This window comes from Oncorhynchus kisutch, linkage group LG15 (genome assembly GCF_002021735.2).
Source record: "Oncorhynchus kisutch isolate 150728-3 linkage group LG15, Okis_V2, whole genome shotgun sequence".
Lineage (NCBI taxonomy): Eukaryota > Metazoa > Chordata > Actinopteri > Salmoniformes > Salmonidae > Oncorhynchus > Oncorhynchus kisutch.
Window position 1 is genome coordinate 9,905,424 of NC_034188.2, and position 71,926 is coordinate 9,977,349.

The 71,926-nt window shown below is 42.3% G+C and overlaps 5 protein-coding genes across 6 annotated transcripts in view; all 5 read right to left on the reverse strand.

Moving 5' to 3' along the window:
* Positions 1–6,795: 6,795 nt before the first annotated feature.
* On the reverse strand, positions 6,796–24,700 carry LOC109880540 (homeobox protein EMX1). The gene is made up of 3 exons (XM_020472738.2): positions 23,972–24,700; positions 9,464–9,648; positions 6,796–8,289 (listed from the first exon to the last, which is right to left on the reverse strand). Exons 1-3 carry the CDS (start codon positions 24,312–24,314, stop codon positions 8,119–8,121), a joined length of 699 nt encoding a protein of 232 aa, XP_020328327.1. The 5' UTR covers positions 24,315–24,700; the 3' UTR covers positions 6,796–8,118.
* Positions 24,701–33,504: 8,804 nt separating this feature from the next.
* On the reverse strand, positions 33,505–39,283 carry LOC109880542 (beta-1,4-galactosyltransferase 7). Its single transcript, XM_020472740.1, has 6 exons — positions 38,405–39,283; positions 37,088–37,420; positions 36,615–36,840; positions 34,789–34,872; positions 34,445–34,549; positions 33,505–34,300 (listed from the first exon to the last, which is right to left on the reverse strand). The coding sequence occupies exons 1-6, from the start codon at positions 38,542–38,544 to the stop codon at positions 34,145–34,147; spliced, it is 1,044 nt and encodes a 347-aa protein (XP_020328329.1). The 5' UTR covers positions 38,545–39,283; the 3' UTR covers positions 33,505–34,144.
* Positions 39,284–39,358: 75 nt separating this feature from the next.
* On the reverse strand, positions 39,359–43,496 carry LOC109880545 (transmembrane emp24 domain-containing protein 9-like). The gene is made up of 5 exons (XM_020472744.2): positions 43,258–43,496; positions 42,513–42,613; positions 42,232–42,357; positions 41,912–42,058; positions 39,359–41,380 (listed from the first exon to the last, which is right to left on the reverse strand). The coding sequence occupies exons 1-5, from the start codon at positions 43,403–43,405 to the stop codon at positions 41,231–41,233; spliced, it is 672 nt and encodes a 223-aa protein (XP_020328333.1). The 5' UTR covers positions 43,406–43,496; the 3' UTR covers positions 39,359–41,230.
* Positions 43,497–43,740: 244 nt separating this feature from the next.
* LOC109880544 (vesicular integral-membrane protein VIP36) lies at positions 43,741–56,591 on the reverse strand. Of its 2 annotated transcripts, none has more exons than XM_020472742.2 (8): positions 56,127–56,591; positions 47,429–47,547; positions 47,127–47,244; positions 46,862–46,944; positions 46,307–46,468; positions 45,902–46,016; positions 45,116–45,235; positions 43,741–44,937 (listed from the first exon to the last, which is right to left on the reverse strand). In XM_020472742.2, exons 1-8 carry the CDS (start codon positions 56,290–56,292, stop codon positions 44,777–44,779), a joined length of 1,044 nt encoding a protein of 347 aa, XP_020328331.2. In that variant the 5' UTR covers positions 56,293–56,591; the 3' UTR covers positions 43,741–44,776. The 2 variants fall into 2 exon arrangements, with proteins under 2 accessions (XP_020328331.2, XP_020328332.2); XM_020472743.2 differs by lacking the exon at positions 46,862–46,944 and adding an exon at positions 46,731–46,810 and having other exon boundaries at positions 56,127–56,325.
* A 6,088-nt stretch (positions 56,592–62,679) lies between these two features.
* The window catches only part of LOC109880549 (cyclin-J), a 32,954-nt gene continuing 23,707 nt past the window's right edge, over positions 62,680–71,926 (reverse strand). Inside the window, exons 4-6 of the mRNA XM_031789602.1 lie at positions 68,973–69,272; positions 66,861–67,020; positions 62,680–66,594 (exon numbers count right to left, since the gene is read on the reverse strand). Coding sequence (XP_031645462.1) covers positions 65,988–66,594; positions 66,861–67,020; positions 68,973–69,272 — 1,067 coding nt within the window. The 3' untranslated portion in view covers positions 62,680–65,987. The remainder of the gene's footprint in view (positions 66,595–66,860; positions 67,021–68,972; positions 69,273–71,926) is intronic.

Here is a 71,926-nt window from a genome sequence, read left to right on the forward strand (position 1 = left end):
TAAATGTCCAATTTCCATGGCAACGCCAAGGAGGCAGGTAGCAGGAAGTGTCTAAATGTTTTCCCCTGAATATAATAGGACCACTCACAGGGTTCATAAGTGTCTAAATGTTTTCCCCTGAATATGCATTGACCACCGGGGTCAGAATGACATTACGGTTAAGAATCATTACTCCCTATCATTCCTCTACTCTGCTTTTGAACCTCTCCAGGGGGCCACCATTTTTTTCCAAGCTGGACCTTCGGGACTGTTTACCACCTGGTTCGGATACGCGAAGGAGTTGAGTGGAATGGAGCTTTCAACACAGCGAGGGGACATTATGAGAACCAGGTCTTGCCTTGTCTGCATCTGAGTCTCGCCTTGTCTGCATCTGGGTCACGCCTTGTCTGCATCTGGGTCTCGCCTTGTCTGCATCTGGGTCACGCCTTGTCTGCATCTGGGTCTCGCCTTGTCTGCATCTGGGTCTTGCCTTGTCTGCATCTGGGTCTCGCCTTGTCTGCATCTGGGTCTCGCCTTGCCTGCATCTGGGTCTTGCATTGTCTGCATCTGGGTCTTGCCTTGTCTGCATCTGGGTATCGCCTTGTCTGCATCTGGGTCTCGCCTTGTCTGCATCTGGGTCACGCCTTGAGCCCTTGTATTGACAGAGCTTGAAGAATGTTGAAAAGAATAATGGGCAAATACTGTACCATCCAGGTGTGGAAAACTCTCAGACTTACCCAGAAAGACTCTGCAAAATGTATAGACTCAGGGTTGTGAATATTTATGTAAAAGAGATATTTATGGATATTTATTATTTCTAACAACATGTTTTCACTTTGTCGTTATGGGGCGAGAAAAAATAAATATTTAATCCATTTTGAATTCAGGCTGTAACACAAGAAAATGTGGACTAAGTCAAAGGGGGTATGAAGACTTTGTGAAGGTGCTGTACTTTGAGTTGGGTTACCCATATGGTTCGAGGTAGCGGGTTTCCACAAAAAAAAAAAAATGTTAGTGGAACTAATGTGTGACGCACACACACACACACACACACACACATACACTAACTCATACACACACAGAGGTACTGAAGGTTGTGTAGTTGTCTGATTAATGCTATCGCTCACAGTCATTATAACGACTGCTACTAATAGCCTACACTTCCACCAGGTTTCAAAACACTATTACACTGTAATGTAAGGCATATTCATCTTCACACAACCCTTGAAAACTCTTGTCTGGCTTTCAACAAAGGAAGCACACTTTTTCTCACTTTATGGTGTTTACTCTAAGCCTAATGTTTGAGAACTATTGAATAAGAAAGAACAGTTGGGGTTTTGTTTTAACTTGAGAAAAGGGAAAGGGAGCGTTTCCATCTATGTCCTGTCAATGTGAGCGGTCTTTGTCTTTGACATCCAGATAAACAGGGGCCTCATAATGGAGCCTCGTGGGACTGTCAGTCACTAATTAGTAATAGAGATTAATTACATCTTTCAATCAGCAGAGAGTAGAAGAACACTCATAGCTCAGATACCACGCAACTGACTCATATGCCACTTACTGGAAATGCTACGGATTTCACTGTTACAATGCATGACGTCTGTTAGCTTGACAGTAAACATCCCCTTTTATGTCTTCTATTAGGGTCTCTGATTATCCGACTTATGCCGTTCTCTGGTTCTATCACTATAGTTTTAGTCTCTAGTTCTAGAGTTTTAATGTCATTCTATAGTTCCATACTCTAGTAATAGAGTTCTAATATTTAATTAAAATATTTAGGTCTAAACTCTAGTTGTAGAGTTCTAATATTTAATTACATAGGTCTGAACTATAGTCCTAGAGTAATAATATTTAACTATATAGGTCTCAACTCTAGTTCTAGAGTTATTTTATTTAATTCTATAGGTCTGAACTCTAGTTCTAATATTTAATTAGATAGGTCTGAACTCTAGTTCTAATATTTAATTAGATAGGTCTCAACTCTAGTTCTAATATTTAATTCTATAGGTCTCAACACTAGTTCTAGAGTTCTAATATTTAATTACATAGGTCTGAACTATAGTTCTAGAGTTCTAATATTTAATTATATAAGTCTGAACTCTAGTTCTAGAGTTCTAATATTTAATTATATAGGTCTGAACTCTAGTTCTAGAGTTCTAATATTTAATTATATAGGTCTGAACTATAGTTCTAGAGTTCTAATATTTAATTATATAAGTCTGAACTCTAGTTCTAGAGTTCTAATATTTAATTATATAGGTCTGAACTCTAGTTCTAGAGTTCTAATATTTAATTATATAAGTCTGAACTCTAGTTCTAGAGTTCTAATATTTAATTATATAGGTCTGAACTCTAGTTCTAGAGTTCTAATATTTAATTAGATAGGTATCAACTCTAGTTCTAGAGTTCTAATATTTAATTATATAGGTCTGAACTCTAGTTCTAACATTCTAATATTTAATTAGATAGGTATCAACTCTAGTTCTAGAGTTCTAATATTTAATTATATGTCTGAACTATAGTTCTAGAGTTCTAATATTTAATTATATAAGTCTGAACTCTAGTTCTAGAGTTCTAATATTTAATTAGATAGGTATCAACTCTAGTTCTAGAGTTCTAATATTTAATTATATAAGTCTGAACTCTAGTTCTAGAGTTCTAATATTTAATTAGATAGGTATCAACTCTAGTTCTAGAGTTCTAATATTTAATTATATAAGTCTGAACTCTAGTTCTAGAGTTCTAATATTTAATTAGATAGGTTGAACTCTAGTTCTAGAGTTCTAATATTTAATTATATAGGTCTGAACTCTAGTTCTAGAGTTCTAATATTTAATTATATAGGTCTGAACTCTAGTTCTAGAGCTCTAATATTTAATTAGATAGGTATCAACTCTAGTTCTAGAGTTCTAATATTTAATTATATACAGTAGTTAAAGACCTCTTGATCAGCCAGCCGGGTGGCCTAACCTTGAGTGCGTAATTTAAACCTACATAAAATTACATGTAAAATGAGATATGAACAAAAGGAATCCAGAGATATGAAATACTTTAGTAGTCTAAATTATCATTTGAAATATCAACAGCATAACATAATCATAATAAATATTATTTCTTTATTTCTCTTTATTTCTCTTGAGGTATGGTGGCTGCTGAACAAAGCTGATCATTTTGTGGACCTACACCATCTGGTATTTTATTTGTGCCTCTATATGTCCAATTTCCATGGCAACGCCAAGGAGGCAGGTAGCAGGAAGTGTCTAAATGTTTTCCCCTGAATAGAATAGGACCACTCACAGGGTTCATAAGTGTCTAAATGTTTTCCTCTGAATATAATAGGACCACTCACAGGGTTCATAAGGCTACAACTGAACTGAGGGCATTTGGTACAGGACAGACGAGAGCTGTGTATTTAGAGAGTTGGGTTTTTGCATTATGATGCATTTACATGACACTACAACATTGTATGGCAGCCATGTTAGTTCCCCATTAACATAACATGTGGAATATTTAACCTCTATTGGTGGGTCCCCCTTGGGACGGTTGAGCTAATGTAACAGTATAGCTTCCGTCCCTCTCCTCGCCCCTACCTGGGCTCGAACCAGGGACCCTCTGCACACGTTGACTATATCCAACCTCGAAGCATTGTTACCCATCGCGCCAAAAAACGCTGCCCTTGCAGAGCAAGGGGAACAACTACTTCAAGGCCTCAGAGCGAATGACATCACCGATTGAAATTCTATTAGCGTGCACCACCGCTAACTAGCTAGTAATTTCACATCGGTTACACTAACGTAGGCTAATATGATTAGCATGAGGTTGTAAGTAACAAGAACAATTCCCAGGACATAGACATATCTGATATTGGCAGAAAGCTTAAATTCTTGTTAATCTAACTGCACTGTCCAATTTACAGTAGCTATTACAGTGAAATAATACCATGCTATTGTTTGAGAAGAGTGCACAGTTATGAACTTAAAGTTATTAATAAACCAATTAGGCACATTTGGGCAGTCTTGATACAAAATATTGAACAGAAATGCAATGGTTCATTGGATCAGTATAAACTTTACACATGCACTGCTGCCATCTAGTGGCCAAAATATACATTGCGCTTGGGCTGGAATAATACATTATGGCCTTTCTCTTGCATTTCAAAGAAGATGGCACACCACATTTTTGAAAGATCACATGTTTTTTTCTTTGTATTATCTTCTACCAGATCTAATGTGTTATATTCTCCTACATTCATTTCACATTTCCACAAATGTCAAATTGTTTCCTTTCAAATGGTATCAAGAATATGCATATCCTTCCTTCAGGTCCTGAGCTACGGGCAGTTAGATTTGGGTATGTCATTTTAGGCAAAAATTGAAAGAAAGGGTCTGATCCATAAGAATTTTTAAACAATGCTAAGTAACTGAATGTCTAGAATTAGAAAAAATGTCTAAAAGTTGTCCCAAATCTCTAAATATATGGCTCACATATGGCTCTGGAAAATACTATAAAAAATCTACTATTAAATCATCTACAATCTTCAAATCTATAATCTATTGTAGATTATGCCTACTATACCATAAACCTTTGCAATACTATAATATAATATACTAATATACTACTATACAATGCAATACTATACTATAATACACTATAATACAGTATACTGTACTATACAATATAATGCCATACCATACTGTACTGCACTGTACTATAATATACTATAATATAATATACTGTAGTATACTATACTGTACTGTAACATACTCTACTATATTGTACTGTACTGTACTACTATACAATACAATATTATACTTTACTGTACTATACTGTACTACACTATACTATAATATAATAAACTATACTATACAGGCAACTATTCTAAATATACTATAGATGAATCCCCATTCCAACAGTACCAATAAGATTATTTATGATTACTAAAAGAGAACTCGTTTGCATTCGATTTATACATCAAGCAGAACAGAAACAGCGGTGTCAATTTAACAACAAAATCATAGCATCCATGAAGTATGTAATTGAGTACGTAATTGAACCCTAAAAAAAATATTCAGCCCCAATTACCGAGAATATGAGTAGTTTGGTCCTACATTTTGTTCACAGTTTATGTGCCTATCTGCCGATAATGAGGCGGTCTATTTTTTTATTTTTTTTAAGGTGATGGAAATGACGGAAATCTAACACCTCTCAATTGCTCGGGGCTTGAAGAATTAGTAGGTGTAAATCACAATGCATAAAGGTGATATGAATTAATTTTCCAGCTGGTAAAACACAGAACCGAAGGCCCAGCAGAGGCCCCACAAGCAATGTTTCATCGATCTACATTAATACAAGCTGAATATCAAACACTACAATGGTGACATAGAATGGAATAAAACGTAGAATGAAATTAGGGGCAATTTGAGTATTAAGAACAATGGCCCTAAATGATTGACCACTCAGAGGTCCATGCTCCATTTATCACTGATTATACTCTATTGATATACATGTTTACAGAATAAGTACGGAATAAGCTAACTATATAGTACTCCATATTATTTATATTCTGTTCTGTTCCAGGGTAGACTAATGGTCAACTATTGTCCAAATAAAACACATACTTTAGGCTTTTACGCTGTTTGATCAGGCTACAGTAATCGACTCGAAATAAACTAATAACTATTAATGGCTCACGTAAGACTGGTCTCTATTGCTCAAAGAAAGCCGTTTTAGTAAGGTGGTCATGTCGTATTAGTAATAATAGCAGGGACGGGTTTTGACCTGTTGTTGGTTGATCGTGTCTCTCTCTATCCGAGCTGAATGGACGGTGACTTGACGTAATTCCAAAACAAGGTTCCTCACGTTTGTGTCGGCATATCGGAGAAGTGAGGTTGTTTTCACATAGCAGCATATCCTCATATCGTGTATGTCAGTAGTCGGAATTTAAACATGCTTTTGTTTCTGACATACCTTTTCTGAAACTCTGCTGAAAGTATGGCTTTAAATATTTTCCGAACGATTAGCCTAGGCTTATCAATTATATTTGTCAAGAAAAGCATCTCTGGCACAATAATATTTCTGGTGAAAAGTGTATTTTGAAGAGCACGAAACGGAACAGAGTGCGTTGTTTCATGTGGCTTTGAACTTGTCCTAGTATTTGACCATGCACCAATCGCAACCTATCTATTTTAGGCCTATATGCACAAGTCCAGACGGAGAATACATTGAAAAAGGATTGGCCCAAACGTAATAGGCCTACTGCCGTCTAAAGAACCTCCTTATGTTTTACGCTTTCGTCAAAATGTAATCTAGCCTAATTGTTAATAACCCTATTATAGCGAATGTATAATTTAGGATAGGCCTAGTAATGATGCTATCCGCAAACTAAATAAATATCAGTAAAACACAGGCAACAGACCATTGGGGTTTCTTATGGATAATATATATATATATATATATATATATTTAAATAACACAAGATAAAGATTTCTGAACTATAACCACGGCTCTGTATATATGCTATGCTAGGACTTCTGTACTTTATTTAAAATATATATTTAATTCATTTAACAAATATACGCTGATGCCTTGACGTGTAGCTAAGATTATTCAACTGCAGCTCGCAACAAAAATATATTACTATCTGTTCTACAAAGGTGTAGACCCAAGAACAAATCGTCGTGTATCAAATCACTTTTCAACTTTCTGTGTCATTTAACCGACATGTGTTTGTAGTTTGAAGTGATGACATGTCGACAATTATAGGATGTTGAAAATAGGTTAGAAAATGAACGCTTAGACATACTCGCACATAATAAATATGGTTGATGTTTTTATTTTCCAAAGTCATCTGGTCACACACAGAAAGTACAAAAAAACGTTCACTCTCCGGAGAAATAGGTTCAAAGAAAGATTCCTACTTACAGTGCATTATTCCTAATCTATTTAAAACAAATGCAAATGTATATTCCACTACGAAGTGCTACATAACATTATATCTCAGGAATGGTAATGTTGCTGAAATAAATGTAGTATTGAGGAACATTTGTTTTTCTTGTCATTCTTGTGGACAAGTTGTAATGTGCCTGCACTGTACATTCTACATGGTCTCAATATAATTTATCAAATATTTTGTCAAAGGCAAAAGCAAACGTGGAATGAATTTAAAGTAAGTAACAAACTCGACACAAACAGCCTTTTTAAATCCCGAGGAAACAAAACAAGGACAAACGATGCATAGAATACCGTTTTTTAGATTTGCATAAATACTTACAATTTAAATTGTCCAAAACTATTCCAATGTGAGAATCGAAAAACATATCTCAGGGTAATGTGGCATCGGTATGACTTATTGTCTGTAGTGTTGGTTACCTACTTTTCAGTGGGACTGGTCTAAAGACTATAATTAAGAAAAAAGAAAAAAAATCCTAAACAGAATCAGCAGGTTCTGAGGTGGTTCCTCTATAGCTATCATACCAATGGCTTATTTTATTTTTACCACAAACAAAATCTGTCGTTCTGCCCCTGAACAGGCAGTTAACCAACTGTTCCTAGGCCGTCATTGAAAATAAGAATCTGTTCTTAACTGACTTGCCTAGTAAAATAAAGGTAAATTTAAATTGTGCAGATTGAGCATTGTACAAATACACATCAACAAACTGAAAACGTTAAAACAATAATGATGTTTTGTTAAATGTGAGTAAGGATAGTTAGACAATAGAGTAACCAACTGTACTGAACAATTCCTCCAAGTCAAACGGTCTCTCTTCAGTAGTTTGTGCTACTACGGCAAGCAACATAGACCAAATGCAGATGTCCACCACGTTGACAGCAGCTGCAGCTGTGTAATAACATGATACACTTGGGTCAAAAACCCCTTCAGCTACAAAATGTCAGATTTGTCTCTTTAACGATCAAACAAGAGTTCTTCTGTCCAACATGAAGAAGTCATTCTGATTGTTTTCATTAAAGTTGTTCATCTGTTTGATTTAACAACAGGTGGTATCAAAGGTCAAATCAAATCAGGTGTTCAGAGGAGCACACAGACTGCTCATATTCAGACACAAGTCAGTCAGCAGTCGGTCAGTGTGCGTTCATGTTGAATGATTTATGACGGTTCAATCAAGGTGACAACGACGTACGTCAGTCCTCCGAGATGACATCGATGTCCTCGAGGCTACTGCCTTGGTGCGTAGCCACCCTCCAGCGGCTGACGTGCTGGCTTCCTTTCCTCTTCTGCTGCGACTCAGGTGACTCTTCCTCCAGTTTCTGTCTCTTGTGCTTCGTCCTCCTGTTCTGGAACCAAACCTTTACCTGGGAGAGAAAGGAGAGACGTCAAGTTTAGCACTGGAAGAAACAAATGGTAAAATATAGAAGTGCGCTTGCTGTAAAAACTACTACAACTCGTTCGTCCGCCTCCATGAAATACTCTGAGACAGCTGAATCGAACACACACATTTTCTTCAGTAAATTTACCTTTGCCCTATGATTTTTAAGCAAATCTTTTTTTTTCAAAGTGTCATAGCAACAATGATTTTTCCGAGACAATATTTCACAGGGTGTAAAACTGTTACTGCTTCCATGTTCTTTCTATAACACTGCCAAACATTGCCTGCCGAAGGCTTCACATACTGTCGTTCTTTACAGCTTCTTGCCGTGCAAAGAGCATCATATTTTTATATTATTATTCAGACATTGTCTGGTTATTTTTATATCCTATTTACAAGCTTGATTCAATTATTGGCCTAATACTTTTGAAATTAAAAGTTCAGCACATCGCAATACTGTATTCCCAATGCATGATATATTGCATGAGATGATTGCGAAAAAGCCTGAATTGCTGTTGGTTAGCAGCGTGTTTCTGATGTGATTAGAGAAATCAGGTCATAAATAATAATTGTGAAATGAACTACATGATTTATTGGCATCACCATGCCCATCTCCATAACTACTGTAGGACAAACAACTTGAAACCTGGTTTTGCTATACGTTGGTTGAGGGGGTGTTGTGGGGTTCTGACTAAGAGCCTACTCATATCCGTTTCAGTGCTCTGGAATGCAGCCATGCCTGAAACGGCTCCGCATGGTAAAATCCGACATCTGCAGTGTCCGTACAGCATTTACTGTGAAACGGCCTCTGAAGTCAGGGCACAGCTGTTGTGAAGGATGTTGTCAAGGAATTTAGTTTTTGTGTTTATACAGGACCTGCCGCCCTCACCTACAGTCAAGCAATCATGTCAATGCGGAGCTATACAGAGCCCTTCCCATTGTAAAAAAAAATTGGGAGGCGCACAGTGATGCGGTACGGAGCTCAATCTGGCCTCCGCAAGCCTCGTGGCTCCGTAAGTACGTCACACCCTCCATACAGAGCCTTCAACCACATTTTCAGATCAAGCATAAATTGGCTTTTAACCCCTAGGGGTTTAGAGTGCGTTAAAAACCATGTTACGGGTGCGTTCAAGATCGCTGTGCCCCCCCATCACACTCACCTGTGTCTCGGTGAGGCAGAGGCCGCTGGCGAGCTGCTTCCGCTCTGCTCCCACCACATAGTGGTTCTTCTCAAAGGCCCTCTCCAGTCTGAGGAGCTGCGAGGGGGAGAAGGCTGTCCGGATGCGCTTTGGCTTGCGGGAGAAAGGCCCATGAAGGAGCAGGTTCTCTGGGCTGCTGTCCTCACCTGGAGAGAGGAGAGGAGGGAGAGGAAGTGGAGGGTTAGACTTAGGGTTGACAGACAGGAATGACACCATAGCAGCTCTTGTTGGATATGTACAGAGATAAGCTAGAGTATACTAACTGTTGTACAACTCAGCAAACTGATACTAATGATTTTTACTACGTGTTTTTATTTGTAGGCTATGGTGTTGTTTTGTGATTAATAGCTGGTCCAATTACACCTCAAAAAGAGGGCAAAGCACTGACTAAGGAGGGCATCAGTGTTGATATGTAGTATATGCTGCTAAGGAGGGCATCAGTGTTGATATGTAGTGTATGTTGCTAAGGAGGGCATCAGTGTTGATATGTAGTGTATGTTGCTAAGGAGGGCATCAGTGTTGATATGTAGTGTATGTTGCTAAGGAGGGCATCAGTGTTGATACGTAGTGTATGTTGCTAAGGAGGGCATCAGTGTTGATACGTAGTGTATGTTGCTAAGGAGGACATCAGTGTTGATACGTAGTGTATGTTGCTAAGGAGGGCATCAGTGTTGAAACACATTGTATGCTGCTAAGGAGGGCATCAGTGTTGATATGTAGTGTATGTTGCTAAGGAGGGCATCAGTGTTGAAACACATTGTATGCTGCTAAGGAGGGCATCAGTGTTGATATGTAGTGTATGTTGCTAAGGAGGACATCAGTGTTGATATGTAGTGTATGTTGCTAAGGAGGGCATCAGTGTTGAAACACATTGTATGCTGCTAAGGAGGGCATCAGTGTTGATATGTAGTGTATGTTGCTAAGGAGGGCATCAGTGTTGATATGTAGTGTATGTTGCTAAGGAGGGCATCAGTGTTGATATGTAGTGTATGTTGCTAAGGAGGGCATCAGTGTTGATATGTAGTGTATGTTGATAAGGAGGGCCTCAGTGTTGATATGTAGTGTATGTTGCTAAGGAGGGCATCAGTGTTGATATGTAGTGTATGTTGCTAAGGAGGGCATCAGTGTTGATACGTAGTGTATGTTGCTAAGGAGGGCATCAGTGTTGATATGTAGTGTATGTTGCTAAGGAGGGCATCAGTGTTGATATGTAGTGTATGTTGCTAAGGAGGGCATCAGTGTTGAAACATTGCATGTTGCTAAGGAGGGCATCAGTGTTGATATGTAGTGTATGTTGCTAAGGAGGGCATCAGTGTTGATATGTAGTCTATGCTGCTAAGGAGGGCATCAGTGTTGATATGTAGTGTATGTTGCTAAGGAGGGCATCAGTGTTGATATGTAGTGTATGTTGCTAAGGAGGGCATCAGTGTTGATATGTAGTGTATGTTGCTAAGGAGGGCATCAGTGTTGATACGTAGTGTATGTTGCTAAGGAGGGCATCAGTGTTGATACGTAGTGCATGTTGCTAAGGAGGGCATCAGTGTTGATACGTAGTGTATGTTGCTAAGGAGGGCATCAGTGTTGATATGTAGTGTATGCTGCTAAGGAGGACATCAGTGTTGATATGTAGTGCATGTTGCTAAGGAGGGCATCAGTGTTGATATGTAGTGCATGTTGCTAAGGAGGGCATCATTGTTGATATGTAGTGTATGTTGCTAAGGAGGGCATCAGTGTTGATATGTAGTGTATGTTGCTAAGTAGGGCATCAGTGTTGATATGTAGTGTATGTTGCTAAGGAGGGCATCAGTGTTGAAACATTGCATGTTGCTAAGGAGGGCATCTGTGTTGATATGTAGTGCATGTTGCTAAGGAGGGCATCAGTGTTGATATGTAGTGCATGTTGCTAAGGAGGGCATCATTGTTGATATGTAGTGTATGTTGCTAAGGAGGGCATCAGTGTTGATATGTAGTGTATGTTGCTAAGGAGGGCATCAGTGTTGATATGTAGTGCATGTTGCTAAGGAGGGCATCAGTGTTGATATTTAGTGTATGCTGCTCTCTAGGCCAGTATCAGCCACATCAATGTGCCCCGATGGGCATCTTCACTTGACTCATCATTCATGACACTTTCCCATAACGTGAGTAATTGATTCATGTACATGTAAAAGTTACTAATGTTAGGTTGTGATATCATCCTCCATTTCACAATGCCACCACACCTCATTCCACATGCTTGTTCTATTATGTAGACAGATGTATCATGAAGGAGATGATATACTGTATGCATTACACATCACGTTTGAATGTCATCACATTTAGGAAACAACAGATAAAGGGACTGGGACTTTCAAAAACGAGCTTATTGGTTCCACACACACACACACACACACACACACACACACACACACACACACACACACACACACACACACACACACACACACACACACACACACACACAGAGAGATACATTTGAAAAAAGAAACACCTCCCTGATTTATCATGGTCATGACCAATATTCCCTCTAATAGCTCCCCCTGGGACTACAGGCAGAATAAATATCAGCCTACAGAGAGAAGCACGAGATTGAACTTCATTCAACTTTCTAGAGTTTTCTGCCTTAACACTATCAACGTTTCCCTTTACTGTGGCAATTCTGATCAAAATCAATGCAATATACTGAAACAAAAACGAACTATGCAAGAGATTTTGTTGTGGGCAGAACGCATCGGAGAAGGATTTTATTGCAGTGACACACATGACTCAGCCTGTACTGTACACAGATAGGTACGGCATAACCAATCAGAGCTATAGTAGGCCTATATGCAAATAGCCCATTGCCATATATGGATCTGTGCCATTTACTTTTGAACTGGACTGTGTTAACAGCATGAGCGGTTCTGAGTAGATGTGCTTGTTTTGAGATCAAAGGGAGAGCTGCATGAAGCCATGTGTGCACATTCTGTTCATATCCTTTGCTGGTTAGTGAGTTACTAGCCCAGTTACAGATCATTTGTAGTCAGCAATGGAGGAGTGGTTGCTTCCTACAAAACATGTACATTTCTAGACATCTTTGAAAAGCCAGTAAAGAGCTTTTTGTCTTAAAGGGGCAGTGTTGTATTTTGAGACGGGTTTGAATAAGCTAAGTAGCCAATAGGCAGAGGGTAGCATAATGTGTCTAATTCTCTGTAATAATGGTATGGGAATAATGATGCATTTTATTTTGTAAAGTGGTTTCTTCCATCAAACAACACAACAACATTTTCAGTCACCTCCTTGTCTGAAGGACAAGTGAATAAACAGGTTAATGTCAAGCCCTGCGTGTTTTTTCAGAAGTCTGATGGAATGTAGACCTACATTGAAAACCACACATTGCTGCTCCTGTAGTCTGAATGATAGAAGAGCTAATTCCATGTTAAAATGTTATGGGATGCATTTCCTCCATTGTTTTTGATGGTAGGTCACTCTGATAGGCCAACATTATGATCAAATGGCCACAGTGACCACCTGACCACTGTTAACACTAACTTAAAGTGGGTACAGCCTCAGTGTTCACAGTAAATGTGCGCTTCAAGTTTCCGCTCAGCAGACCTTAAATTTGCTCAGTGCCCAGGATTTTTGTTGTTGTTGAGAGAACATTGGTCACGGCCCATCGAGAACGCACAGAGGGCCCGCATAAGCATATGTTTATTGTGAGAGAAACGTATCTTTGCTATTCAGATCAAAGTGTTTCAAAATAAGATACTTTAATTAGGACATTGCTTCGTTGGGAAAAAAGTTACAAAGACATGAATCACATGTATTGGGTTTCAATTGTACTGTAATTTAAAGTGATTTATTCCATAAAGCTTTGTGAACACTTCTCTTAGGCTAGACTCAATAAAAACCTCCAGAACTAGATTGTCTAGTTTCAATACTGATTCCCGTTATTTCATTCATAAGTTATGGATGGCAGGTTCATTCAGAACAAGAGGGGTATTTTACCATTTGTAGAGCAGTTCAGGGACTTCACCTCTCTATATTGTGACATTAAGCTCATTTGTATACATGTAGGGCCTTTAGTGTATTCACCGCTGAGCATGAAACCTAAGTGTTCAGTAACGCCTCATATGACATCACACGTAAATATCTCGGGCTGGGAAAATGCAAAAAAACTATTGTTGTGAAGACGAAGTGTTGTGCAATTAAACAAATTGAATCGTATGAACATACCCGACTTCATTCAACACAGGGCAATAGTAAAATGTCCTTGTCGTTCAGTTTCATTGTGTACATGACTTTCTTCTCGCCACAGGCCCAACATCTGCCCTCCTAGGATTAGGGTTCGTTTATTAAAATCACACATTAAAAAGAAACTTCAACATTTTTACATAAACAAATCCATCAATAAATGATTTGACCGCCACAAGAAAAGGTTGTGCCTGGCTTGAAAAGAACCTTGCAGCACAAATATAACCTCAAACACGCGTACGCAAAAATCGGTTACAGCTCGGCAGTTGAGGGACAGTGTGTGGGATGCACCGAAAGCTGTGAGGAGTCTGTCAAACCAAATGAATTAAATCAGCGACAGCAGGGCTTCAGTGTCCAGCCACATTCGTTCACATGCAAAACATGGACTGAAGATGGAGCATCTATGAAAGGAGACGGACACAGAGAAGCCGTCAAAACTGACCGTGACCTTGGACTAGCGAATACCGATGCTATTTATTTTACCTTTGTTTAACTAGGCAAGTCAGTTAAGAACAAACTCTTATTTTCAATGACGGCCTAGGAACAGTGGGTTAAGTGCCTGTTCAGGGGCAGAACGACAGATTTGAACCTTGTCAGCTCGGGGGTTTGAACCTTCCAGTTACTAGTCCAACGCTCTAACCACTAGGCCACCCTGCTGCTATGGTACACAAGCTTTGAAACCGACCTAAAGGGGTACTGAATATTGGACTAAATGTACTATGGAAATACCTTGTTGTGATATTGCTATGATGAAACATTATGTCTACAATTTTTTTATTTAAATGATAATGTCACGCGAATATAAACCTAGTTAGAAACTGGCCTGATGCTCTCTACTACAGACAGTTAAATGAGTTAAATGAAAGCTCTGTCTGTGGAAACAACCATGTATTTCTTCCCTAGCATAACATATGTGCTTATGGTCATATCTTCACTAGCAGGTCTGATATGACCAGCTGCACTACTCACAGACAACGGTACTGAGTTACACATCTCCAGTTTATCTAAAAGAAGTCTTTCTTATTATTTTATTTAAACTAGTCAAGTCAGTTAAGAACAAATTATTATTTAAAATGATGGCCAACCAAAAGGCAAAAGGCCTCCTGAAGGGGGACAGGGGTTGGGATTAAAATTACAAAAATTAAATAAAGAAATATAGGACAAAAAAAAACACACATCACGACAAGAGAGACAACACAACACTACATAAAGAGAGACCACACAACACTACATAAAGAGAGACCACACAACATTACATAAAGAGAGACCACACAACATTACATAAAGAGAGACCACACAACACTACATAAAGAGAGACCATACAACACTACATAAAGAGAGACCACACAACACTACATAAAGAGAGACCACACAACACTACATAAAGAGAGACCACACAACATTACATAAAGAGAGACCACACAACATTACATAAAGAGAGACCACACAACATTACATAAAGAGAGACCACACAACACTACATAAAGAGAGACCACACAACACTACATAAAGAGAGACCACACAACACTACATAAAGAGAGACCACACAACATTACATAAAGAGAGACCACACAACATTACATAAAGAGAGACCACACAACATTACATAAAGAGACCATACAACACTACATAAAGAGAGACCACACAACATTACATAAAGAGAGACCACACAACACTACATAAAGAGAGACCACACAACACTACATAAAGAGAGACCACACAACATTACATAAAGAGAGACCACACAACACTACATAAAGAGAGACCACACAACACTACATAAAGAGAGACTACACAACACTACATAAAGAGAGACCACACAACATTACATAAAGAGAGACCACACAACATTACATAAAGAGAGACCACACAACATTACATAAAGAGACCATACAACACTACATAAAGAGAGACCACACAACATTACATAAAGAGAGACCATACAACACTACATAAAGAGAGACAACACAACACTACATAAAGAGAAACCTAAGACAACAACATAGCAAATGGTAATAGCAGCTAATAGTAGGTTTCCTCAGCTTGTATTGGTGGCTTTTTACAAGACAAAAAAAGTGACTACACCTTCTACTCAAAACAATGTCTTCCCCCCCATGCAATGTCTTCCCCCCATGCAATATTTCCCCCCCATGCAATGTTTCCCCCCCATGCAATTTTTCCCCCCCATGCAATGTTCCCCCCCCCCATGCACAGATGAATATACACTGAGTGATCAAAACATTAAGAACACCATCCTATCGAGTTGCACCCCTCCCCTTAGGTCCAGAGAACCAGCCTCAATTCCTCATGGCATGGACTCTACAAGGTGTAGAAAGCGTTCCACAGGGATGCTGGCCCATATTAACTTAAATGCTTCCCACAGTTGTGTTAAATTGGCTGGATGTCCTTTGGGTGGTGAACCATTCTTGATACACACAGGAAACTGTTGAGCAGGAAACCCCAGCAGCGTTGCAGTTCTTGATACAAACTAGTGCGCCTGGCACCTACTACCATACCCTGTTCAAACGTACTTCAATCTTTTGTCTTGTCCAGTCACCCTCTGAATAACACACATACACAATCCACGTCTCAATTGTCTAAACAAGCTTGAAAAATCCTTCTATACCCTGTCTCCTCCCCTTCATCTACACGGATTGAAGTGGATTTAACAGGTGACATCAATAAGTGTTCACCTGGTCAGTCTGTCAGGGGTCTCCAGTAGCTCACCACCCATCTATGAGTAGCTTGCCAAACAATTCTGAAAGTAAATGTCATTTTCGTGTGTTCCACTGCAAACTGTCATTAACAAATCTCACAAGCATCAAGCTCCCAGCTACTATCTAATTGACGCAACATTGACATTATCCCACCCCTGGTTAGCCACTATTGGCTTAAAAAAAAAACTGCTAATTAATTTCCAGCAATATTACCCTTGTCGGTCCGTGTGGTGTGCGCGTTTGTCTATCACTCCGTGTGTGGCCATTTAATGTGATAACCATCTAGTGGGATAACAGAAATAATTTCCCCAAAAAGGTCACAATTAAATGTTAACTGCAAAGTAGTTTTACCTGGCAGAAGTATAGCACGAGTAAGTATATCATTTGTATCTATTATTTGTTATTTGCTAACTTTGGCATTAGAACCATCACTCGACCGGCAAATTATATCGCACATTCCTCACTCGCTAGATGCGCAATTAAAGAGCCAGACGCACAATTAAAGGGGAATTACACTCATAAATCCTAATGTGTTCTTCAGGGCCCAAAAAAATGGTCTTCTGATGTGATTTCACCATTGACATGGACTCAGAAATATAAGTGAAATATAATAGTAATCAAAAAACAGGAACATTTTCACTGAGATAACAGAATTTGTGAAAATATAAAGCAGAATCTGTGAAAAAAAACACAGATTTTATAGGGCCCACCTTAGAGTTGTTTAATATCCCTTATTTTACCAGGTATATTGGCAAGAAAACATAGTGCACTATTTTCTGTGGAACACTAAGGACCTGGGGAAGAGTTGCAGAGGAGAAGAGAAAATTGTGCCTATTTAATGGCTAGAAAACAAATGTGTAGCTCACGACATGCTAGAAAAGGTTGGAGACCTCTGCTCTTTGAGCGTTAGCTAGCAGGACAGAATTCAAGGGCAGATTAGCCACTTGTCGCCTGATGCTCACAAGGCACCCTGATCTCTTTCCATGCTGGTTCTGGCTGGTGGTTTAGCCACTCAGATAGACAGTCAGACTGACATCATCTGTCATATGGCGTTAGTGGCGTAACCTCCACTCAAATCCCTCTGGGGAAGTCTGAGACTGGGGGAAGAACTCACCAGGCTGAACACTAATGCTCAGTAAGAGTGCTGATCTAGGATCAGTTTAGCCGTATAGATCATAATAAATATAATAATATGTACTGGGTGACATGATCCTAAATCAACACTCCGACTCTGAGACTATTTGTGAATACTAACCCTAAACTGTAAGGCTCAGCCCCAGCCACAGAGGGAATACCCTCCAGGGGATGAGCCTTCAACACTTTGGCCTGTACTCAGCGGGTTGGGGAACATGCCTCCAACATGACTACTAGGGAGCAGATGGCAGCGCCAGCCAGAGAGCTGTGTTCATCACCAGGAACACCAGTCCCCTGGCACCAACAAGACTGGTCTTGTCAGCAGTAAGCTACACACTGGGTAGTGGTGGGGGCCAATCTCTCATTCTAACCCTAGATGGATGAATATGGAGGCAGTCAGATGGATGATAAATAAGGGGGGAGGAGGGTGGTAAATAAGGGGGGAGGATGGTGGTAAATAAGGGGGGAGGATGGTGGTAAATAAGGGGGAGGATGGTGGTAAATAAGGGGGGAGGATGGTGGTAAATAAGGGGGGAGGATGGTGGTAAATAAGGGGGGAGGATGGCGGTAAATAAGGGGGAGGATGGTGGTAAATAAGGGGGGAGGATGGTGGTAAATAAGGGGGGAGGATGGTGGTAAATAAGGGGGAGGATGGTGGTAAATAAGGGGGAGGATGGTGGTAAATAAGGGGGAGGATGGTGGTAAATAAGGGGGGAGGATGGTGGTAAATAAGGGGGGAGGATGGTGGTAAATAAGGGGGGAGGATGGTGGTAAATAAGGGGGGAGGATGGTGGTAAATAAGGGGGGGGGTGGTGGTAAATAAGGGGGGAGGATGGTGGTAAATAAGGGGGGAGGATGGTGGTAAATAAGGGGGGATGGTAGTAAATAAGGGGGGAGGATGGTGGTAAATAAGGGGGGAGGATGGTGGTAAATAAGGGGGGAGGATGGTGGTAAGTAAGGGGGGGATGGTGGTAAATAAGGGGGGAGGATGGTGGTAAATAAGGGGGGAGGATGGTGGTAAGTAAGGGGGGGATGGTGGTAAATAAGGGGGGAGGATGGTGGTAAATAAGGGGGGAGGATGGTGGTAAATACGGGGGAGGATGGTGGTAAATAAGGGGAGGATGGTGGTAAATAAGGGGGAGGATGGTGGTAAATAAGGGGGGAGGATGGTGGTAAGTAAGGGGGGGGTGGTGGTAAATAAGGGGGGAGGATGGTGGTAAATAAGGGGGGAGGATGGAGGTAAGTAAGGGGGGGATGGTGGTAAATAAGGGGGGAGGATGGTGGTAAATAAGGGGGGAGGATGGTGGTAAATACGGGGGAGGATGGTGGTAAATAAGGGGAGGATGGTGGTAAATAAGGGGGAGGATGGTGGTAAATAAGGGGGGAGGATGGTGGTAAATAAGGGGGAGGATGGTGGTAAATAAGGGGGAGGATGGTGGTAAATAAGGGGGAGGATGGTGGTAAATAAGGGGGGAGGATGGTGGTAAATAAGGGGGGAGGATGGTGGTAAATAAGGGGGAGGATGGTGGTAAATAAGGGGGGAGGATGGTCTATTTCAATATAAAGTAGGGGTGGATGGTCTTTATCTGACTGTGGTTGGTTGATTGATTGATTGTTTGTTTTTCTGTCTGGTTATAAACAAAAGGACTAAACGACAAGAAGAAGAGAAGGATTCTATGAACTATCAAATATGTTAGGAAAATAATGTTTACAATGCAGTTATCCTACAAGTTAACTTCCAACACGTGTCTCCTGGCATTCAACACAAAACAATGTGTCAGAGCAAACCTCCAGACCATCAGACCATGAGATGGGTGAATTTTACTGTCTGCCTTCCTCCCTGGTGATAACAATCCCATACACACTGAAATGCACCCCAAAGGCTATACACCGAAATGTACCCCAAAGGCTATACACCGAAATGCACTGAAATACACCCCAAAGGCTACACACTGAAATGCACTGAAATTCACCCCAAAGGCTACACACCGAAATGTACCCCAAAGGCTATACACCGAAATGTACCCCAAAGGCTATACACCGAAATGTACCCCAAAGGCTATACACCGAAATGCACTGAAATGCACCCCAAAGGCTACACACTGAAATGCACCCCAAAGACTACACACTGAAATGTACCCCAAAGGCAACACACTGAAATGCACCCCAAAGGCAACACACTGAAATGCACCCCAAAGGCTACACACTGAAATGCACCCCAAAGGCTACACACTGAAATGCACCCCAAAGGCTACACACTGAAATGCATCCCAAAGACTACACACTGAAATGTACCCCAAAGGCAACACACTGAAATGTACCCCAATGGCTACACACTGAAATGCACCCTAAAGGCTAGACACTGAAACATTCCCCAAAGGATACACAATGAAATGCACCCCAAAGGCTACACACTGAAATACACCCCAAAGGCTACACACGGGAATGCACCCCAAAGGCTACACAATGAAATGCACTCCAAAGGCTACACACTGAAATGCACCCCAACGGCTACACACTAAAATGCACCCCAATATAAATAAGTGCTCACATGTGTAGGACCTAAGATCCTGTTAATATTGTTCTGTTCTCAACCTCTGTCTCTCTCTCCCAACCTCTCTCTCTCCCAACCTCTGTCTCTCAATTTCTCTCAACCTCTCTCTCGCTCTCTCTCTCAACCTCTCTCTATCTCAACCTCTCTCTCTCTCTCAACCTCTCTCTCAACTTCTCTCAACATCTCTCTCTCTCTCTCTCTCTCTCTCTGTGTCTCTCTATCTCAACCTCTCTCAACCTCTCTCAACCTCTCTCTCAACCTCCCTCTCTCTCTCTCTCTCCCTCTCTCTCTCTCTCTCTCTCTCTCTCTATCTCTCTCTCCCAACCTCTCTCTCTCAACATCTCTCCCTCAACTTCTCTCAACCTCTCTCTCTCTCTCTGTCTCTATCTCAACCTCTCTCTCTCTCTCTCTCTCAACCTCTCTCTCAACTTCTCTCAACCTCTCTCTCTCTCTGTCTCTCTCTCTCTCTCTCTCTCTCTATCTCAACCTCTCTCTCTCAACCTCCCTCTCTCTCTCTGTCAACCTCTCTCTCTCTCTCTCAACCTCTCTCTCTCTCAACCTTTCTCAACCTCTCTCTCTCTCACTCTCTCTCTCTAGCTCTCTCTCTCTCTAGCTCTCTCTCTCAATCTCTCAATTCAAAAACAATTAACTGTAAACAATACACTTATAAAAGTTCCAAAAGAAAAAATACATTTTAAATGTTATATTATGTATATATACAGTGTTGTAATGATGTCTCTCTCTCAACCTCTCTCAACCTCTCTCTGTCAACCTCTCTCTCAACCTCTCTCAACCTCTCTCTGTCAACCTCTCTCTCAACCTCTCTCTCTCAACCTCTCTCTGTCAACCTCTCTCTCAACCTCGCTCTCTCTCTGTCAACCTCTCTCTCAACCTCTCTCAACCTCTCTCTCTCAACCTCTCTCAACCTCTCTCTGTCAACCTCTCTCTCAACCTCTCTCAACCTCTCTCTCTCAACCTCTCTCAACCTCTCTCTGTCAACCTCTCTCTCAACCTCTCTCAACCTCTCTCTCTCTCTCAACCTCTCTCAACCTCTCTCTGTCAACCTCTCTCTCAACCTCTCTCTGTCAACCTCTCTCAACCTCTCTCTGTCAACCTCTCTCTCAACCTCTCTCTGTCAACCTCTCTCTCAACCTCTCTCTGTCAACCTCTCTCTCAACCTCTCTCAACCTCTCTCTGTCAACCTCTCTCAACCTCTCTCTGTCAACCTCTCTCTCAACCTCTCTCAACCTCTCTCTGTCAACCTCTCTCTCAACCTCTCTCTCAACCTCGCTCTCTCTCTCTCTCAACCTCTCTCAACCTCTCTCAACCTCTCTCTCTCAACCTCTCTCAACCTCTCTCTGTCAACCTCTCTCTCAACCTCGCTCTCTCTCTGTCAACCTCTCAGGAAGTGGGGGATTAAGAAAGAAAATCAATCTCCCATCCATCCATCCATCTCTAACAGTAAGTGACAGTCATGATGGCTATTCCTCTCCTCTCACTCCTCCGGTCTGTAGTTAGCCTTGTCTAAACACTAGTTTTCATGGTTATTGGACACCATCAGTGAGTGGATCTGCTGTGTCCGTAAACAAAGACACTTTATCTGAGCTCCTGATCTGAGCAACAGTGACAACAACCTCTGACTCCCACTGATTACCTGACTGAGGTACACCCTGAAGGTTACCTGGTAAAGAGGAGGAGTGCTGATCTAGGATCAGACCCCCCCCCTTTGTCCTCATAATCGTATTCATTAATGGATCCTAGAATTAATTAATGGATCCTAGATCAGCACTAATACTCTGAGACACAGTGAATACGGCCCTGGGCTGACTGGTCAGAGTGTAACATACCTGAGAGTACACCTGATGTGACTAACCACTGCTGTCCACTGAGTCAACGAGATGAGTGTTGAAAGTTATTGATCTGTCTGGTTTAATAACAAATTGCTTTGTTTTTTGAGGACCACCTAGCATCAGTTATTAAGGATGTTCACCATGTATTGCATATATGTACTGCAAATAGTTTGAATGAGAAGATTTAAGGTTTTGGTCACTGAATATTGAGATTTTCCAATATTCAATTTCTCTCATGGCTTTGTTTGGTTGCTAAAAGCTGGTCCATTTTCAAATAGTTATTGTCTTATCAGAAATGGACAGCCTTTAAATCTAAAGTAGAACACAAAGCAAATTAATTTAATTAAATAGTATTATTATTATTGTTATTATTTGTTTATTGTTTGTGATTGCTGTTTTATTTGTAATAATACTATAATATTATTATAAACTAATAATATTACAATATTCCTGTCTTTTGTTATTTTTCATTAAAATTACTTTCATATTACATAATTATTAGTTCATTATATCTAAATATTTAAGAAACAAAAATCCGTATAATCAGTGGTGTAAAGTACTTAAGTAAAAGTACCATTTAAGTATTTTTAGGGAGAGGTATCTGTACTTTACTATTTATATTTTTGACAACTTTTACTTTCACTTCACTACATCCCAAAAGAAAATGATGTACATTTAACTCAATATATTTTCTCTGACACCCAGAAGTACTCGTTACATTTCGAATGCTTTGCAGGACAGGAAAACGGTCTAATTCACAGACGTATCAAGAGAACATCCCTGGTCATCCCTACTGCCTCTGATCTGGCGGACTCACTAAACACAGATGCTTCGTTTGTAAATGATGTCTGAGTGTTGGAGTGTGCCCCCTGGCTATCCGTACATTTAAAAAACAAGAAAATCGTTCCGTCTAGTTTGCTTAATAGAAGGTCATTGAAATGATTTATACTTTTGATTTTGATACTTAAGCATATTTTATCAATTACATTTACTTTTGATACCTCAAGCATATTTAATATATTTAAAACAAAATACTTTTAGACTTTTACTCAAGTCGTATTTTACTGGGGGACTTTTACTTGAGTCATTTTCTGTTAAGGTATCTATACTTTTACTCAAATATGGCAATTGGTTACTTTTTCCATCACTGCTTATAATTAACTTTCTGAATAATGCAAAACCTAAAACGAATGGGTAGGTAAAAGGGAAACAATAAATAATTATAGGCCTATTTGTTAGATAAATATTGTTCTTATTTTATATTGTTTTCTTTGTATAATTGCATAGAGCTCACACATTTAAATCACAATTAATTGACCCTGGTATTATTATTCACCATATTAGACTATTGATCTCCTAACAACCTTTTTGGGAACATACATAAATAAGAAAATGCAATGATTTTGATGAGCATTTTAAATGAATAAAAATAAACAATATAGTCTACTTGAATTAAAACATGTTAACGTTCCAAAATTAAACTACTGAAATGTTCTAGGTTTAACAAAACAGTTGTTTTAAGCTACGGGCGGGCGCAAATCCTGGGTGCAATGTTTTTACGTTTCATTTAATGCATCCAATCTCTGAAATGTACGAATAATGCATAGACATAACTTTAAACAAGCAAAAGTACTTCACATATAAATAGTAAAAGCTTTAGTTGGATGTTGAAACGTTTTCATTTCCAAACAAATTTCAGTAGTTTTAATCATTTGATTTGGTCCTGTTTTTGTTGCTTAACCCTTTTAATACATGATTTGTATCCTGATTAAAATACCTAACAACATGTTGCATGTTCAGGGATCAATAAGGACAGTTCTTCCATCAGTCAACTCGACTGAGTTCTCATTTCTGATGCGTACAGTCGTTGGAATTTAGTTCGTGTTTCTTTATCAATCATGCAAGGATATGCCCAAACATATGATATTATTGAAAATAATAACTTTGGTAATATTCATTCAATTTAAGAATTTGTTCCGCTTACCTTGGAACCTGTGACCGAGATATCTATTTCGAAGAACCCACGGGTAGAAATTCAACGTGTCTCTCTGATGCGGGTTGAAGAAATGCTGCGATGGAAGCTGGAGGGGATGCAGGGGCAGACCGGAGTTCCCTGTGTGTGTGCCCGGGTCAGGGAACATCATGTCTGGACTGCCGTATAAAGTCCTGCCGGAGTTCTGGAAACAACTCCCAAAGGGCGCCGGGTGAATTGATTCCATGAACCTCAGCGCTGTGGGTCTGATCGGTTCGTCCCCGTTAGTCGAAGAGTTCACGTCTTTCCCAACAAGGGATTCGATGGTAAAACACTTCTTACTATGTTGGTACATGATCAAGAATAGGCTATAGTTGATATATTTCTAATAATATATTCAATGACACAGTTATAAAACAGGTGATGCAGAAGAAAACCTCACAACAGTAGTAGCAGAACAGTTCCCGGGAAATCCATAACTCGCAGTCCCTCACGCGTGCAAATCGTGCTGCCTATATCCGTGGACCTCTGGAAGCGGGTTTCCTGTAGATCCGGTTCACTCTCTCCGAACCTTGTCTTCAGTAGGTTATCGACCGGATTTCTCTGCTTTAACCATCTGACAAAAATCAAGTTTCGGTTCTAGATACCACTGCAGCGTCAGATTCATTCATCTGTGATTGTGTTTATGACAGACTGGCACTTGTCTCAGTCTCATCACTCCTGGAAATAAATGTTGGACTGTGCTGCATTAGGAGCCAGGATCAGTAGGCTAAGCCTTTGACAAAGAGCCTGTCACTCGTCAGACTCAATACCTGCCCTCAACTGTCGCTGACATAGGTGTGGTGGGCATGCGCAGATAGGACCGTGTAAACCTAGCATAACAGCCATTTTGTAAATCTAAATGAGTGGCTTCTGCTTTATTTAAATTACTAGTGACTAGTAGCCTATCGATATGCGTTTTTTTCAATATTGCAAAGTGATATTATATTAAATCAGAAGAAACATAATTTGAAGGATTTTCTTGTTAATTAATGATTTAGTAATTATAACTTACTTATAACAAGTTTATTATGCCCTATGTCGTCTCGTCATGCCCCAAATGGTCCCTAAAATCTAGGAAATTAGCCTCCTAATAGAAAACAATAGAAAAGGTTTTCACACAAAATGATTCTTGTAATGTATTCTATAGCCCATAGCTGACAGTGGCACTTGTAGGTTAATTGATCAATTAGATCAGACTAGTCCAAACCTTTAAAGCCACTTCTAACAATTTAAACATGATAATTCTAGGGATTAACTACAAAATATCTCTGGGGTTTACTATGATTTGTTTTCATTTATCAAGGTATCCAGAATCACTGTGGACTGAAAGTCTTTTAAAGTGAATTCGGGAAGGTATTCAGACCCTTTCTCTTTTACACATTTTGTTATTCTAAAATGGATGGAAAAAATAATCCTCATCAATCTACACACAATACCCCATAATGACATCACAATACCCCATAGTGACATCACAATACCCCATAATGACAAAGCAAAAACAGATTTTTTTTTGAAATACCTTATTTACATAAGTATTTAGACCCTTTGCTATGACACTCAAAATGGAGCTCATGTGCTTCCTGTTTCCATTGATAATCCTTGAGATGTTTCTACAACTTGATTGGAGTGGCACCTGCTGTAAATTCAATTGATTGGACATGATTTGCAAAGGCACACACCTGTCTATTTAAGTTCCCACGGTTGACAGTGCATGTCAGAGCAAAAACCAAGCCATGAAGTCGAAGGAATTGTCCGTAGAGCACCGAGATAGGATTGTGTCGAGGCACAGCATTGAAGGTCCCCAAGAACACAGTGACCTCCATCATTCTTAAATGGAAGAAGTTTGGAACCACCAAGACTCTTCCTAGAGCCGTCCGGCCAAACTGAGCAATAGGGGGAGAATGGCCTTGGTCAGGGAGGTGACCAAGAACCCTATGGTCACTCTGACAGAGAGTTCACAGAGTTCCTCTGTGGAGATGGGAGAACCTTCCAGAAGGACAACGATCTTTGCAGCACTCCACCAATCAGGCCTTTATGTTATAGGGGCCAGATGGAAGCCACTCCTCAGTAAAAGGCCCATGACAGCCCGCTTGGAGTTTTCCAAAAGGCACCTAAACACTCTCAGACTATGAGAAACAAGATGCTCTGGTCTGATGAAACCAAAATTGAACTCTTTGCCAAGTGCCAAGTTTCACATCTGGAGGAAACCTGGCACCATCCCTACGGTGAAGCTTGGTGGTTGCAGCATCATGCTGTGGGGATTTTTTTCAGTGGCAAGGACTGGGAGACTAGTCAGGACTAGTCAGGATCGAGGGAAAGATGAACGAAGCAAAGTACAGAGAGATTCTTGATGAAAACCTGCTCCAGAGTGCTCAGGACCTCAGACTGGGGCAAAGGTTCACCTTCCAACAGGACAACAACTGTAAGCACACAGCCAAGACAACACAGGAGTGGCTTCAGGACAAGTCTCTGAATGTCCTTGAGTGGCTCAGCCAGAGCCCGGACCTGAACCCGATCGAACATCTCTGAAGAGACCTGAAAATATCTGTGCAGCGATGCTCCCCATCCAACCTGACAGAGATTGAGAGGATCTGCAGAGAAGAATGGGAGAAACTCCCCAAATACAGATGTGTTTTGCTTTGTCATTATCGGGTATTGTGTGTAGATTTAATACATTTTAGAATAAGGATGTAATGTAACAAAATGTGGAAAAAGTCAAGGGGTCTGAATACTTTCGTAATGCACTGTACATAGGTCTGCAAAATGAAAGTCCTTTATAGAATAGACCTATAGGTCTGCAAAATGAAACTCATTTTGAGAATAGGTCAACTAAAGAGTTTTTTTTTTTACTAAGGTCAAAGGTCTGGAAATATTGCTTCTTTATGTTATGTCCATGGTGCCTTCCCTCCCTCTTTTGGTAGTTACCATCTTAGATGTTGTTGAGGGAGAAGAGGGCGGGGGGGGGGGGGGGGGGGGGGGTACCAGTAGATCAGAGACTCAGCCAGTCCCAGGAACCCAGGACAGATGTCAGTCCTTTCAGGGGAGAAATAATCAGGGACGAACCACAAAAGCCCCCCCCAGCTTCCATCTTTCATGATCTGCTCCTGTGGAAGCTGATGTGAACCACCAAGGGCCAAAGAGCCCAGTGAGACCCAAAGGAGTTGTCTCCACCCCTCTTGTCCCCTATACCGATCCCATACCGCCCAGTCCCCCTGTATAGAATTAATAGGTTTAACTGGCAGATCTAGCCCCGGAGCCTTTGATTCAGGCGGCCATTAACAACTATTAATTTTGCCTCCGGCAATTAATGATAGATTTTGCTGGTCTGAAAAGAGGGATTAAGCAGCTGGAGTTTTTGTAGGCATGCAGGGGAGTAAAGCCGAGTTAAAATGTGATTATTGTCCCCCTACATGGTCTGCCTTGAATCAGCTAACTGGAGTTAAGTCCCTTTTACAAGGAATGAGGTTACTCTATTCAGAAAGGAACAGAAATAGGATGTGTTATAGGAAATGCCTGCCATTTACGTTATTCTATATAGTAAGCTACAAAGGACAGAACTCTGTTGAATGGAACATTCATCGACACGTCAGGTCATTACAGATTACATGTATAGTTTCAGTACATCGAATGAGGAATGGAAACAGTCCCCTTGAATATGCATCTTTGTTTGTGATATTAATTCAGTATTTTACTCATAACTTTATTCATTCAAATACTTACAGTATAGCCTTAGTTAAGTACAGCTGTCAAAGGCAAAGTTGGCAGACATAGTTTTGTCATATCATCTGCTGGCTTAATCATTTATTTGAATTTACATTTAATTTGGTGGTAAATGAATGATGTCAAGTGAATTAATTGGTTATCTGGGGGAGCTCAATTGATTTGGTCAATGCCCATGTTGATGGCGCTCTCTAGTGGCTTTTTAAGATAACATTGATGTTACGTTCAAATGAGATCTGGGAAAGAATGGATGATATATATTTTAATAAAAAAAATACAAGGCCTTATATTTTTCATAATTACCTATTTGCAAAAATGTGTTTAAATTCAATTAAACAATGTGATTTTTAAAATGTACCCCGAATTACTATAACTTTATTATAGTTAAGAATATAATATTGATTAATTTCACGTGTATTATTTTGTAATATCTACATAATGAAAACTTCCATCTACTACCTAATTGCAATTTAAACTTGAAGCATATTTAGGCTCAAATTGGGGGACGTTTGCGCGCCTATAATTGCTGTCTCTCTCTCAGTGCGGTCTCATTTATTTACTCTCGCGCACAAACATTTCCTGTCTCTGTCAGCTCGAGTCCATAAAGGTCAATTAGGGAGAAGAATGTCAGTGTTAGGTCTGACTTTAAGCTTTTACCTCCACACACCTGGCTTCTAGGAACATAATACCTGGTTAAGTGAGGGCCAGTATGCCTGGAGCGACTTCTTTACTCATGGAAAACGAATTAACAGACTGTAGTGGCCCATAATGCATTAGTCGCTCAGTTCGGGGCTATACCTGCAGTCTTGTGTCCATCACACTATTGCCATTCGAGTATATTAGAATTGAGCGATTTAGATTATATATTTACTTATAGCTGTTTGCAGTTTGTTCTTTAATAAATCAAACACTTTCTGTTTTGGACACAGCATTTTCTATATGGAAATTATTGTACACCATTTCTCATCTATAGACCAAATATTTATTAGACAAAAATACAAGCGAATTGCATATCAAGTAGCTAAAAAATATCAGTCAAAACAAACATATAGAGACAGTAATCAGTAGAACAGAAAAAAACAGCAGTATAGAAGTAGGAGGCTAGGCCTATATCCTGGGTTCAGTACAGAGGGCTAGGCCTATATCCTGGGTTCAGTACAGAGGGTTAGGCCTATATCCTGGGTTCAGTACAGAAAGCAAGGCCTATATCCTTGGGTTCAGTACAGAGGGTTAGGCCTATATCCTGGGTTCAGTACAGAGGGTTAGGCCTATATCCTGGGTTCAGTACAGAGGGTTAGGCCTATATCCTGGGTTCAGTACAGAGAGCAACTATATCCTGGGTTCAGTACAGAAAGCAAGGCCTATATCCTTGGGTTCAGTACAGAGGGTTAGGCCTATATCCTGGGTTCAGTACAGAGGGCTAGGCCTATAATCTGGGTTCAGTACAGAGGGCTAGGCCTATATCCTGGGTTCAGTACAGAGGGCTAGGCCTATATCCTGGGTTCAGTACAGAGGGATAGGCCTATATCCTGGGTTCAGTACAGAAAGCTAGGCCTATATCCTGGGTTCAGTACAGAGGGCTAGGCTTATATCCTGGGTTCAGTACAGAGGGCTAGGCCTATATCCTGGGTTCAGTACAGAGGGCTAGGCCTATATCCTGGGTTCAGTACAGAGGGTTAGGCCTATATCCTGGGTTCAGTACAGAGGGATAGGCCTATATCCTGGGTTCAGTACAGAGGGTTAGGCCTATATCATGGGTTCAGTACAGAGGGCTAGGCCTATATCCTGGGTTCAGTACAGAAAGCTAGGCCTATATCCTGGGTTCAGTACATGGATAAATGCACAACATAAACTGAAAAGAATCACAATAAAAAAGTCTGTGTGAAAAGGAAGAGATGAAAAAAACTAAATCACATAAGAGATGTTGTGAAAGAAGAATATAAAATACATTACAAAAATGACACGGCTAAATCTTCAGCCTAGTTGATAGCTGATTGACGAGCTGAAGCATCCCATGCCAGGTCACACGGTGGTAAAATATAGACAAGTCTCTCTTGTTTGACAATAATTCAAGAATCATCGTGAAGGAAATCAACTCTTCCGTCTCCTTGCTCGGTGTTTCACGGTGAGCGTGGCTCTCCGGTACACCGGCAATGTCCCCATGGGCCTTCCTCTACCGCGTTCTCCTGTTCTGGAACCAGACTTTGACCTGTATCTGGGTCAGTCTCAGCGCTGAGGCCAGAAGCATCTTCTCAGTCCCTGTCATGTACCGCTGCTTACTGAACACTTCTTCTAGTTTGGTCAGCTGGTCGTCGGTGTAACTGGTACGGATTCTCCTGCCAGATCTCCGCACGAAGGTTCCCCTGGAAAGCCTGCCCGGTTGCCCTGCAGAGAAAACAAACATTAATTTCCAAACAATATTCTTCCTTACACATTATCCAACATGGCCTGCATTATCACAATGACACCTATTCCATTTCCCATTTGTAATTAAGAAGAGTCAGATCATCAGTTTTACAAGACAATGCAATACGAAACCTATCATGTAGGCTAATATCCCTTGGGCCAAAACAATCAAAGTCGGAAACATTGAGGACATAAATTGATCTCACCGTTATACAGACCTGGATTACAACCACTTAGATGCTGGTAGTAAACAGTGTGAAGTGAATTTGTGTCTCCAATATGCGACCAAGTCAGCATCGCTGGATGGTGCCTTCGCCTCCGCCTGGTTGTTGGTTGTTCATGGCTTGTTGTGCAGCTGCTTCCCAGGAAGGGCCCACGGAAAGGATAACTTCAACACTGAAGGAGCACGCTTTATTTGTTTTTGTCGTTAATAGAACCTTGTTTGGTAACCATGACGAGATGTCCGTTACTCCACCACAAATAGGAAAATATGATGGTAAGGAGAAAGAAGATGTCCCGTTGAAGGAACTCGCGCTCAGGCTTCCTCTCGTCATGTTGCGAGAGTGTGGCTCAATGTGGCTCCTTCTCCAGGCGGGAGGCGAGGACTTTATACCCCGCCTCAAAAGATAGAGCATAGGGCCTGAAAGGTGTTGTCCCATCGAGTCAAAAACTACTTTGAGGAGATTAGTGTAAAGCTGTCGTCATGGGGCGGTGTTCTGGTCGACCAAGAGCCGATGGATCAATTATGACCTGACAAAGACTTCAGACAGGGGCTTTGCATGCGGGGCTGAAGTGACAAATCACCACAAAGGTAATCATTATTGAGTGTTGTCATGTGTTGCTGCCATGCTATGCTGTTGTCTTAGGTCTCTCTTTATGTAATGGTGTGGTGTCTCTCTGGTCGTGATGTGTGTTTTGTCCTATATTTTTATTTTTTATCCCAGCCCCTGTTCCCGCACGAGGCTTTTTGCCTTTTGGTAGACCGTAATTGTAAATAAGAATTTGTTCTTAACTGACTTGCCTAGTTAAATAAAGGTTAAATAAAAAATAGTCATGAAGCAGAAGTAGGCATAACTTCTACGGTCTTGAGCAGACTTTAAATGCATAACAAGTTATGCCCGATTTTTATAAACTTATGTCATATGCTAAATTACAGACACAGTATATTGTAGACTTCTTGGTAGTGGTACAAGTATCTGTTTTTACATTTCTAGTGGATTCAAAATTAGGCTTGTCTATAACCAGTGAGACAATGCAGGGTTGACTTCAAGAGTGTGTGAAAGTACTCATTACTGTCTGTTTACAGGATCAGTAAGATTAAAGTCACACCTGGAATGACAGGCTACTAACACACCTTAATTTACACTCTCAAATCAGAGAGTACCATCAGTTAACTATCCCTAATATGCATTTATTGAGTAGATAAACTGCAACATGTGCTGTATCCCCCCCCCAATTATAGTGAGGGATGTCAACAGAACAAAGCTCAGGTACAACGGTCTTCTGTCAGACAGAACTTCAAACAGATCAAATGGATGATGTTAAGTATTGAAAATACAATACAGATGTGTTCATTCATATTATGTACAATGAAGAACTTTATACACGAGGGGGAAACAAAGACAATGCATGCTTTCCCCATGTTTTTGAGTCATAACTTCATTTACATACTGACTATTGTACAAATACATTGACGGTACCATTGACTTGTCTAGTCATCCAAAAAATACATAACAGCAATATGGTATATGGCCAAACTGTTGTAAACACACCTTAATTTACCCCAAAATACCTTCATAATGTCTAGTCGGGCTCTGATAACCTTCTAAAGCACGGCTGTAAACCTTAACTGTTTTACCATCACCAAAAAAGTCAAAATGGCACCCTGACACTCAACTCACTACCAGTTGAGCACGTGGTGGGTTACAATGGATACCGGATGAGAATACAACGCTACGGATCATGGAAATGGCATGCCAATCCAGGTGCATTACAATGTCGGAAAGAAAACCCTTTCATAGTAACTCTGATGATAATATATTAAGCCAGACATTATTGCAGACTTCAGCTGAGGGACAGAGGGACTCCTGAAAAGTGCAAATGGTCCATCTGGATCACACCCAGCAGTGTTGGTCCATCTGGATCACACCCAGCAGAAAACCATCCCTACATCCTACTGCTGGCTGGCCTCTGAAGCTCAGCAGTGTTGGTCCATCTGGATCACACCCAGCAGCAAACCATTCCTACATCCTACTGCTGGCTGGCCTCTGAAGCTCAGCAGTGTTGGTCCATCTGGATCACACCCAGCAGCAAACCATCCCTACATCCTACTGCTGGCTGGCCTCTGAAGCTCAGCAGTGTTGGTCCATCTGGATCACACCCAGCAGCAAACCATCCCTACATCCTACTGCTGGCTGGCCTCTGAAGCTCAGCAGTGTTGGTCCATCTGGATCACACCCAGCAGAAAACCATCCCTACATCCTACTGCTGGCTGGCCTCTGAAGCTCAGCAGTGTTGGTCCATCTGGATCACACCCAGCAGCAAACCATCCCTACATCCTACTGCTGGCTGGCCTCTGAAGCTCAGCAGTGTTGGTCCATCTGGATCACACCCAGCAGCAAACCATTCCTACATCCTACTGCTGGCTGGCCTCTGAAGCTCAGCAGTGTTGGTCCATCTGGATCACACCCAGCAGTGTTGGTCCATCTGGATCACACCCAGCAGTGTTGGTCCATCTGGATCACACCCAGCAGAAAACCATCCCTACATCCTACTGCTGGCTGGCCTCTGAAGCTCAGCAGTGTTGGTCCATCTGGATCACACCCAGCAGCAAACCATCCCTACATCCTACTGCTGGCTGGCCTCTGAAGCTCAGCAGTGTTGGTCCATCTGGATCACACCCAGCAGCAAACCATCCCTACATCCTACTGCTGGCTGGCCTCTGAAGCTCAGCAGTGTTGGTCCAGCCCAGATGCTGCTGGAAGTGGTGTTGGAGGGCCAGTAGGAGGCACCCCTTTCCTCTGGTCTAAATAAATATCCCAATACCCCCCGGGCAGTGATTGAGGACATTGCTCTGTGTAAGGTGCCGTCTTTCAGATGGGGCGTTAAACGGGTGTTCTGACTCTCTGTGGTCACTAAAGATCCCATGACACTTATCACAAGAATATGGGTGTTAACCCCGGTGTCCTGGCTAAATTCCCAATCTGGCCCTCATACCATCATGGTCATCTAATCATCCCCAGCTTCCAATTGGCTCATTCATCCCCCCCTCCTGTAACTATTCCCCAGGTCGTTGCTGTAAATGAGAATGTGTTCTCAGTCAACTTACCAAGTAAAATAAGGGTAAAAATAAATAAATAAACAAACAAACAAACAGATACAAAGGCCATTGCTTATTATTTCAGTACAACTTTCCTTTCATGTATCGTCAATATTGGCAAAGAGTCTGTAGTTCAAAGCCCCTGAAGTTAGGCCTGCATGAGATCCAGTCACTCACAGAACCAGTCACTCACGGATCCAGTCACTCACGGATCCAGTCACTCACGGATCCAGTCACTCACGGATCCAGTCACTCACAGATCCAGTCACTCACAGATCCAGTCACTCACAGTTCTGAATGCAAGTTAGACACAGTTCTAAAGGATGACATCATATAGTTAGTTCAATATAAATACATTCCATCTCTCCAATGCGGGAAGGCGTTGCTGGGGTCAAAGGCCAAAGCCTCTTCTCTGGGTCAGCCAAAAGATGTCTTCCGATGCGTTTCTTTTAGAAAAAAATAAAATAATAATCTACATTTTTTTATTTTTTTTATCCATGTCTTCCAGACACTTCAAGCAGGGGAAACATCACCCCTCTGTAGCGCCAGGGTCACATTCATTAGGGCACACAAAAACAAGTGTTTCTTATTGGAGAAGCTCAGGTAGTCCCACCCTGTTTTAGTCTGTTTTATTCCGTTTGGTGGATAATGAACATAACCCAGGTGAGAGGCAGCATGGGTCTATCATTGGGGTCCTATTAGTTCAGCAGACACCAGGGAGTCTTGTCTGTGTCACACTCCAGTTTGGTGTTGAGGACAGTGACAGGGGCTCCACTAATAGTCAGCTCCTGTCTCGACTCCACCTTGTACTGCAAGTTAGTCAACCCGCCCTCAGGGTCAACCTTGAATTGTTCCTTCCAAAAAACGAGGAGAGAAAAACAATGTCAGTAGTGTGATTAGAAATACAACCAAAGAGATCAATTCAGTATCCGTTTATCTGAGAATGCAACACATAGCAATACAACACGGTAGGAGGTTCCCAGTGAATGCATCTCTACCTGTTTCTGTGCAGCCACTCTCTTCTGGTCTCTCTTCCTCCAGGCAGGGTCATGGATGTGGCCAAAGGTTTTATACCCTGTTTTTATCCCACTGGGCCTGAAGAGCTGGCAAACAGAAAATGACAGATTGATTATATTATTCCTTATATTTAGAGACGTGGCAACAGTTTTTTTTTTTTACTGGTCTACATGCAAACGTACTCTGTAGTTTTCCTAATGTGTAGGTAGAAGAGTCAGACACTGATGCTTATCAGTCATTGGCTTGTCATTCTTTTGGAGTAATTTTAAGGATTAGCCAGCGATCTCTGTCTCTTTGTGACACGTAAAGGACAGTCCTGGTTTACCTGTAATCCAGCAGTTCTTAGTCTCCTGTAGAATTCATCGTCTTCTCTCCCCCATCCCCAGAACCGGTTGGACATGCCGTTGCACTTTAGGAACACAGAACACGACACAGCTAAAACAACACACTGCCACCCTGTACAATCGTTATCTATCCTGATGACGAGTCACTTTACCCTGCCTTCATGTACATATCTACCTCAAATACCTTATTATTATCTATCCTGATACCTAGTCACTTTACCCTGCCTTCATGTACATATCTACCTCAAATACCTTATTATTATTATATATCCTGATACCTAGTCACTTTACCCTGCCTTCATGTACATATCAACCTCAAATACCTTATTATTATCTATCCTGATGACTAGTCACTTTACCCTGCCTTCATGTACATATCTACCTCAAATACCTTATTATCTATCCTGATGACTAGTCACTTTACCCTGCCTTCATGTACATATCAACCTCAAATACCTTATTATTATCTATCCGGATGCCTAGTCACTTTACCCTGCCTTCATGTACATATCAACCTCAAATACCTTATTATTATCTATCCGGATGCCTAGTCACTTTACCCTGCCTTCATGTACATATCAAACTCAAATACCTTATTATCTATCCTGATGACTAGTCACTTTACCCTACCTTCATGTACATATCAACCTCAAATACCTTATTATTATCTATCCGGATGCCTAGTCACTTTACCCTGCCTTCATGTACATATCAACCTCAAATACCTTATTATTATCTATCCGGATGCCTAGTCACTTTACCCTGCCTTCATGTACATATCTACCTTAAATACCCTGCACATTGATCTGGTACTGGTACTTCCTGTATATAACTCCACATTGATCTGGTACTGGTACTTCCTGTATATAGCTCCACACTGATCTGGTACTGGTACTTCCTGTATATAGCTCCACACTGATCTGGTACTGGTACTTCCTGTATATAGCTCCACATTGATCTGGTACTGGTACTTCCAGTATATAGCTCCACATTGATCTGGTACTGGTACTTCCTGTATATAGCTCCACATTGATCTGGTACTGGTACTTCCAGTATATAGCTCCACACTGATCTGGTACTGGTACTTCCTGTATATAGCTCCACATTGATCTGGTACTGGTACTTCCAGTATATAGCTCCACATTGATCTGGTACTGGTACTTCCAGTATATAGCTCCACATTGATCTGGTACTGGTACTTCCAGTATATAGCTCTATTCTTGTGTATTTTATTTTATTCCTCACGTGTTACTATTTTTAAACTCTGCATTGTTGGGAAAGGGCTTGTAAGCAAGCTTTTCACTGTAAAGTTTACATCAGTTGTATTTGGTGCATGTGATGAATACAATTTTATTAGAATATGTGTATGGGTAAATAATGAATTGAATGTACTAGAGCTCTGAAGTGCTGTCTATTATTACTGATAATGAATGATTATCTTAACAATGGGCTAACCTACCATGTGATAATGACTGAAACAAACAATAGGCCATGTGATAATGACTGATTAACAAACAGGCTAACCTACCATGTGATAATGACTGAAACAAACAATAGGCCATGTGATAATGACTGATTAACAAACAGGCTAACCTACCATGTGATAATGACTGAAACAAACAATAGGCCATGTGATAATGACTGATTAACAAACAGGCTAACCTACCATGTGATAATGACTGAAACAAACAATAGGCCATGTGATAATGACTGATTAACAAACAGGCTAACCTATCATGTGATAATGACTGAAACAAACAATAGGCCACGTGATAATGACTGATTAACAAACAACAGGCTAACCAACCATGTGATAATGCTGTTTGGTGAGCAGCAGGATTCCTCCCACGTATGTCTTGTAGTGATACAGGGGGTGCAGCTCTGGTGAGGCCACGTGGAACGGGCCCTCCTCTGGGAAACCATAGTCCAGAGCTTCATTCAGAGGTAACAAGTCCACATCATGCATGGCGATGTAATCAGTGTCGTTACCACTCTCCGTGTAACCAACGTTAATGAGAGAGGCTCTGTTGAACCTGCGGTGAGATATGGGTGGAACTCATTATTTACTACCAGGAGGAGTCAATATTTCATTGGTAAGGTGCAACGAGGCACGAGGCACACATCCAGACTATAGTTCCCCTGTGCCAATCAGAATTCATCAACAACCACTGGACTAAAATAGAATAGAAAATATATTGTGGCCTTCAGATTAGACAGTAACAGCACTTCTGTTGTAGGCCTAATGACTAATGAGGCAACATAATGTCTTCCATCACTTACCGATAGTGATCCATCTGGTTAATTACAAAGATCTTATGCAGTATTTTCTTGTTGTTCAAGAAGGTGTGCATGAAGGGGACAAACACCAGCAGCTCCTCAAACCTCTCCCTGAAAGGTATCAGGAGGGCCAGCTTGTGAGGACCCCAGGAAGGGTCGTCCGCAACGGATGCCTGTCTCTCCAGCGGACAAGGCTGATGGGGGATGCGTCCGTCATCCACTACAACCCGGCTCATGTCTCCTGTACAGCTGAGTTGGAGCCATAGGAGGGAGACCAGTACCAGCACCACACACAGACCAAATAGTTTGTAGACTGTGCATTTCCCAGACCAGAATCTGTAATAGTAATAGCAAGTCTCATTCAGCAATGTAGTGCAGTCAATCTATGGTATGTTACACACCTGAACCACAAACTGACCAAGTGAGAGGTTTAGTAGTATTAACTCAGCTAGGCATAAGTATTGTACACTAAACGCTTGCACAACCAAACCCACACACACTGTATGCAATGGCTACGTCTAGATTGTAAGGAATGGCTGGTTTAAAATACTATCACGCAATTTTACCAGAAATCTAACTAAAAATCAACCCACCAACATTATTTCACACAACAAAATCTGAGAGCAACACACTTCCTATTGTCCTCATCTACTCACTGATAGCACTCTTCTTCTATTGTCCTCATCTATCCACTGAATACTCTTCTTCTATTGTCCTCATCTATTCACTGATAACACTCTTCTTCTATTGTCCTCATCTATTCACTGATTACTCTTCTTCTATTGTCCTCATCTATTCACTGAATACTCTTCTTCTATTGTCCTCATCTATTCACTGATTACTCTTCTTCTATTGTCCTCATCTATTCACTGAATACTCTTCTATTGTCCTCATCTATTCACTGAATTCTCTTCTATTGTCCTCATCTATTCACTGATTACTCTTCTTCTATTGTCCTCATCTACTCACTGATAACTCTTCTATTGTAGTCAACTACACTCCTCTGGATGAGGTACTTTTAGTGTCTCATTTCTTTGAGGTTGAACAATACTAAGAAATATTTCAACCATCTTAAACATCTGACTGCAATCAATTTACACCAGCTGCATTCGTTTTTAACGAAATAGGCAAGTGTACCAATGTAATAGCCAGAGATTTAGGGTTTAGTGTACCTACAGTAACGTTATTAGTGTATTGGTATGATTCACAAGCTAGTAGATACAAATGAAACATTTACTAGCTTGCTAATATCGGTTCACTCATCTAGACTAATCCTATGATAGGGTCATTGTGAACATCAGGGCTACCGTTATGTTTTACCTTCGGTCTTCTTTGAAATAGAGGACTGGTTTCCTTCTTGATGAATACATCATTTTCGAGGTTGCAAATGACAACAGCTTCAAGATTTCACAGAAAAATCCAGTTATGCTATTCCCCAGATTCTGACAGTAGCTCCTCATAAAACAGAGAATGTCGTCGTGATTCTACAATCGAACCTCTTCATTATTCCTGGCTCCCTCCTTTGCAGTCGGATTATTTTGATGTCCAACTGGTGTTCTTGTCATATTCTTCCTCGAAATATCACATTACGACTTTGGTTACTGAAAGTGAAATGCCGTGCCAATGTTCTTATTACATTGGCAAAGCTTTGGCTTGACGCTGGCTAATAACAGAGCAACATTGCTGCTCGTTGATAGCTACCTAGCAGGGGTGTAATCATTAGTCCAAACAGTTGCAGAACGTTTAGCAACTAAAACGAGAGTTTCTATTGGACAAATGAAGGTTGGTCCCGCCTCGTTTCATTCTATTTAAGAAATGTTTTACAACAGAATCGGCGTAATGACGACGCCCCGGGTGTACACGTTGCAACATAGCAGAGCAAGGAAATGTTGTTCCTATCCATGTCCTACTGCACAATGAGACAAATATTGTTCTGTGGTGAGACACGTGGATTTCGGGAAACAAAAAAGTCTAGCAACAAACTATACAAATATAACTTGTTTCAATAATTAACTGTATTTCACACACTACAATACGAAAGTTACATTGAAATAAATAGTTATTTCGCTAAAGAGCTTCTACACAAGAAAATATCAACACCTGAATTTATAAGGTCCGCCTATGATATTGCTCCGGGGGAAACACGTTATATAGACAACGTTCCTATGCATTTGCGGAACTATAGAACGCATTCCCTATGGATGGACCCACCTCTGATCTAATCCTTTTGTTGGTCAAAGTGTCGGTGGAAAACAATCATTCAGGATGGCTAGCCATTGGTGACAACTTTATTTTTTTAGTGCAATTTAATCAAGTTTTCACATTTACATAATCTAAAATTAAAATCCCCCCACCCAAAACTAACCAGTACCAACTGATTCAAATCATACTCAAAATCTCTGATACTGTATCTAACCATATAAATGCAAAAAACCACCAATGATGCACTAATTCAACAAGGAACAGTTTGGGGAATTATTAAGGACAAACAAAAAATGGAATAATTGACCAAAAATATTTTCTGCAAAAAAGATCCAGTGTAGTTCAAATTGTTTTGAGTGACAAGAAGCAATGACCGCTATCTGGCTAAATACTTTAAGTGTACAATGGATGTTTACACACAAATCAACTCCTTGTACATGATGAGAACTGGAGCAAACCTGTTAACCTGGACAACAATTCTTTATTTAATCAAATTGAATTAAATCAGTGTCTTCAAAACTCTACCTGAGTATTTGCAGAAAGGAAATGGACAAACCAAAACCTCTCTAGGTTCACTTAGATATGCAGTACAGATTCAAAAACAACCAATGTTCACATGACCACCAAGACAGTAGATTGTGATACGGGAACATATTTGGCAGTGTATTCAGCAAGTTACGGAAAAACGGTGTGAACTGCTTTCGTACTTCAGCAAATGCATAGCTAGTATGTCAAAGTTTTCCATGAAACTACCATATTAACATCAGACACTCTGGCACCAACCTTTAACCAAAGCGTTGTGTCTCTTATCTCACTTTCCAACTTCATAAATAAAACAGACAGAGCCCATATTCAGAAAGCGTCAGAGTACAAGTGCTGATCTAGGATCGGTTTCTCCTTTTAAATCAAAATGAATAACAAGGGATAACAGATACTAGATCAGCAGATCTACTCAGAGGTGCTTTGCGAAAACCGGTTAACAAGAGAAAGTTCCCAAGTTTCAAGATCTTCAATTTAAAATTCTGCATATTCTAGATGTCTTTCTGTTTCTAAAACACACAGACCACGACCAACAACTAAATACATCGGGGGTTGAAACGTACATTCATTTGACGCTAAATAAAAACGTAAAGATTACTATGCACCGATGACCAAAAATAAGTTTCAGAAATCAAGTCACCATTTCTGTTGTAGGGCTCTAAACCAAAATAGGTGCTCTCTCTCTCTCAACCAGTAACAAAACCCCCCATTACAATGCATGCAGAGTGAGAACAATGCCTAATCAGTTTGAAAACACACCTGTTATGCTGAGAGAAGAGATGCGGCCTGGAATGTGACTGACAGGCATTCTAGTCACAAACAGTGCTACAGAAATATCTTACGGGATGTCAGGGGGGGGGGGGGGGGGGGCTTATGAAGTGAAAAAAATACATTAGCTGTTTTAACAATGTTTGATATCATCAATAGTACAAAATCATGTTTGAGATCGATAGTACAATATCATTTTTTCCCAGCCAAATGTAAGACAGAGAGCATACAGTAGAGGATCATAAATAAAACCAATTGCAAACAGTGTTCGTACAGAAACAGCAATGGGGAATATCAAAGTCACAAAAGGGTTTTAAAAATCCAAAAGTTGAGCCCTTTCAAAATAAAAAGTAACTGGGTTTTCACTGATAGAACGGTAACCTCACCCATCTGTACACATACTTCTGGGAGATATCACACATTCTCACTAATGTTTAAGTACTGCATTCAGACCAGGGTTGTGTTCAATACACATATCAATTCAGGAAGTTCATTCAAATTGAATTGATTCATGAAAAATGCCTCAGAAAACAATGGGGGAATTTTCAATTCAATAATAGTGTGTAAGTTAACTTCCCGAATTTACTGATTTGATCCCGAATCCGGACTCAGAAACGACAATATGAGAGTGCATGTTTACACTAATTTCTTGGCCTCAAAGAAACTTTTGAGGTGTCTCATCTGCCAGAAGCCAATGGCCACCAGGATCAATGTCTGAACGATGGACCACCACAGAACCCTCTGGTTGGTGCTCTCACTGGTCTGCCTGAAGCGCTCCTCACGGTACTGGAAAAGACAGAGCAATTATAAATACAAATAGTAGCACACGAGCCAAGGCAATGAATTTCCTGAATCTACTCACTAGTAGATCTGACAGGATTGGATAAGTGGAAGCAATATGGTGATATTTCAACCTAGCCATTCAGAAGACTATAGTAAGGTGTTACTCACATGCTTATATATATATCCAATCCCCTCAGATTTACAGGAGTGGCTAGAGTAGAGTATGGGGGCTAGAGGTCGATTTGCAATTTAGCAAATGTCTTAAGTTTGCCTTGAACAGACATTTCATTATATTTGAAGGAGAAAACATCGCACCAAATGGCGGTCTGCTGATCGTCTCGCTTTCATTCCGCCCGGTGTGTTTTAGGGACCATCCGCCAGTACGTGTCTGACATTATTTTAGCATTTTTCTACATCTAGACTTGATTAGCGAATTATAGCTGGCACTCTGTTCAGAGGTGCTAAATAGTCTCGGCCGGTAAACACTACCGGCGTGTCCGGGGCTTTACTCAGCAGGACAGCTGATGTACTCACCCTCTGATAGTTCTGCTCCTTCTGGATCTGGTCCACCTGCTCCACCAGCTGTCTCACTCTCAGCTGCAGCTCTGTCAGCTTGTCTTTCGCTGCAATCTCTGCATAGTTATTGGTGTGCTCTCCCACTTGGATGTCCAGGTGAACTCTCTGAGGGTGGTTCACAGAAATTCAGAGGAGAATCAATGTGGGTATTTACTCTTTTACCCTCTATTCTTACACCCCCTGTATCCTGCCATTAACTGTTCTTATTGACCCACAATTCATATGCATTTTGTGGGTGCAATAGCCTTCCCCCACATTTGTCACACTAATGTACTTACAAGCATTCCTCCAGCGAAGAGGGCAAACTTGGAAGAGTTGGAGTGAAGGCAGATCCGATGTTCTCCTGGGGTGTGAGAGGTGAAAGTGAATCTTCCCTCTGAGCCGTACTGACGAGACAGGATCACCTAGAGCCCAGACAGGAAACACACAGAAAGAACAACTTTTTCAGTATCATCACTATTCAATTCAATGCGGTTTGGGTCATGATTGTTCTCACAAGTCTCTCTCTCAGAGAATACCATATGAAGTGAATGACTAGTTGTAAAGTGTAGTATCCTACCTTCTCATCAGGGTCTTTCACCTCAACAAACATCCCCAGACCCTGTGTGGCAGGTAGGTACTCTTCTTTCTGCTTGTCGTACAATTGTGTACGATAGTTTCCTAAAAAAAGAGAGAATACAATTGTTTACACATGCCAGCCAATGATTGCTTCTACCGGTCCAATCCTTACAAGTGCCTAGTTAGGAAGTAAACTGTTAGGGCCAGGGGTTGATTCTGGGCAAGACCTACAGTATGTTAAACAGTATATGGATGGTAAGACAGTAAAATATATAGTTCCATGGTTTATTTATTAAAGTATCAAAAGCATGAGTAACCTATTTCCAATATTACAGTTCTAGCTAGGGGAGGACATCAACGACAGGTGTCAGCTTGTTTTTGTTAGGTATTACTGTATCGTTGTAGCTAGAAACATACGATTTTCGCTCTACACGCGATAACTTCTACAAATATGTGTGATTACGCAACCAATTAACTTTATTTGAATAGCTAACGTTAGCTAGCTGGTTAGCCTGCTCGTGAATATGAGTAGCTAGCTAGCCAAGTCTGCCAACTGAAAAGTAAGTTCACTGCCCCCTCTACAGTTTAATGTTGGCTGGCTAGATAACATTTAGCCAGCAATCTAGTTAGTTAACTCGAATTCGGAAGCTAGTTTGACGAATTAGCAAACAAACTAGCTCGCTAGCTGTTAGCTGACTTCCCAAGGCTAAATAGCATAGCAATCCCAAGGGCCACAAGACACTGACCGATGATCATCGTTTCATCCGGAATTTCCTCTATAAAGCATTTCTTCTCAGTCTCCCCGATGTGAAAGTACAGTGAGGAAACAAATGTGTAATAAACGTTCAAAAGCAAAACTGACAACACACAAGACCGCATTTTGACTGCCACCATCTTCCAGCCGGTTACAGGGGACGGATGTTGTGATTCGAGTCTGCGCAGACATCAATGCCACGTAAACTATCGCTTACCATCGTCCAATCAACACTCGAGTTAGACTTGTGGTTGTTGTAGTTCTAATGTCCTCCCGGTAAGCACTGTGCAGGGGTTTGTTTCAACCCAAAACTAACAAAAGGAATGCAAATAATTAACTGATCATGGTCTTCAATTTAGACATCAATAAGTTGAATCAGCAGTAGAGCTTTGCTTGAAGAAGTCCAGGGCAAACGTGTGTACTGTCTGTCACACATACCAAAAGATATGGAAGCATTAGACTACACATTAGAACATGCAGTTTACTCATTTGGGGAGACCAGTTTTATTGAGTCTTACAGGATAAACTCAACAATGGCCTTGTTCAGTTTGAATCATTCAAATCACATTAAAGAGATATTCCTACTCAAATAAATCGGTGTATAAGCAGGTTTCCAAACACACAATTCCCATCAATTTAATAATGCAAGATGAGAAAGGTGGTGCAATCTCATAGTAGTGATTTGTAAAGCCTCCAGTAGGCCTCACCAAAAATGAGAAAGTTGAAATCCTTCAAAACACCCACATGGTATAATAACGTCAAAATCTAAAATGTAACTTGTCTGTATAAATCAATCGTTGCATTTTTAGTAGCCAAACTATTCCTCATATAGACCATGTGACGGTGTGGATATGGTAGTTGGGGGAGTTGTTCTCCCAAAAATATTGTTTAAGTCAGCAAAGAAAACTTCAGACACGGAGAGAGAAAATGGCAAAGGCCAGATAAGGAAGCCTTAGCATATCAGCATCAGAAGTGCAGCAATCACATTGAACCAACAGTCAAGAGCAGTCAGAGTTTAAAAAAAGTAAATAAAATCCCATTCACCCATCTAAACTAGCCCAATCAGAACCCAACAGTACAAAAAAGCTAAATGAAGTGAAAATAAATCTTTATACATCTTATACTGAACATTGTGAAAATAATCTCTTTTGAAAGTTATTTAACTAATCAGTGTTTTACAGATTGAGCCAAATAAACAATAATTCAACAGCAATTATCCCCTGCACTGTGAAAGCAAAAAATTAGAGAGGAAAGGGTAAATAAAAACAAAAATGCTTAACTGCCTCCATCAAAAAGTCAAAAGGTCACTCAGACACATGGTAGCAACCATTAGTCATGGTTATTTCACAAAAATTGGAACGATACCATAAGTGACTCATCACAGCGCTTCAGCAGATATAAACATTTGTACAATCTTTAGAAAATTAACTTAGAATAGAGATTCAACAACACATTCTTCGCAACAGTCAATTTCACAAATACCTCTCACATACAGAAATATGTTTTTCCTCTCAGTAAAACCTCCTGTTTCTTTCCTGGCGCTTCTGAAAGACTACAGCCCCTACAACACCACAAACTACAATTCCCAGTAGAGCACATAGCAGAAGCAGGAAGACCTTCCAGCCAGTAAGAGGCGTGCTTCGGAAGTTACCAGTAGGATCATCAATGTTGTCTGTGAAAGAAAAAAATGAAAGAATGATCACGGTTAACTCTAACAAGCCTACTCATCCTACCATACATGATCTACAGTAAGATGACAAATATCTGACTGTGGTCAAATAGAATACAAGCTTTATTGTCTATTAGATTAGAACGGAAATGGGTTCTCTTTATCAAATAAATCTACCTACCTTTGGGGGACTTCAGCAGGCTGACGCTTGGCTCAATCTTGGTCCAGTCCAGACTGTCCTCATCAGGTGTGTGTTCCACCATCAGCTGGTACATCTTCATAGAGATGATGTCGTGGTTATCTGTAACATGAGAAATGTGTTAGCATAAATCCCAATAGACTTCAGATGTACAACTGACAAAGCCAGACTATGAAACGACAAACAAGTCATTGGTTCAATCTGTGTTTACTCTTCTGCACAGTGAAAAAATAAAAATAAAGAAATACCTGAATCAAGATCAGTCATTATCTTTCTCAGGGTGCAGTTCTTACCTTTGTGTTCTAGAAACCTACATTTATTTACATCTCGATAAAGAATCAGTCTCTACAACCTGACCCAACCTACCAGAGATCCCCTGTAGCAAGAATCCGTCTCTACACCCTGACCCAACCTACCAGAGATTCCCTATAGCAAGAATCAGTCTCTACACCCTGACCCAACCTACCAGAGAGATCTCCTGTAGCAAGAATCAGTCTCTACAACCTGACCCAACCTACCAGAGATCCCCTGTAGGGAGAATCAGTCTCTACACCCTGACCCAACCTACCAGAGATCCCCTGTAGCAAGAATCAGTCTCTACAACCTGACCCAACCTACCAGAGATCCCCTGTAGCAAGAATCAGTCTCTACAACCTGACCCAACCTACCAGAGATCCCCTGTAGCAAGAATCAGTCTCCACAACCTGACCCAACCTACCAGAGATCCCCTGTAGCAATAATCAGTCTCTACAACCTGACCCAACCTACCAGAGAGATCTCCCGTAGCAGCAGAAGCCCCAAAGTAGTACCCCGTGGGGAGGCGGACACCCCCGATGTCAATGCACTCTTTCCATTCATTCTTATCATCAATGTCAATCATCACCTGTAGAGATCAGAATGGTGCCATTATTTGAATAGAACTGCAACATGTCGAACACATAACAGGTAGTCCATAACATTGAAATTCACCAATTTCATAACACAAGAATCCAATTTCCCAGACAAAGACTAAACATAGTCCTGGACCAAAGAGAATTCTCCAAGGAGCCATCTCCATTAAGCATGCCTTTCAATACAGGACTAGGTTCAGCCTCATCTATGTTTAGGAAACCGATCCAAGATGTCTGAACTAGAGTAATTTATATAATAAAAAATAAAAAAAGGGATTCCTACCGTGAGTCTACCCTTGGAATAACGGATGGCCAGATAGGTGTCATGGTCTTTGTTCCTGATCTCAGAAGAGCAGCCTCCCAGTTCAGAGTTACGTCCATCATTCCCATGGTCATAGGGCAGGGAACCATTATTCACAATGGCATAGATGTAAGGGAAGGAACGCTAGTGTGGGGAAACAAGGGATGTAAGGACAGAAAACTGGGAAAAAAATGTTCGTTATAGACATCGTCAATCAATTATTTGATCCGAATTCTGACTCAGTTACCACACACGTTCATTGTGTTACAAAAAAAGCAAAAAAAAATACAAAATTCATGACAAAATAACGAAGAAACTCAAAAGAAAATACTTCACATTAAAATCCATCCATCACAATGACATGAAACGCAGGACAATAATGATAAATGTAGCTGCATCAACTCACGTCAGCTGCCTCATCGTTATGGTACGTGTCTATAAAAAGGGCGAGGCCGTGGAACTTAGCATTGCTGCCAAACACAGACCCTGCAAAGGGAAGAATCACGTCAAGTCAACCAGCCAGATCGCTGCACTTACATCCATCCCATGGAGATCATTGCGGAAGGTATCCACAAATAAAGCCAGGCCAACAAAATGATCTTGGTTTCCAAAGACTGGGCCTGAATGGAAGGCAAAGAGGCGAGATATGATGATCACATGACTTGAGACATGAAGTGCTTACGGCAAATGCAACCCAGTGCTACCACATCACATTGTCTACTAATTTGATTGCCAAAGCTTTGTAATGGAATGAGGAAGTGGTTGATGACAAAGATGTTATTTTGGCAAGATGATACATTACCTGGATGAAGTCTCTCCTTCGTGTACCAGATGGCGATGCCGTCACCATGGAGATTCTTCTTCCCCGACCCGTGGATCTTGTACTGCACGTGCATCTCCCAGTCTTTCAGATAAACAGGCTGCACAGTGAAAAGAAAAATGACATTGGATCATCAATTCAACCATCAATTGGACGACCTATTCAGTTCAAAATGTAGATATTGTCCAATCAAGCTATAATGGATTTGGGAGTGGACTATTGTTTGTGTATCTGTCTGTAATGCCTAATAGAATACATTTCATAGAAGCTAGTTCCTTACTCACCACTGTGTTCCATATGGATCCCTGTCTACTTCTCTCATCAGGTGTCAGGCGCACATAGGAGCTGGTGACTAGCGTGCTCCCCCAGAAGTCCCACTGACTGGATGGGCTGCTTCCAACACCTGTACAACATGTTGATGAAGAGTCAAGCAGCATTTCAGGGACCCTGTTCCCCAGGGATACAGGATCAGAGAAGAACGTGAATAATTCCATTGTGCATCAATGACTCATTGCCACCCCTAGCCCAGCTCTCAAGAACTCAAGGGGGGCAATGTAACGCAATGGAATTGTAGTCATGAATAAGAATAACCCTTAGCCCAGCTGACTAAAAATAGTTGAGTCGGCTACCCCAAGCCTAGCCAAAGCTGTACTTTTAAGGAGCCTGTCGTTGCTCCTCAAAGTCCAAGAACCGTATGTTACTTTCAGAGGTAGACCTGCTCTGGCAGCCAAATACTCCATCTAAATGTGAATCGATTCTCGATAGCAATACGGTTCTAGAAACATAAAGGCCCTTTACTTTCATATCACATCAAAATAATGCAAAATATCCACACTGTTTTAACCTGCTTAATCACAGTTTTTCGGGCGAAAGCAAACGGTCCTATTATCTGAGGATAGCACCATAGTAAACAAACACAAACACAAGCATATTTCAACCCTCCAGGCACGACACAAAACGCAGAAATAAAGATATAATTCATGCCTTACCTATGACGAGCTTCTTTTGTTGGCACTCCAATGTCCCATAAACATCACAAATTGTCCTTTTGTTCGATTAATTCTGTCGATATATATCCAAAATGTCAATTTATTTGGCGCGTTTGATCCAGAAAAACACAGGTTCCAACATGCGCAACGTGACTACAAAATATCTCAAAAGTTAACTGTAAACTTTGCCAAAACATTTCAAACTACTTTTGTAATAAAACTTTAGGTATTTTTTTAAATCGTAAATAATCAATAAAATTGAAGACGGGATGATCTGTGTTCAATACAGGAGGAAAACAAACTGGAGCTAGCTTTCAGGTCACGCGCCTCTAACAAAAGAGTCCTCTTCACTTTAACCTCGTTCTGAACAGTGTTACTTCTTCATTACACAAAGGAAAAACCTCAACCAATTTCTAAAGACTGTTGATATCCAGGAAGCGGTAGGAACTGCAAGAAGGTCCCTTAAAAATCTGGATTTCCAATGAAACTCCATTGAAAAAAGAGAGTGACCTAAAAAAAAAAAAAATCTAAATGGTTTGTCCTCGGGGTTTCGCCTGCCAAATAAGTTCTGTAATACTCACAGACATGATTCAAACAGTTTTAGAAACTTCAGAGTGTTTCTAACCAATACTACTAATATGCATATATTAGCATCTGGGACAGAGTAGCAGGCAGTTTACTCTGGGCACCTTATTCATCCAAGCTACTCAATACTGCCCCCCTGTCACCAAGAAGTTAAAGTGGCTAGTGATACATTTTTTACATCAATTTTTCCATTATTAAAGTGGCTGGAGTTGAGTCAGTATGTTGGCAGCAGCCACTCAATGTTAGTGGTGGCTGTTTAACAGTCTGATGGCCTTGAGATAAACAGCTTCTTTCAGTCTCTCGGTCCCTGCTTTGATGCACCTGTACCGACCTCGCCTTCTGGATGATAGCGGGGTGAACAGGCAGTGGCTCGGGTGGTTGTTGTCCTTGATGATCTTTATGGCCTTCCTGTGACATCAGGTGGTGTAGGTGTCCTGGAGGGCAGGTAGTTTGCCCCCGGTGATGCGTTGTGCAGACCTCACTACCCTCTGGAGAGCCTTACGGTTGTAGGTGGAGCAGTTGCCGTACCAGGCGGTGACACAGCCCGATAGGATGCTCTCGATTGTGCATCTGTAGAAGTTTGCGAGTGCTTTTGGTGACAAGCTGAATTGAGGCGCTGCTGCGCCTTCTTCACCACGCTGTCTGTATGGGTGGACCAATTCAGTTTGTCCGTGATGTGTACGCCAAGGAACTTAACTTACTACCCTCTCCACTACTGTCCCATCGATGTGGATAGGGGGGTGCTCCCTCTGCTGTTTCCTGAAGTCCACGATCATCTCACTTTTGTTGACGTTGAGTGTGAGGTTATTTTCCTGACATCACACTCCGAGGGCCCTCACCCCCTCCCTGTAGGCCGTCTCATCGTTGTTGGTAATCAAGCCTACCACTGTAGTGTCGTCCGCAAACTTGATGATTGAGTTGGAGGCGTGCATGGCCACGCAGTCGTGGGTGAACAGGGAGAACAGGAGAGGGCTCAGAACGCACCCTTGTGGGGCCCCAGTGTTGAGGATCAGTGGGGTGGAGATGTTACCTACCCTCACCACCTAGGGGCGGCCCGTCAGGAAGTCCAGTACCCAGTTGCACAGGGAAGGGTCGAGACCCAGGGTCTTGAGCTTGATGACGAGTTTGGAGGGTACTATGGTGTTAAATGCTGAGCTGTAGTCGATGAACAGCATTCTCACATAGGCATTCCTCTTGTCCAGATGGGTTAGGGCAGTGTGGTTGCGATTGCTTCGTCTGTGGACCTATTGAGGCGGTAAGCAAATTGGAGTGGGTCTAGGGTGTCAGGCAGGGTGGAGGTGATATGGTCCTTGACTAGTCTCTCAAAGCACTTAATGATGACGGAAGTGAGTGCTACTGGGCGGTAGTCGTTTATCTCAGTTACCTTAGCTTTCTTGGGAACAGGAACAATGGTGGCACTCTTGAAGCATGTGGGAACAGCAGACTGGGATAAGGATTGATTGAATATGTCCGTAAAAACACCTGCCAGCTGGTCTGCGCATGCTCTGAGGACGCGGCTGGGGATGCCGCCTGGGCCTGCAGCCTTGCGAGGGTTAACACGTTTAAGTGTTTTACTCACGTCGGCTGCAGTGAAGGAGAGACCACAGGTTTTGGTAGCGGGCCGTGTCAGTGGCACTGTATTGTCTTCAAAGCGAGCAAAGAAGTTGTTTAGTCTGTCTGGGAGCAAGACATCCTGGTCCGCGACGGGGCTGGTTTTCTTTTTGTAATCCGTGATTGGCTGTAGACCCTGCCACATGCCTCGTGTCTGAGCCGTTGAATTGAGACTCTACTTTGTCTCTAAGCCGACGCTTAGCTTGTTTGATTGCCTGGCGGAGGGAATAGCTACACTGTTTGTATTCGGTCATGTTTCTGGTCACCTTGCCCTGGTTAAAAGCAGTGGTTTGCGCTTTCAGGTTCGCGCAACTGCTGCCATCAATCCACGGTTTCTGGTTTGGGAATGTTTTAATAGTTGCTGTGGGTACGACATTGCCGATGCACTTGTTAATAAACTCGCTCACCGAATCAGCGTATTCGTCAATGTTGTTGTTTGGCGCAATGCGGAACATATCCCAATCCATGTGATCGAAGCAATCTTGAAATCAGATTGGTTGGACCAGCGTTGAACAGACCTGAGCACGGGAGCTTCCTGTTTTAGTCTCTTTCTATAGGCAGGGAGCAACAAAATGGAGTCGTGGTCAGCATTTCCGAAAGGAGGGCGGGGAAGGGCCTTATATGTGTCACGGAAGTTAGAATAACAATGATCCAGAGTTTTACCAGCCCTGGTTGCACAATCGATATGCTGATAGAATTTAGGGAGTCTGTTTTTCAGATTAGCCTTGTTAAAATTCCCGGCTACAATGAATGCAGCCTCAGGATATGTGGTTTCCAGTTTACATAGTCAAATAAAGCTCGTTCAGGGCCGTCGATGTGTCTGCTTGGGGGGGGGGGGAATATATGCGGCTGTGATTATAATTGAAGAGAATTCTCTTGGTAGATAATGCGGTCGGCATTTGATTGTGAGGAATTCTAAGTCAGGTGAACAGAAGGACTTGAGTTCCTGTATGTTGTCATGATCACACTACGTCTCGTTAATCATAAGGCATACCCCCCTGCCCCTTTTCTTACCAGAAAGATGCTGGTTTCTGCTGGTGCGATGTGTGAAGAAACCAGCTGACTGTACCGACTCCGATAGTGTGTCTCGAGTGAGCCATGTTTCCGTGAAGCAAAGAACGTTAGTCTCTGATGTCTCTCTGGAATGCTACCCTTGCTCGGATTTCATCAACCTTGTTAAGAGACTGGACGTTGGCGAGTAGTATGGTAGGGAGCGGTGCGCGATGTGCCCGTCTCTGGAGCCTGACCAGAAGACCGCTTCGTCTGCCCCTTTTACGGCGTCGTTGTTTTGGTTCGCCGGCTGGGATCCGATCCATTGTCCTGGGTGGTGGGCAAAACAGAGGATCCGCTTGGGGAAAGTCGTATTCCTGGTCGTAATGATGGGGAGTTGACGTTGCTCTTATATCCAGTAGTTCCTCCCGACTGTATGTAATAAAACCTAAGATTACCTGGGGTACCAACGTAAGAAATAACACGTAAAAAACTAAATACTGCATAGTTTCCTAGGAACGTGAAGCGAGGCGGTCATCTCTGTCGGCGCCGGAAGTAGGCAAACTTCAGTTTCGTGGCAATTTCTCACATGGAATAGCCTTAATTTCTCAGAACAAGAATAGACTGACGAGTTTCAGAAGAAAGGACTTTGTTTCTGGCCATTTTGAGCCTGTGATCGAACCCCACAAATGATGATGCTCCAGATACTCAACTAGTCTAAAGACCAGTTTTAATGCTTCTTTAATTCAGAACAACAGTTTTCAGCTGCGCTAACTTAATTGCAAAGGGGTATTCTAATGATCAATTAGCCTTTTAAAATTATAAACTTGGATTAGCTAACACCACGTTCCATTGGAACACAGGAGTGATAGTTGCTGATAATGGGCCTCTGTACGCCTATGTAGATATTCCATTAAAAATGTGCTGTTTCCAGCTACAATAGTCATTTATAACATCAACAATGTCTACACTGTATTTCTGATTAATTTGATGTTATCTTAAAATGGCCAAAAAAAATATGCTTTTCCTTATTAAAAAACAAGGACATTTCTAAGTGACCACAAAACTTTGAACGGTAGTATACAAGGTACTTTTATACACTGTATTACATGATAGCAAATACAGTTTGACATACACATGTAGTGACATGTTAATATAAGCACCACCCCATAGGATCTTTAGTAACCACAGAGTTGGGACACCTGTTTTTAAAGTGTGTCAAACTGTATTCCTATCATGTAATACTGTGTATAAAAGTACCATGTATGTCAAGTGTATGGATAATGCATGTCACTAAATATCTGTAAAAAAACAAAACAAAATTTAAACAAAGTTGCCATTGTCCTCTGAAGAGGGGGGGCCCCAAAAAATACATACAAATAAAAAGAGTATGTAAGTGGGGTTAGGGCGGTGAGTTTCCCCTGTATTTGTGCCAAGGCACACCTGTATTTGGGGACATTTTCCCATTCTTCTCTGCAGATCCTCTCAAGCACTGTCAGTTTGGATGGGGAGCGTCGCTGCACAGCTATTTTCAGGTCACTCCAGAAATGTTTGATCGGATTCAAGTCCGGGCTCTGGCTGGGCCACTCAAGGACATTGAGACTTGTCCCAAAGCCACTACTGCATTGTCTTGGCTGTGCACTTAGGATCGTTGTTCTGTTGGAAGGTGAACCGTCACCCCAGTCTGAGGTCCTGAGCATGTTTTCATCAAGGATCGCTCTGTACTTTGCTCAGTTCATCTTTCTCTCGATCCTGACTAGTCTCCCAGTCCCTGCCGCTGAAAAACATCCCCACAGCATAATGCTGCCACCACCATGCTTCACCATAGGGATGGTGCCAGGTTTCCTCCAGACGTGATACTTGGCATTCAGGCCAAAGAGTTTAATCTTGGTTTCATCAGACCAGAGAATGTTTTTCCTCATGGTCTGAAAGTCCTTTAATATATTTTGGCAAACTCCAAGCGGGATGTCTTGTGCATTTTTACCGTAGAGTCTGGCCACTCCACCATGAAGGCCTGATATGGTAGACTGCTGCAGAGATGGTTGTCCTTCTGGAAGGTTCTCCTATCTCCACAGAGGAACTCTGGAGCTTTGTCAGAGAGTGACCATTGGGTTCTAAGACACCACCGTGACTAAGGCCCTTCTCCCCCGATTGGACAGTTTAGCTGGGCAGCCAGCTCTAGGAAGAGTCCTGATGGCTCCAAACTTCTTCCATTTAAGAATGATGGAGGCCACGGTGTTCTTGGGGTCCTTCGACCTCATGGCTTTGTTTTTGCTCTGACAACTGTGGGACATCAAAACAGCGATTACTCACCTCTGACTGGACTAAGATTATTTTCTTTAATGAGTCTGACGCGAAGGATATACAGCTGCTCCCGGACCAAATCCATGTCATTCGCATGAAGATGGAGATACAGGGGCAGCAGATCAAGGTGCCTTGTGAGAATTTGTTGGCGAGTGTGTAACCTGCCTCTACCATTCGTCCTATTGACCAAAGTGCAATCACTGGAGAATAAACAGGATGAGCTCCGTTTGAGACTATCCTACCAATGGGACATTAATAAAAACTAACATCTTGTGTGTCACCGAGTCAATTGGCTGGGTTTTCCATCGGCAAGACAGAACAGCTGATTCCAGTAAAATGAGTGGTGGTGGTCTGTCTATTTGTCAAAAACAGCTGGTTTTGCTGAGGAGGAGTACCTCATGATAAGCTGTAGACCACACTATCTATATTTTTCGTAGCTGTCTACTTACCATCACAAACTGATGCTGGGACTAAGACCGCACTCAACCAGCTGTATAAGGCCATAAACAAGCTTTTAAATGATGTATGACACTTGTATTTTCATGAATGTTTAAATTAATATTACGATTTTCTTGTATTTTGGGCTCTGCAATTTCACCGGATGTTGTCATAGCTGTCCCGCTAGCAGTTCATGAGCCAAAAGTGGTTAACAGCATCTACCCCCAAGCCATAAGACTGCTGAACAATTAATGAAATGGCTACACAGACTATTACAGCTACTCACCATTTATTACCCATGCAGTCACTTTACCCCTACCTACATGTACATATTACCTCAATTACCTCGACTAACCTGTTACCCGCACATTGACTCGGTACCGGTACCCACTGCACATAGCCTCCTTATTGTTATTTTATTGCGTTACCTTTTTGACTTTTGTTTATATAGTAAGTATTTTCTCTTATTAAAACTGCATAGTTGGTTAAGGGCTTGTAGGAAGCATTTCACAGTAAGGTCTACACTGGTCATATTTGGCACATTTTATTTGATTTGCAACAGAAGAAGAGGCAGGGGTAACAATGGTAGCTAACTATACCTAGTAAACACCGGTAGTGTCCTTCGCCCCCAGCCTGTCGGCAACTGTTAATGACGGTGTGCGAAAGACACTGTGCTAGCTTAGCCAGCTAGTCCTGAGGAGGAGTCCGGTACATAGCAGGCGGGGGCGACACCACAGATAGAACAATGAGACAGATATTTTACCGGATGTATAAATGTGAAGCATCCAGTTCACGTTTCCTCTCACTACCAAATATGGTCATGAGAGGAAGCCCCAGTGGCCAGCAGTGGGACAAGATAGAGAGAGATGGATTTTGGACGACATTCTGCTAATTTTCTCGTTTATTAAACATCTCCCTCGATACAGTTTCTGCTTCCAAAACTAAAATCTGTTATGAACAGAGTGGACAGATTTTTGTAGACTTTTCCCTTTGCCATGGTTTAAAAAAATGATTGTTAGAATGAGTGCAAGAGCGAATTGAGTTACTGCACACTTCCCCTAACGAAAATATGCAAATACATGCAAAAACATGCCATTAGGCTCTCGCAAGCTCGTCACTGTGATTAATTTGCTCAAATTGAAAACAACAACAGGCTGTTGTCTATCTTGGGTTAGTTATACAATTTTTTTTTTAGCAACACTGTGTGTTAGCTAGCTAACTAGCACACTGTGCTGCTAGTACACAGTGTCACCCCCGCCTCCCACCTGCTGTGTACCAGAGTAGCTAGTGGGCACAGTTCTCGGGTACACAACAGGAGGGGGAAACACCATGTGCTAGCATGCTAGTTAGTGTTCATGAAGGAACCAATGGGATGCTAGAGGGGTGCGGTCCTGCAGATACAGGTACGCCCCGAATTGCAGGCTGCAGTTGCACACTATTTTACTGAGTTATAGTTCATATAAGAAAATCAGTCAATTGAAATAAATGTATTAGGCCCTAATCTATGGATTTCAGATGATAGGAATACAGATGTGTCTGTTGGTCACAAATACCTTTAAAAAAAAATAAAGTAGGGGCGTGAATCAGAAAACCAGTCAGTGTCTGGTGTGACTACCATTTGCCTCATGCAACGTGACAATTTCACTCCCTTGAGACGTCTGTGGCATTGTGTTTTGTGACAAAACTGCCAATTAGAGGGACCCTTTCCTGTCCCCAGCACAAAAGGTGCATCGGTGTAATGACCATGCTGTTAAACCAGTTTATTGATATGTCACACCTGTCAGGTGGATGGATTATCTTGGCCAAGGAAAAGTACAAATTAACTGGGATGTAAACAAATGTGTGCAATATATATATATTTTTAGAAATAAGCTTTTTGTGCGTGTAGATAATTTCTGGGTTATTTTATTTAACTTCGTGAAACCAACACTTTACATGATGCGTTTATATTTTTGTTCAGTGTAGTATGACTGGCCCTTAGCAGCTAACGTTTCTAACAAGATAACAGCTAGCTAGCTAGCTAACTAACTTAGCTGTAGATTTCACATGCCGTTAGCATACTTACCCTGGTACGGTTTCATGAGCGAATGCTCCCGCTTTAAGTGCTCTGCATTGCCGTCTGTTATATCGCATTGCACTAGAGTAAAGCGAAGTAATAGGAAAAGCAGTGGTCTGCTGATAAATGTACAAAAACCTCTCATTTTGCTCACTCGGCCTATGAAAGACACCATGGATCCTGGATAATCATGTTCCTGATCCGGGTAGGAAACAGCAGCCCCCACTAGAAGCGTTCCTATGTTACTTCTCAAGAACTTTGACCGTGTCCTATTTTTTGGTTGCTTTTGTTGAAATTACCTTCTATATGGGAATTATATTTTCATTGTTAACTTTCAAAGTTCAAAAACATTTTTTGTTTGATTATCGCTTTCAACGTTGTATGGAACATTGTTATAGTTGCTAAAAACGTACTATTGCCAATCATAGACGAGCACATAGTTAAAGCCAACGAAAACAAACAATCAGGGGCTCGTCTATAGTTGAAACGTTCGAAGTATGCAAATGTTCACAACTTTGCAAATGGCGCCACTGAGGTTTCTCTCTTTCTCCACTAGATGGCGCCATTACATCAGTTTATGATTCTTTGAAGCGTTCCTGACTTCCTGCTGTGACGGCCCACCACAAGGTCTCGCCCAAGGTTGGGTAGTAACTGACTACATGTAATCAGTTACAAAAACAATACGTGTTGGATTACTTTTAAATTCAGAAAGGATGTTTGCAAAAAATACATCCTAACACCTTTCTGTTTTCTCAGTGACATTCAGTTCAATATTGATAAAACACGCAAGTTTAAGTTTGAGCCACCTGAACAAATCTGATCACAAGTCAAATAAAGCACTCTGATGACACACCAAATCCGTTTTATGGATCCCTTTTGTCACTTCTAATGCCTCTTCAGTGGAAAGTAATCCAAAAGTAACTGAACAAACCCAGCCATCACCATGTCTTGAGACTACTTAAGACATTTTAAGACATGTCTTGAGACTATTTAAGACATTTTAAGACATGTCTTGAGACTACTTAAGACATTTTAAGACATGTCTTGAGAAGTTTTAAGGCATGTCAGTAAAGATGAGTCTTTAAAAGTCAAGACATCTTTAAGATGTATCTGTAGACGGTCTCAAGATGTCTTGAATATAGAAGACATCTTGAGACATCTTAGAAATAATAAGGCGTTTCAAGGCTCTATAAATAGTATCTATATGGTTCAGGTGTTTACTTACTTTGTCTTATCACTTACTAATTTCTAGGACAAACTTGAGAAAACAACCGTTTAAAACAGTTGAACATATTTACTTACAGAAAACCTAATCAACACTTGCAGCAAACCTCTGATGTTCAAGGACATAAGAACAGTGAAATATAAATAGCACATTTAACTATGAGATTATTTCTCAATAGATGTTATATGTAAATGTAAGATTATAGAATAGATAGACATTCACAGAATGTACAGATTATAGAATAGATAGACATTCACAGAATGTACAGATTATAGAATAGATAGACATTCACAGAATGTACAGATTATAGAATAGATAGACATTGTGTGAATTTAAGTATGCTCCCTGTAATTCTCTCTATCTCTCTCTCTCTCTTTCTTCTCTCGGAGGACCTGAGCCCTAGGACCATGCCTCAGGACTACCAGGCCTGATGACTCCTTGCTGTCCCCAGTCCACCTGGTCATGCTGCTGCTCCAGTTTCAACTGTTCTGCCTGCGGCTATGGAACCCTGACCTGTTTACTGGATGTCCTACCTTGTCCCGGACCTGCTGTTTTGGACTCTCTCTCTACTGCACCTGCTGTCTCTAACTCTGAATGATCGGCTATGAAAAGCCAACTGACATTTACTCCTGAGGTGCTGACTTGTTACACCCTCTACAACCACTGTGATTATTATTATTTGATCCTGCTGGTCATCTATGAACGTATGAACATCTTGGCCATGTTCTGTTATAATCTCCACCCGGGCACAGCCAGAAGAGGACTAGCCACCCCTCAGAGCCTGGTTCCTCGCTAGGTTTCTTCCAAGGTTCTGGCCTTTCTAGGGAGTTTTTCCTAGCCACCGTGCATCTACATCTGCATTGCTTGCTGTTTGGGGTTTTAAGATGGGTTTCTGTACAGCACTTTGTGACATCAGCTGATGTAAAAAGGGCTTTAAAAAAAATTGGATTGATTGATTGATTCACAGAATGTACATATTATTGAATAGGTTATGGCAGTGCTTAAACAAGATGTCAACAACATATTTCTTAATATTGACAAAATATTATTCTGGACTAACATACATTATCCATTCAAATGCTTTGCTTGCTCACAACAAGTTGAAAATCTGTTTGTAAATCCTCCAGGTTTGACAGACTGTTGTTTTGAGACTTGCATCTACTGTCAGTTGACTAAAGAATGTTCCGTGAATTTGATACGTTGAACATTCCTAAATTCTAAACATTATGAACAGGAGGATGAGTGCAGACCAAAGTTGATCCTCACAAATATTTTAATTATGTTTTGTTTGCCTTTTCTCATTATGCTTTGAATTCAAATGTAAAAGAGGCCTGGACACTGAACGCGATGACACGAGGCTGTCCAACCAGAGAGATAGTCTCCCTTCTCAGGCTTCAGGTCGCCTCTCTCACACCTTCTCTCTCAATCATTGTATATTTATTATGTTTCTTAAATATTTTGTATTATTGTTATTTAATAATATATATACATAAAATATATACATACAATGTTGTGAGGTGCTGTCTAAAATGTCTTGAGACATGTCCCATAGTATTGAATTGAATGTCTTCTTAGAAATGTGTTTTAATACATCTTCAAAAACGACAATGTCTCAAGACGTCTGGGTATGAAAGTAATGACATTACGTTACTGAATTTTGGGTAATCCCAAAAATATATTACACCGATTACACAATTTTGCACCGGTTAGGCCTAAACAGGAACTGTAACGGATTACATGTAAAAATGAGTGGTTTGGCCACTCTACTCAAATTGCTGGTTTTTATCAACTGGGCAGTCACAGAAGGATCAACAAAACTGTTTACATTAATGTTAATAGTCGGTGTTGGAGGGGATTTATATCAAGCCGTTTGTCCAGGCCTACAGTGCAGAATGAATTCTAATGGAAGACAGGCCTAGTTGTCTACTATAGACATAAATAGACACTTATGGTTTAACTTTCTAAATAAATGTAATCCCTGGGCCAATGCATTAATCTGATCCTGGCCAGTTTGTCTTGAAGTAGGCCCAGTAAATTCATTCCTCAGCAGCCTATGTGAACGCAGACACCCACCACCCAATGAAGACAATAGCAGCGTGAGGAGTCCCCACCATGAATAACACACACACACACACACACACACACACACACACACACACACACACACACACACACACACACACACACACACACACACACACACACACACACACCCCTCCCCTCCTTCAACAGACAAATTAAAAGGAAGCCGACCACCCTCCATTTTAGCTCCACAAACAAAGCCTGGAGAGAATGGCCCACCTCTGGCTCTAACACCAACCCCACCATACCTACCACTGCACCCCACCATACCTCCCACTGCACCCCACCCCACCATACCTCCCACTGCACCCCACCATACCTCCCACTGTACCCCACCATACCTCCCACTGTACCCCACCCCACCATACCTCCCACTGCACCCCACCATACCTCCCACTGCACCCCACCCCACCATACCTCCCACTGTACCCCACCCCACCATACCTCCCACTGCACCCCACCCCACCATACCTCCCACTGCACCCCACCCCACCATACCTCCCACTGTACCCCACCCCACCATACCTCCCACTGTACCCCACCCCACCATACCTCCCACTGTACCCCACCCCACCATACCTCCCACTGTACCCCACCATACCTCCCACTGCACCCCACCCCACCATACCTCCCACTGTACCCCACCATACCTCCCACTGTACCCCACCATACCTCCCACTGCACCCCACCATACCTCCCACTGTACCCCACCATACCTCCCACTGCACCCCACCATACCTCCCACTGCACCCCACCCCACCATACCTCCCACTGTACCCCACCATACCTCCCACTGTACCCCACCATACGTCCCACTGTACCCCACCATACCTCCCACTGCACCCCACCATACCTCCCACTGCACCCCACCATACCTCCCACTGCACCCCACCATACCTCCCACCCCACCATACCTCCCACTCCCACCCCACCATACCTCCCACCCCACCATACCCCCTACAGCGGGGCTATATGAACTGACTACCATATCCTCCAACAGCACTATGGAAGGCTGGGGTAACTGAAGGAGCCATGGTGGTCATTTTGACTGTTTATTTGATTTTATATGTGATCCCACTCCCACTGCACTAGTCTCTACAGATGGGCTGTGGTGAATCCCGCTACTTGATCTCACTACATTATCCTCCAATGATAATCTAGTGATCCCGTGGGAAGCTGTAGTATATATCTGCATTTCTACATTGCACATTTTGGAAGGATTTAATCGGATTGTAATGTGTGTCACTGAGTGACAACAGTGTGTGCGAAATGTGCGTTCATATTCCCTACACACGAGTCATTGATAGTGAGTTGATGAATGGGCCTCTATGACAGAATGTCGTAGAACACAGACCACTCTGAAGGAGACGGGTGGGTGGAGTGTGAGGGCTGAAGAGAAGAAGAGTTTGATTTGTAGAGAAATGTCCGTGGGATGTCCATATTCCTCCCCCTCGGGTTTTCAGTCAGCTAGGCCCAAGGTCCTGTTTGAATAATGTGAAAATGTACCATAGTTGAACGTTTTCCCTCTTCCGTGAAACATGTCAATGGCCTGACATGATTGGATCGGTGTAAGATACTTGTGCTTACCAAATGATAATTGCAATTGTCTCAGAACAGGGCAGCACAGCTGGCCCTTGAATGTACACAGAGAGCAAACAATAATATGCATGTACATTTCTCCTGGCTGAAAGTGGAGGAGAGATTGACTTCATCACTACTTGTATTTATGAGAGGTATTGACATGTTGAATGCACCGAGCTGTCTGTCTAAACTACTGGCACACAGCTCATGCATACCCCACAAGACGTCTCTTCGCAGTCCCCAAAATCAGAACAGACTATGGGAGGCACACAGTTCTACATAGAGCCATTTTTATTTATCCGTTATTTTACCAGGTAAGTTGACTGAGAACATGTTCTCATTTACAGCAACGACCTGGGGAATAGTTACCGGGGAGAGGAGGAATGATTAGACAACGACCTGGGGAATAGTTACCGGGGAGAGGAGGAATGATTAGACAACGACCTGGGGAATAGTTACCGGGGAGAGGAGGAATGATTAGACAACGACCTGGGGAATAGTTACCGGGGAGAGGAGGAATGAACCAATTGTAAACTGGGGATTATTAGGAGACCGTGATGGTTTGAGGGCCAGATTAGGAATTTAGCCATGACACCAGGGTTAACACCCCTACTCTTACAATAAGTGTCATGGGATCTTTAATGACCTCAGAGAGTCAGGACACCCGTTTAACATCCCATCTGAAAGACAGCACCCTACACAGGGCAGTGTCCCCAATCACTGCTCTGGGGCATTGGAATATGTATATCTTTTTTTAGACCAGAGGAAAGAGTGCCTCCTACTGGCCCTCCAACACCACTTCCAGCAGCATCTGGTCTCCCATCCAGGGACTGACCAGGACCAACCCTGCTTAGCTTCAGAAGCAAGCCAGCAGTGGTATGCAAGGTGGTATGCAGGGTGGTATACAGGGTGGTATGCAGGGTGGTATGCAGGGTGGTATGGAGGGTGGTATCCAGGGTGGTATGCAGGGTGGTATCCAGAGTGGTATGCAGGGTGGTATCCAGGGTGGTATGCAGGGTGGTATCCAGGGTGGTATGCAGGGTGGTATGCAGGGTGGTATCCAGGGTGGTATGCAGGGTGGTATGCAGGGTGGTATCCAGGGTGGTATCCAGGGTGGTATGCAGGGTGGTATGCAGGGTGGTATCCAGGGTGGTATGCAGGGTGGTATGCTGCTGACTAGATGGAACTCTATTCCACATCAAGAAACTGACACAAGCAGGAAAATTAGATAGAAATAACAGAAGATTTAAAAAAACACCTTATGGAACAGCGGGGATTGTGAAGCAACAAGCATTGGCAGACACATGCACACACACACGATAACATACGCACTATACATACACATGGATTTTGTACTGTAGATAGGCGGTGGTGTAGGGACCTGAGGGCACACAGTTTGTTGTGAAACGTGTGAATGTATTGTAATGTTTTAAAATGGTATAAAACTGCCTTAATTTTGCTGGACCCCAGGAAGAGTAGCTTTGGTAGCAGCTAATGGGGATCCACCATTATAAATACAAATACCTTAAATAGCCACTCCTTTTGACCAGTCATTTAGGCAATAGGTTGCCATTGTGAAGCAGCATTGTCTCAGTAATACCATACAATAACTTGTAAACGATAATCAAACAGCCTAAATATCAAACAAAAGAACACACAGACGGAGCGAAGATATTTAGTTATTTTTTGTTGTTGTTTATTTGAATGGCTCATCGGATAAAAAAAGAAACCTCTCTGTGTCACTTCAACAAAGACTACAAACAACAGCTTTACAAAAATAGACGTTGGGACATTTCTGGTGTCATTTCATTGGACAAGTAGTGTGGTTGTGTGTGTGTTTCTCAGCACAGTTCTGTGGACATAGAAACATGAACAGTATCGCTATAGCAACACGTACAGTACACCAATCAAGGCTGCAATGTGCAACATAGTGTTCAGAGCTCTCGGCTTTCTGGCAGCAAGGATCAACGTCGAGTCAAATCACACAATAATGTCAAGGAATGAAGTTAGAAAAAGATGAACCAGTAGTGAGGGCTATACTCAAGACAGTGACGGCTGTGAGAGAAGACTTCTATCTGTAGAAATAGAAGGAATCATTCTAATGCTATGGTTCTACCAACAAAAACATATTGCACCTTGAGACCTCGGTGAGAAGTAGCTTTTTAGTGAGGGAAAAGACTTGGAGTTCTTTTTATCTAAAACAGGGTGGTATTCATTAGGTCACACCGTAGCAAAACGTTTTGCAAACAGAGAAAAAAAGCTTTCTTTTTGGGACAAGTTCATATAGTCCCTCCCTGTTTGTCCGTTTTCTTCCGTTTGGTGCCTAATGAATATGACCCACTACTCCACACTGACTGCATCCATCTTTATTAAACACAGATCAGGGGTAAATCAAATACACTTTAAAATAATAGGAATGTCAAATAAACTGGAGTTAACAAAAAAAGACACAATCCCTTTGTCTATAAAAAAGTAGTGATGACCGTACAGTGAGTGAGTCTGGATAGATTGACATAGTTCAGAAGAGATCAGGCAGAAAGATACATTTGGTTGCTAGTAACATACTCTAGTAAGCCCTTCATTCCATTTCTAGTAAATTACTATCTAGACTACAGTAAGGTATGTTCATGCTATAAAAAGGTTTAGACACATTTCAGATGCTTGACAGATGCTCCATACAGCGTTCAATTAAATACATCTCTGATATCTAAGCCTAGAACATTGAGAATCAGAACATAAAAACTTATATAGAACATAGAACATAGAACCTATATAGAACATAGAACACATATAGAACATAGAACATGTTCTGAGAACCAGAACACAGCCTTAGTAGTATCAGCATAGTTCAAGTGTGAAAACTGCTGGGGACAAGGTACAACCATCGTAAAAACATTACACATTCAATAGCATACGGACAGAGAAAAGGACCAGAAGTTTACATCGTTGCAGATAGAAATGTGATATATAGAGCTTCCATTATTCCCTGCTCTACACAACAGATACCCATAGCTGATCTAAACAGCACATTTCTATCTAAACATTCTGTAACGTTCCAACTAACTCTCCTTCTGAGTGAGCCCCCGATGTAGATTTTTTTGGGCCATCGCCACGGTAACCAGCGAGACCCCCTGTGACCCAGAAGGGGAATCTGGATGTGTTTACGTTCCAACAGGAAGTAGAAGTATGGGGGAAAAGCAGTGCTGGGAATGTGGGAAGCTATTAGTAATGACAAGCTGCAGATGGGCTGTGTGTTTCATCGTCTGGAAGGTCACGGATTCTACCAGGATGCAAATTTGGTGTTTGTTTATATATCTTAGTATGTTATTTAAAAATTCAGGTCCTCTTCCTCAGAGAGGTAGATAAGTGAGAAACCCTCCTGGGTGCCATACTAGTATCTACTTAAAGCACACTCAATAGGACACAGTAAGAAGACAGCTGATTGGGTAACCTCAGCAATAAGGAGACGGCTGATTGGATATTCACAGCCTAACCTGAGCCTGAATATACAGTTATACAAGGGCACAGAAAAAAAACATTACACGCTGGTATAAAAAAAACAACCTAAAAACTAAAACTAAACTTACTTCACCAAAGAATATAAAATAAAGCAACAAGGAATAAATGTGTCCATATAAATAACAAGCTACGTCACGTTTCAATGGCATCGTATTCAAGTAATCTGTTACATCAAGTCCCTGATATACACTGTGGTTCATGGAAACAAGTCTTCAGCTCACACAGAACCATCACAGAATGTCATTATCTACTTCAACAAAGTTCTAAGCATAGAATTAGAATGCCAATCATTCTATTTCTATGTTTCCAAGTCTCCTCTACCATGAGCATTCCATGTCAGTTCACTTCCACTTGAAGTCTGAGTGGAAGGACGTGGAAAACAAAGCTTCACTCTTTAACCCTCACTACGAGACTTGGTGGTTGGAACACCCCCCCCCCCCCCAAAGATCCAGATATGAGGCGAGCTCCACCACAAGAGAAGACTTTGCAAAAAGTAAGAAGTGACAAGGAGGGAGGAAGGGAGACTAAAGGCTGTAAGGAGAGGTGACAAGGAGGGAGGAAGGGAGACTAAAGGCTGTAAGGAGAGGTGACAAGGAAGGAGGAAGGGGGAAGGATGAAAGAAGAGAAAGCCAAAACATGACAGCTATGTTAAAACTATGGATTTCCCCTGCTGTGACAAAACAATGAACTCTGTGGTCTCCCCTCCCCAGCCAGAGAGGATTTTGGGTAGGAATTCTCAGAATGCCCCTGGAGCACTTAGTCACGAGTGACATAATCCCTTTATTCGCTGACATAGCAAGTGACACACAGCCTCTTCAACTCACTGGTAGGTCTAGTTATAACACTTCATACCACTGTTCTCAAGTCAGCAGCTCAATATGTCACTTTACTGGCCAATTACTAGTCTTCAGTTGAGTTGATCTTTTTTTGGATTAGAGTGACAGAGATCCAGCAGCACTTCATCTTCAGCTGAATTCACAGACAGACAGACATCACTCTGGTCAAAACCCAGGAGGCACTGAGGAGGAATCATGCTGCATAGCCTCTGGTTCACAGTGATAACAGCATCTTAACCAGGGACATACGGTGACCATTCTACAGTGGGTTAATGCTTCTGCCTTGGAATCACGTTCCTGCGGCGGGATCGGAAGACAGCGTTCAACAGTCAGTCAGTGACGTCGCAGTGACATCAGGTGTCATGTCAGTGTGATGACCTCCACGGGGTCATCGGTGCCCTTTGACCTTTGCTTGTGTTTTAGCCGTCTTTCTCTCCGTCTCTGTCTGAGGGTGGGGAGCGCAGGGCGGGGTGCGGCAGAGGAAGGGGACGGGGTGCTGACGGAGATGGAGAGGAGGTCTGCCAGGGAGCGGAGAGGAGGAGGAAGTAGTGAGGGAAGAGGATTGCAGCGCTCCCTGTCCCTGGCTCGGGGCGGTTTGCTGTTCATCCTCTCCTCCGTCTCCTGGCGTCACCTGTCGAAGCAGCCCGCTGCCGTGAAGGTGTGGTGGGGACCCACGCCCCCGAGGTACCCTCCGGTGTAGGCCATGCTGAGGCAGTGTCTCGGCTCCGCAGCCAAGGCTACCTGCATGGAGATGGGGCCCTGCAAGGCCAGCGGTGCCACCCGAGCCCCAGGCTGCATCCCCGAAGTCAGGCTAGGATAGGAGGGGAAGGCCCCTGCTGTGGAGGTCATGGTGTTGGCCCCAGTGAGCAGCCCCGAAGTCAGGCTAGGATAGGAGGGGAAGGTCCCTGCTGTGGAGGTCATGGTGTTGCCCCCAGTGAGCAGCCCCATCCTGTGGCTTTGGAGGATGTCCTGGGACATGTTGACCACAGCAGGCCCCAAAGCCTGGGAGTCAGCTAGAGCGTGGAGCTGGGACAGGGAGGGAGAGTGCTGGGAGAGGTGAGGGAAGCCCACTGGGCCAGGCTGGAAAAGGAGCTGCTGGGGGTTGGAGGAGGTAGCTGGTCTCTGGACTGGGGAGAGGTGGGAGGGAGGAGGGTGGGACTGGAGAGAGGAGGAGCAAGACAACGGAGGGGTGGATTTGGGTTTGTTGGCCTCCTTCACATCGTTGTCATGGGCACTGTGGAGGAGAGACAGACGGGGTGTTAGAACAAGACCTGTGTTATTATCGGAGGACAGTGACAGTGGATTGTCATGTGTTTACAGTTAACCTATATGAGCAACGAGATAATTAGCATGGAGATGGGCTCGGTCAAATGGATATGATCAGGTCTTTGCATACAAGCATTCAACTGGTCTCAGGTGTGTCTGTCCTGTATGAGAGAGACTGAGGTGAGGTGGCCCCAGGTGTGTGTGTGTGTGTGTGTTTGTGAGAGAGAGACTTACAGCAGCATGAGTTTGATGCAGTGTGTGAGGTGTTCCCAGGTGTATCCAGTCAGAAGGTGTAGAGACGTGGTCCAGCTAGGAGAAATCTGGAGACAGATACGAGACGCCGCTACGCACGCTGCCGCCACCTGAGACGGCCGGAAACTCAGGAACGCATGGTCTAGAGGAACACAGCCAATCAGACCGTTAGTAGAGGACCACAGCCAATCAGACCGTTAGTAGAGGAACACAGCCAATCAGACCGTTAGGAGAGGAACACAGCCAATCAGACCATTTAGTAGAGGAACACAGCCAATCAGACCGTTAGTAGAGGAACACAGCCAATCAGACCGTTAGTAGAGGAACACAGCCAATCAGACCGTTAGTAGAGGAACACAGCCAATCAGACCGTTAGTAGAGGAACACAGCCAATCAGACCGTTAGTAGAGGAACACAGCCAATCAGACCGTTAGTAGAGGAACACAGCCAATCAGACCGTTAGTAGAGGAACACAGCCAATCAGACGGTTAGTAGAGGAACACAGCCAATCAGACCGTTAGTAGAGGAACACAGCCAATCAGACCGTTAGGAGAGGAACACAGCCAATCAGACCGTTAGGAGAGGAACACAGCCAATCAGACCGTTAGTAGAGGAACACAGCCAATCAGACCGTTAGTAGAGGAACACAGCCAATCAGACCGTTAGTAGAGGAACACAGCCAATCAGACCGTTAGTAGAGGAACACAGCCAATCAGACCGTTAGTAGAGGAACACAGCCAATCAGACCGTTAGTAGAGGAACACAGCCAATCAGACCGTTAGTAGAGGAACACAGCCAATCAGACCGTTAGTAGAGGAACACAGCCAATCAGACCGTTAGTAGAGGAACACAGCCAATCAGACCGTTAGTAGAGGAACACAGCCAATCAGACCGTTAGTAGAGGAACACAGCCAATCAGACCGTTAGTAGAGGAACACAGCCAATCAGACCGTTAGTAGAAGAACACAGCCAATCAGACCGTTAGTAGAGGTCTAGAGGAACACAGCCAATCAGACCATTTAGTAGAGGAAAACAGCCAATCAGACCGTTAGTAGAGGAACACAGCCAATCAGACCGTTAGTAGAGGAACACAGCCAATCAGACCGTTAGTAGAGGAACACAGCCAATCAGACCGTTAGTAGAGGAACACAGCCAATCAGACCGTTAGTAGAGGAACACAGCCAATCAGACCGTTAGTAGAGGAACACAGCCAATCAGACCGTTAGTAGAGGAACACAGCCAATCAGACCGTTAGAGGAACACAGCCAATCAGACCGTTAGTAGAGGAACACAGCCAATCAGACCGTTAGTAGAGGAACACAGCCAATCAGACCGTTAGTAGAGGTCTAGAGGAACACAGCCAATCAGACCGTTAAGTAGAGGAACACAGCCAATCAGACCGTTAGTAGAGGAACACAGCCAATCAGACCGTTAGTAGAGGTCTAGAGGAACACAGCCAATCAGACCGTTAGTAGAGGAACACAGCCAATCAGACCGTTAGGAGAGGAACACAGCCAATCAGACCGTTAGTAGAGGAACACAGCCAATCAGACCGTTAGTAGAAGAACACAGCCAATCAGACCGTTAGTAGAAGAACACAGCCAATCAGACCGTTAGTAGAGGAACACAGCCAATCAGACTGTTAGTAGAAGAACACAGCCAATCAGACCGTTAGTAGAGGAACACAGCCAATTAGACCGTTAGTAGAGGAACACAGCCAATTAGACTGTTAGTAGAGGAACACAGCCAATTAGACCGTTAGTAGAGGAACACAGCCAATCAGACCGTTAGTAGAGGAACACAGCCAATCAGACTGTTAGTAGAAGAACACAGCCAATCAGACCGTTAGTAGAGGAACACAGCCAATCAGACCGTTAGTAGAGGTCTAGAGGTACACAGCCAATCAGACCGTTAGTAGAGGAACACAGCCAATCAGACTGTTAGTTTGTGACAAGCACATGAGTCTACATATATTTCATACCCGCCCCTCTGTTTTTCTCCCTTCCATCCCTCCTCTCTCTGGCTTGAACCTTTTCCCCTGTGCACTCATTCCTTCACCCCACCCATCACCTCAATCCCTCCTTCACCCCTCACCTTGCAGTGACACCTCCAGGAAGTAGTGTGTGTACTTGTCCATAAAGGTTTTGGTCTTGGAGAGGGAGGAGAGAGGCCAACCGTTGTACAGGTCTCCCTCCTGCACCGAGGCCTGGAGGTAGTAGTCTATGAAGTGGGCCGGGGTGGGCATACACAGGTTCCAGCTGAACGTCTCCAACAGCAGCAGCTCCATCTTGATGAGGTCTCTCTTGTTGAGAACAAGGTTCAGAGAACACATGAAGCCCAGGGAGTTGAGCTGCTCCAACTTAGGTACCCGGTCCTCCCTCTCCTCAAACTTACCTACAGGGCAGAGAGAGAGTTTAGAAAGTAGCCTACACAAAAACATTTCCAAATAAAACACTACTTTGTATTTGTCACATGCTTCAGTGTAAACTAAACCGTGAAATGCTTACTTACCAACTCTTCCCACCAATGCAGAGAGAAATAAAATACCAAAATAATAGAAAAACAAAAACATGAAATAATAAATAAATACACAATGAGTAACAATAATCAGTACAGATGTGTAGAGGTACGAGGTAACGGAGTATGTTACAGTACCCGTAAAACACAACATCTACCCGGAAAACGCCAGTCTTCATTAAATAGTACCCGCAAAACACAACATCTACCCGGAAAACGCCAGTCTTCATTAAATAGTACCCGCAAAACACAACATCTACCCGGAAAACGCCAGTCTTCATTAAATAGTACCCACTAAATACCAGTCTAAACGTCAACAGTGAAGAGGCGACTACGGGATGCTGGCCTTCTAGGCAGAGTTCCTCTGTCCAGTCTCAATGTCAACAGTGAAGAGGCGACTACGGGACGCTGGCCTTCTAGGCAGAGTTCCTCTGTCCAGTGTCTGTGTTCTTTTGCCCATCTTTATCTTTTATTTTAATTGGCCAGTCTGAGATATGGCTTTTTCTTTGCAACTCTGCCTAGAAGGCCAGCATCCCGGAGTCGCCTCTTCACTGTTGACGTTGAGACTGGTGTTTTGTGGGTGCTATTTAATGATGCTGCCAGTTAAGGACTTCTGAGGTGTCTGTTTCTCAAACTAGACAGTAATGTACTTGTCCTCTTTCTCAGTTGTGCACTGGGGTCTCCCACTCTACATTCTGGTTAGAGCCAGTTTGCTCTGTTCTGTGAAGGGAGTAGTACACAGCGTTGTACGAGATCTTCATTTTCTTGGCAACTTCTCACATGGAATAGCCTTCATTTCTCAGAACAAGAATTGATTGACAAGTTTCAGAAGAAAGTTTCTGGCCATTGTTTCTGGCCATTTTGAGCCTGTAATCGAACCCACAATGCTGATGCTCCAGATACTCAACTAGTCTAAACAAGGCCAGTTTTATTGCTTCTTTAATCAGGACAACAGTTTTCAGCTGTGCTAATATAATTGCAAAAGGGTTTTCTAATGATCAATAAGCATTTTCAAATGATAAACTGGGATTAGCTAACACAACGAGCCATTGGAACACAGGAGTGATGGTTGCTGATAATGGGCCTCTGTACGCCTATGTAGATATTTCATTAAAAACCATACATTTCCAGCTACAATAGTCAAGGAACGAGGGTGAGGAGGGGGAACGAGGGTGAGGAGTCTGGGTACTCAGGCACTTTTCCCTAAAAACACCCAATAAGCCTCTCGGTTCCTCCTATAAACCTTTTTCAGCAGGAAAACTGGGGGGGGGGGGGGGGGGGGGGGGGGGGCGCTGACACGGGCACACGTGGCACCCTCATGGCACAGAGAACTGATATGAGGGAGACGATGTCAACGACTAGGCCGACCCTCTACAGAAGATACATGTATGTTCAGGAAATGTGTACAATACCCATGTGTAGAGTACTGGGTACAGACACACAACCGAACATTGTTCAAAACAAAAGAATGGACTGGGTTGCATTCACATCTTATCTCACACACTGAGACACAGTGTTGGGAAGGAACCTGTCACAACTACCGTATTATACAAGTCCTAAAACCCAACAGCTTGGATTAACAGTCTACGGACAAGCCTCGTCAACATACCACGGATCACAGCACTAACGTCATGGCAAACAAAGACAGGAGAGTTGGAGGGAAGGGAGGTTTGATGTAGTTAGTCCTCACACCATCTGAACAGGCCTGCCTGCCTGGCTACGTCTCCCCCCCCCCCCCCCCTCCACTGCACTACTCCTTGGTTTTTCCTTGCCTCCCTTGCCTCCCACACTATGTTGCAATTTCATCACTCTCTATTTACACCCCCCCCCCCCCCACCACCCTCTGTCAAATCAAAATTTATTAGTCACATGTGCCCGAATACAACAACTGTCGACCTTACCGGGAAATGCTTACTTAAAGACCTTAACCAACAGTGCAGTTCAGCATAGTTGGTTAGGAGCACATAAAACATCAGCACCCCCCCCTCCAATTCCCACCCCCCTCTCCCCATTAACCCCCCCTCTATAATTCCCTACCTAGTTGTCTTAATTAAGACCAGCTGAACCAATGTGTGTGTGTAATATATATATATATTATATTAATGGGGAGAGGTGGGTGGGAATATATATATATATATATATATACACACATACATACATACACACACACACACACACACACACACACACACACACACACACACACACACACACACACACACACACACACACACACACACACACACACACACACACACACACATACATATATACATACATACATACATATGTGTCTCCTGACCCCTCCTGTCTCAGCCTCCAGTATTTATGCTGCAGTAGTTTATGTGTCGGGGGGCTGGGGTCAGTTTGTTATATCTGGAGTACTTCTCCTGTCCTATTCGGTGTCCTGTGTGAATCTAAGTGTGCGTTCTCTAATTCTCTCCTTCTCTCTTTCTTTCTCTCTCTCGGAGGACCTGAGCCCTAGGACCATGCCCCAGGACTACCTGACATGATGACTCCTTGCTGTCCCC

Bases quoted from the DNA above. Each gene is read 5' to 3' on its own strand.
- LOC109880542 (XM_020472740.1), bottom strand. From the start codon at position 38,544: ATGAGGAGCTACTGTCAGAATCTGGGGAATAGCATAACTGGATTTTTC. The intron at 36,841-37,087 runs GTAAGTGATGGA...ATCTCACCGCAG, and splicing joins AACCAGATGGATCACTATCG to GTTCAACAGAGCCTCTCTCA. The intron at 34,550-34,788 runs GTAAACCAGGAC...TCTGTTTGCCAG, and splicing joins TAAGAACTGCTGGATTACAG to CTCTTCAGGCCCAGTGGGAT.
- LOC109880545 (XM_020472744.2), bottom strand. From the start codon at position 43,405: ATGGTGGCAGTCAAAATGCGGTCTTGTGTGTTGTCAGTTTTGCTTTTG. The intron at 42,614-43,257 runs GTCAGTGTCTTG...CTCTTTTTTTAG, and splicing joins GGATGAAACGATGATCATCG to GAAACTATCGTACACAATTG. The intron at 41,381-41,911 runs GTGAGTACATCA...TGTCTTTTCCAG, and splicing joins AGGAGCAGAACTATCAGAGG to TACCGTGAGGAGCGCTTCAG.
- LOC109880544 (XM_020472742.2), bottom strand. From the start codon at position 56,292: ATGGTGTCTTTCATAGGCCGAGTGAGCAAAATGAGAGGTTTTTGTACA. The intron at 46,469-46,861 runs GTAAGTGCAGCG...TCCCCACACTAG, and splicing joins ATGATCTCCATGGGATGGAT to CGTTCCTTCCCTTACATCTA. The intron at 45,236-45,901 runs GTAGGTTGGGTC...CTCATGTTACAG, and splicing joins TGCTACGGGAGATCTCTCTG to ATAACCACGACATCATCTCT.
- LOC109880540 (XM_020472738.2), bottom strand. From the start codon at position 24,314: ATGTACCAACATAGTAAGAAGTGTTTTACCATCGAATCCCTTGTTGGG. The intron at 9,649-23,971 runs GTAAGCGGAACA...TCCTCTCTCCAG, and splicing joins TCTCGGTCACAGGTTCCAAG to GTGAGGACAGCAGCCCAGAG. The intron at 8,290-9,463 runs GTGAGTGTGATG...TTTCTCTCCCAG, and splicing joins TCTGCCTCACCGAGACACAG to GTAAAGGTTTGGTTCCAGAA.